Source organism: Diadema antillarum, unplaced genomic scaffold (assembly GCF_040938485.1).
Source record: "Diadema antillarum isolate AM-2024a unplaced genomic scaffold, OU_Dant_1.0 seq00001096_RagTag, whole genome shotgun sequence".
NCBI classification, from domain to species: Eukaryota; Metazoa; Echinodermata; class Echinoidea; order Diadematoida; family Diadematidae; genus Diadema; species Diadema antillarum.
The window spans coordinates 50,712-122,800 of NW_027271913.1; the positions used below are offsets into that span (position 1 = coordinate 50,712).

Genomic DNA, 72,089 nt, shown 5'->3' on the forward strand with positions numbered 1-72,089 from the left:
AAATCGAGCAACTGCTTTTGAACAACTCTCTCCATAACTTTAGAAGCACAGGACAATAAAGAAATGGGTCTGTAATTATTGCAATCCAACTTATCCCTTTTTTATGTATCGGTACAATTTTAGCTACTTTCAATTAATCAGGCACTACCCCTTCAGCTAAGGATTTATTTATGATATAAGTGAAAGGCTCTAATATTTCTGAAATTGCCTCTTTCAATATATATACATAAATTTCATCTAATCCATACGACTCCTTTACTTCCATTAACTTATCATACTTCAGAACATCCAACTGAGATACAAAACAAAAATTGAATTGTTTATCAGACCTTTCCCTGTCATGCAATTTGTGAAAAGAATTTTTCTTTTTCCTTTGCATATCTTCACCACTTACCACATTTGCAAAATGATTATCAAATGTATTTGCTATAACCTGTGAATTTTCTTGAGGGAATGTACAATCAATAACTTTATTCTTGCCCATTACTGATCGCAGTGTTTTCTAGGATTCATTTCTACTTGTTGCGTTGGAAAATTGTTGACATATAGATTTACGTTTTGATTTTCTTATTTCATTTGTTACTCTATATTTCAGACGTTTATAACTTTGCCATAAATCACTATCCCTTCTAATTTTTGCCTTTAACTTAACATTATCTTTCTGTTTCATTTATGCCATAATTATACTGTTCATCCATGGCGAGGGAGTTTTTCGTACTCTTCTCGTCTTAACAGGCATATGCTTATTAACAACCTTCATCAACATACTTTCCCATATATCAACTGAGTCATTTATATCACTGAATTCTTCTACCTTCATCCAATTTTGTCTACGTAAGTCCGACCTGAAAGCTTCCATGTCAACGTTTCGTGATTTTCTGAAGGTTACATACGTCTCACTTTGTGATGTATGTTTGCGTTTCCATACCATATAACTGATATAGTGATCACTCATGCCGTTCTGAATTACACCATATGATTTCACTTTGTCTGAATAATTCGTGAGCATATGATCAGCAAGTGTTCTTGATCTTTCCGTCACTCTTGTATACATTTCATTATACCCCCGCCAAACGAAGTTTGAAGGGGGTATATAGGAATCAGCGGACGGTCGGGCGGTCGGTCGGTCGGTCGGGCGGTCGGTCGGGCGGTCGGGCGGTCGGGCGGTCGGGCGGTCGGGCGGTCGGGCGGTCGGGCGGTCGGTCCGTTGCAAATCTTGCGTCGCGAACTACTTCCTCAGTTTTCAACCGATTCCCATAAAACTTGGCACAGATGTGTGCCTTGGGTTGTAGATGTGCAAGACGTATTTTTTGACAGTACCCAAAAGTACGTTGCCATGGTAACGGCATATTATGGGCAAAAATGGGTACAAATCTTGCGTCGCAAACTCCTCCCACAGTTTTTGATCAATTTTTATGAAATTAGGTACAGATGTTCATCTGAATATGTTAATGTGCAAGACACATATTTCCGCAGAGGCAAAAAGCGCGTTGCCATGGTAACGGCATGTTATTGGTAAAATATAGGGCAAAATGCTTCATGGCAAAACTGCTTCATCAGTGTTCTTCCAATTCTCATGGAATTCATATTGAATGTTTGTCTTAGGATATAGGTCAGCATGACACATTTCTTGACAGTGACAAAAAGTATGTTGCCATGGTAACAGCTCACATATTATGAGCCAAAATGATGGAAAATTTTGTGTTGCAAACTACTTCCTCAGTTTTTGCCCAATTTCCATGAAACTTGGTACAGATGTGTGCCTTTGGTTGTAGATGTGCAAGACGCATTTTTCGACAGTACCCGAAAGTACGTTGCCATGGTAACGGCATATTAATGGCAGAAGATCAAGGAAAGATCTTGCGGATTTAACTACTTCCTCAGTTTTTTGACCAAAGCTTATGAAATGTGGCACACACCTTGATCTTGGTGGGAAGATGTGGAAGACATATTTTTCGGACGTGTCGGAAGCTGCGTTGCCATGGTAACGGCATATAAATGGCAGAAGATCAAGGAAAGATCTTGCGGATTGAACTTCTTCCTCTGTATTCGACTGAAGCTCATGAAATGTGGCACACACATTGGTCTCGGAGGGAAGATGGGCAAGACATATTTTTTGGACGTGTCGGAAGCTGCGTTGCCATGGTAACGGCATATTAATGGCGGAAGATCAAGGAAAGATCTTGTGGATTGAACTACTTCCTCAGTTTTTGACAAAAGCTTATGAAATGTGGCACACACAATAGTCTTGGTGGGAAGATGTGCAAGACATATTTTTCGGACGTGTCGGAAGCTGCGTTGCCATGGTAACGGCATTTAAATGGCAGAAGATCAAGGAAAGATCATTCCTTGGGTAAGACTGTCGTCACAGGGCGGGGGTATTAATCACCTTAAGTGATATTTCTAGTTATTAACCTGTTGTAAACAATATACACTATTAATTTGATTATAAACCTTAATATTTCTTTCGGGTGTTTTCTTCATAATATCACAATTTGTGTCGCCCATAATAACCAGTTGGCCATCAAAACTACTCATAGAATTTTAAAAAATCCTCATAATGATTAAAGAGATCGATTTTTTAGTTTGGAGGTCTATACCAATTCAAAAATAATATTGGTTTGGAGTTTTTCAGACAGATCTTGATGCACAATGCTTCCAGGTTGACAAGTGAATCATGGTAACCAAGGTGAAAGGAATAGATTCGAGTCATTAACATGTACTGCGACACCGCCTCCATTTCTGTCTCTGTCTCTCCGAATTAAAAAAAAAAATGAGGAATATCGATTTCAATGTCTGAAATAGAAGAGTCAAGTCTAGTTTCATTCAGGGCAAATACATGTATTTCATTCTCAGTCATGATTTGTTTAATTTCCTCAGAATGTTTCAGGAGGCCAACTATATTCAAATGAACAAACTTAATTCCCTTCTCAGAAAACTGTTGTTCATACCTAAGGGATGGATCTCTCTTTTCACCAGAGTTTGCAGACTTATCTGATAAATTACTGTCTGGGACAATTTCCGAGTTAAGTTCAATGAAATTAGGAAGATGTTGAAAAGAACATCTGTTACACTCCCAGTTTAAAAATAATTCATTGGGATCATTGTATTTACTCACGGGGATTCCTGAACATGATATATGCACCCATCCATCTAACATGAAGTACATCGGAGTGCTTTCTGGTTATTTTTTAAACATCTTGCACAAAGAACACATGGAAACAATTGTACCATTTGAAAACATACACAAAAATATGAATGCGGTACCAAAACAAGATCTAAAGGAAAGAAAAAATGTAAAGAAATAAAGAAAAAAAAACTTCAGTCAAAAGGTATAGGAATGATGTATAACTGTAATCACAGCACTATTCTAAGATTACTAATAAAAACAAATGCAATTTAACCGAAGGTGGAGGTAAAACAGCTTTTGTTTTTCATGTGTATGAAACAAAATAGCTCCCGATCTCCTCTTTCACAAAAAAAACTATTGTGCCCTACTATCAAACCAGCAGGAAAGAGAGTGAGAAAATAAGATCCTATAAAACAGGGAAGGGAATCGAGTAGTCGCTCGTAGTAGAACAAAGATTTCTGGCGCAGGGCAATCTTGACAAACACGATTTGATAGGCCTGCTCAGATTTGTATACGGGATGCCTCATGGCAATTACATAACAGTGGAGAGGGCACAAACTCGAAACAAAATGGGGGGGGGGGGACTGTGTTAAGAACTTTGTAACATTGTAGTGACAATATACACTGCAAAAAGTCCGGTGTTAAATAGTGAACACCGAGCTGGTGTTAAATTTTCGGTGCTCATTTATGGTGTTAAATTAACACCTCCGGGCGTCATTTCCAAATGTTAAACTGTTTTTTGAAGAGTTTCTTAATAGTAACTGCACTTCTTGTTGATTTTTAATTTAAACAAGATGATCAAGAATTTTCCATTAAAATACTATATTTTTGAAAAAAGGTGAAAATAAATTTACACCAAAGTAACACCAGCTGGTGTGGTCTCTTATTGAAGCTGGACAGGTGTTAAACCATTGATGTTAACACCAACAAATATCAAATCAACACCATATGGTGTCATTTTTGAATTAACACCAGTACAGTGTCAAAATAACACCAGGTACAGTGTCAAATTAATACCACGAAGTGTCAGGTGAACTCTTTTCAACACCATCACAGTGCATTTTTAACACCTGTGGGTGTGGTCCTCTATTGAAGTTTGATCGGTGTTAGATTTAACACCCGTGGTGTTAAATCTAACACCGATGTTTTTACAGTGTAATAGCCTAGGTCGATTGTTGTAAGCGAATAGCGAAAAAAGAATATCCCAACTGAATGTCAGCCTCACAATGTGGCAAATGAAAAGAAATATACGCAACATATATATATATATATATATATATATATATATATATATATACATATATATATATATACATATATATACATATATATATATATATATATATATATATATACAACAGAAACAAATAATACTACATAACGATGAAGATTTTTTTTTATATTACATTGCTATTTTGAAGTTAACTGATTATGGTTAAAACCAGATGTATGTGGTTGTTTCGTTTTGGGAACAGATTTAATTCAGCATCTTATATGCCCCATCAGCATCAGATTTTCACAATGCCTATCTATTGGCAATTATTTCGAGGTAAGAGTTGAGAGCATAAAGTGAAAATGGACAGATGGTGCAATAATCGTAGAGGAGAAAACAGTGAGAGTTTTTTTTTTCTTTCAACTGAAGGAAGACTAAAAATAATAGAGATTGCTTGGAGAATTCTTCAACGGCTCTCACAAGATTATGGATCACAAGAAATTAGTGCATTAATTTTGACTGAAAAAAAAGTAGGAGAAGAGAGGAGAAGTAAGTAAAGGGAATTAGACATGGAGACACGCTGCACATGTCATGCGTATTGCTGCGCAAATTGATACATGACCGAAGTACCCACATGTTTTCTACGGTTGTATATATATATATATATATATATATATATATATATATATATATACATATAATATATATATATATATATATATATATATATATATATATATATAAACAAGGAAGGAAAAACTGACCAGAAACAATTGTAATAATAAATAGCGAAAACTTTGAGCAAAGAACTCTTTGCTCAAAACTTTGCTCAAAGTTTTCGCTATATATATATATATATACATATAATATATATAAATATATATATATACGTATATGATATTGTATAGATACGTATACATACACACATACATACATTTGTACGCGCAAACACAAGCACACTTGAATACAAACAATATTATAGATAGATATATAAGCGTGTATGTGTTTGTGTGTGTCTGCATGAAGCATCGTTTCACGTTTCTGTAGTGAAACTTTCACTACAGAAACCAAACTTTAAGGAGACTGCTGTAAAACAGAGTAAAATTCTCTGACGCAATGAGGTAAGAGTTGTTTTTTCTTTTAATCCTTGTAACAGTTGTCCGTAACAGGTGTTTTGGCGCAATTTCACCATTGTTCAAAAATTATACACCAAGGGATTGGTGCTTTTGTTATGAAGTAACCTTGGGTTTAACCTTGCAACGCCCTATAATCACAGATGTGCTTAAATAGTATGGGCGTGAGAAACTGGAGAGTACCGCCATTATATTCATTGAAAGTGCTTACATGTCATCACCGGAGTTGCATTTACACACTACTAGCATCAACGTAATTCATGTTTTTTAATCTTCGAGTACATTCGGCATCAGAATATCAAGAAGCGGAGGAGTAATACGGAAAGGTGCTTTGTGACCACTGAATACTGGATATAGGGATAATCCCCCTCCATTAGTTGAAGTGATAGTTTCAGGGGAAAGGGGAGTGATTTTTTTTTCTTTACTGGATGTAAGCAATGGATACCTCCTGCAGGAGGCGTCGATTTGACGCAGTAATCTGCGTCGTTCTGGTATCAATAGTGTTACCCGTGCTGGTTACGGCTCAACAGGGTAAGTTGTGAACCTTTTCATACATTTCTTACAGTTTATGTATACATGTATATATATATATATATATATATATATATATATATATATATATATTCATATATTAATGTACACTTACATGACTGTGTACGCTTCCAATTTTTGAAAACAATCTCAAGTTAGACCTGAATTCATGAGATTCATTGCGTCACTGTGACATATTGGATAAGACTTTTCATCGCAAGACCCGAATTCGAATCCTGCCCATACAGTGCTTAAACGTCCTTGGACGAGATGTTTTTTCCTCATCATGTCCCTCTCGAACCATTAGTTGTATACATGGATAACTGCATGGCAACGATGGTGTATTATATAATAGCAGGGCCCTCTGGTAGAACAGTAAAATAGCTGCCCTGGATAAAGAAGACCGTGTTAAATAAACTATTCGAAAAAGATCACGTGTAAGATAAGTACTGGAAATTTGGATTTGCAATGAAATAATTTCACCAAGGCTAGACCCATTTAGTACACTTCATTTTATCATAATGTTTCATATAGAAATCTAAATAAAAAACCTATACTTTCAAGCTGTGAAGTGCCAATACAAACGACAATAACATACTTCACAGTTTTCGAATGTGCTCTCTATAGAGTCGTGCAATCTTTTTGAATCCCAAAAGACTGCGTAAATCATATCCACAATTCACCATAAAGACTAACGCTGCATGCATTAATATTTTATTTTACTTTGATTCCTTGTCGTCATAGCTCCACGGGATGCATACCTTCAGGGCCACTCATACGACTTCTTCACAGTGTCATGGACTCTCCCAGTAAACCCAGTTATCGGGTTCGTTGTGCAATACAACATAGGTGCAGATGTACTCATCTTCGACGAGTACATCTTCGATGGGACCCGAACAACAGTCACACTACGCAACGAAACTCTAAATGGAGCTAGGCCCACTAATGTTTTTGTTGTCTCAATCACCACTGGAGGTATCTTACCAGAAAATTCCGTGCAGGCCACTGATATAACAACAAACCCGCCCGCTGGTCGTAAGTCTAAGTGGTGTTTGAAAAAATATCTGTCATTTTAATCTTTGCAGATAGATTCAGTTAATAGTTAAAGGGACATTCTCTTCTTCTACGAACAAATAATCGGCTGCGGGCTTGTACCCATCTTTTTAAAATGAGCGACATATATTTGGTAATGACTAACCTTAACATTAACATTAATCGTAACCATGACCTGGATCTGAAACCGTAACCAATCCTTGGACTTCTAGGAGTTGAGAATATTTCACTCGTTGATCAATAGGCCTACAGGTATTGTCAGTACGGGCGTTCATGAGCACAACAGGTGAACCGGTGGGTTTGGTCTGTTGCGGCATGAACTATGAGAATGTCTATTAAGGTGTAAAACACAGTATTATGGTGCATGATAATCATCACGTTATAATACTTTTGGTCTGTGGACACACAGAACATTCAACTGTGTTACGTAAAGGTGATGAGAGTGTGATGCACGTGCTGAAATTGTCTAATAGTGGCCAGTGCGAGAAGTGAATATGAACTGATAGTGTAGACTACAGAATCCGTATATAATTTAGAGTGCCCCTACGTCATGTCTGTTATTTTCACCACAAGAAAAAAAAAATCTTCATTCAGGTCAATGATTATTTGTGGCAAATTTGTAGATACTAATCTTCATGGCAGATACAATTGTTTTCATTTATAAAAAGAATAGCTTCAGGTGAAATGTCAATTTACATAATTTCCCTTTCAAACAGTACCTGCCTTGGGCAATCAATACTGCAAGAGCCAGATTAAAAAACAAACAAACCTGCTTTCAAATTAAGAGTATGTCTCGTGATACAGTTGAAGAAAAACTAAAAGACTTCTTCCCCCTCAGCATCTTCCCAAATTCATCAATTTCTCTTTCATGAACGTAGGAACATTGCACCATTCAGTGGCGGATCTACAGGGGGGGGGGGGTTTAGGGGGTTTAAACCCCCCTCTTGGGCTGCCAAGTAAAAAAAAAATAAGAACATACAAACAAACAACAACTAATTAGTCAATTATTTGAAGACCAAAATCAACAATAAAGGCACTTTTCTTGCGTAAAAGCTGTCAATTTTAAAACTGAATATGCAAAATTTTCGCCCCTAACGGGGCGAAAATTATAATACACTATACATTATCATATCTTTATACACTAATATTTACTTTATGAGTAAATTTAGTGTATAGATGGTATAGCCTCGCGTCCTCGAGTGTGCCCCGTGGAACATACCTTTAGTAAAGCCTACTTTTTTTCTTTTCTTCTATGCTTTCTTGTAATACAAGAATAATTTTTATTGCTCAAACAATGCGATTACGTTTTAGCTTTTAATGAATACATTTCAGACGAATGGCAAAGTGAGAGTGGCTCGCTCGCTCTGTCCATACTTATAATAGAATGAATAGTTTGCATAATTTATGATCATAGTCCTTCGCGGGGATTTTTTTTAACTGTGTTTAGTTCCCTAGGAATTTGATTTAAATGCCCTAGAAACGCGACTTTTATACTCTGTTTTTACAAAAAGTCCCTATGCGTGGGACATGGGAAGAGGTATATCCCCCTCCCACACCCTCCCCCGCTCTGTCGCTTCGCTCTCGCCGCGGATCTCACACCGTCTCATGAAATAATGTTATACCCCCGTATAATCATAGTCATTTGCAAATGATTCTATTCACTTTTTAATTTCCTAGAAATTTGCTTTTAAATGCTCTATAAACGCGACTTTTGTACTCCCCCTCCCCCCGCTCGGTCGCTTCGCTCCCGCGCCGAGGATCTCAAACCATCACGTCAATGTGCCCATCCCCGTCGAAATTTTGCCCCCCCCCCCAAACCAGACATGTTCCACCGCGCTTGGGGCGCGGGTGGGGCTGCACCAACCCCCCCTCCCCCCCCCAAAAAAAAAAAAAAAAAAAAAAAAAAATATATATATATATATATATATATATACATTGTATATATGTTTGGCAAAAAGAGAGAGAGAGAGAAAATAGAGCATGCAAAGTAATTAATATGCTTAAAATTGCAAGCTGGCAATCCTAAAAATTGAAAATCTCCCTACTGTGGGAGGGGGGATACCCCCCTCCCACACCCTCCCCCCCCCCCACTCGCTTTGCTCTCACTCACTTTGCAATACCCCAGCTCAACCCTTAAACCCCCTCCTTGGAAAAAAGCTAGATCCGCCCCTGCCATTATAGAGCTAGTGACAAGCCACGACCATTTTTTTTTCCAGCGATCATTATGTCATTATTAGAAAGTCGTCCTTAGGGTTTCTAACACTAAGTTTCATAGAGACACAGCAGGAGACTTTATTTTTTATGTTACCTCTGTCTAACCCAGTCCTGCCGGTCGCTCCTACTGGTGGAACCGTACAACAGGTGTCTGAGACAAGTTTTGAAGTCAACTGGAACATACCTGCAGGAGTGGATGGCTTTGTTGTCGTCTTTGCTACCTCCAGTGGAGATTCTGTAACCAGTGTTGACCTCACTCCTACGAGAAACTCATATCTAGCTACAAACCTGATCGCCAACTCTGACTATCAATTCGAACTTTATAGTCAGAGGAACGGCCTAAGAACGCCTGGACCTCTTCAAATTCTTGCTCCCTCTTTTAATTCTTCCCAAGGTGAGAAAAGATAATAAAAATCAGTTAATAGTATGGATAAAAGAGCACAACATTAAAAACGGTATTCCTGTGTTTGCTTCGTGCTTAGTGTAATGCTATGAAACAATGTTTCAACAATGTGGGAGACTTGTGTAATGTTCATGCATTTGTTGTATATGACAGTGTTAACAAGCTTATATTTCCATGTATGTCTTGTCAGTACCCGTAACTCCTTTTATAACGAAGTCTTTGGGACCGGCAGTTTTCTTTCATGATATCGAAATTCGTGAGAACCAATAAAACGTTGAAAGAATATCTAGATGATAATATTTTGCCTTGAATATTACTTTGTTGTATCTGGAATTCCGCGTCTGCGATAACGGGAGTGTACTGTATTCCTTTGCAGCGAGTACGTTGATAACAATAGACTTCTACAACACAACATTCATCAATATGGTCTGGGAGCACAACGCGTCTCTTGCTATCACCTCCTACATCATCTCGCTGTTGGACGCCAACGGGCAGGTGGTGCGAGGACCGACGAGTCGGACACCTCAGCCGAACATGGAGCACTCTTTCGAAGGACTCACACCAGGGACCCAGTACACCATTGACATCAACACTGTCATTGGCGGAGCAACAAATAGTTTTGCTAGACAAACAACATTCACATGTGAGTGCAGAAAGACACTCAGTTGCTGTTGACATCTGTTTTATCTATAAAGATGTACCTCAATAAAGGAAATCATTTCCTGTTGGAATATTAACATGATATAAGTAATTTCACAATCTGTTCTTTCAAAGCAGTGCACAAGTGTGATTACCTCAACCAACGATGATGTTAATTCTAAATCGTTAATAATGCTTCTACTAAAGTCCGTTTCGTGCAATTATGATTCATTTCAAGATAAGAACCTTTCAAAATCTGTTAAGCCAAGTGACAATGACACAAGTTACGACGGCGATGGGTGTGTATGGTAGACGGTTTAACGGGGCACCACGTATTCTTTAATGGGTATGTAGCCCTATGCGGCCTACACACTCTCGCCGTTTTCAATTTTTCAAGTTCCTCTAGAAAACGGAAGAACATGCTTGCCGAAATGTCGAGAGTGGGTAGCCCCTTTTCAGGGATCACATACATCATACCCAAGAAAGAATACGTGGGGCAATGTTAAGCCTTCTACCATCATACGTTCTACCGCCACGTAAGCCTTCAAAGATTTCATTACAATCCTGATGTTTAACTGGAGTCATGAGCACTGATCAGAGGTGTGCCCATTTATGTTAATTTCTTGCCGAGTATCAGAAGTAATGAACCGTTATCAACTTGCTAACGCGTATGGAATATAGAATATAAATCATGCCTCCTACTTATTATTTCTTTCACTTTTACCTCCAGCACCGAAACCACCTGAAAATATACTTGCATACCAGCTTCCGGGCTTCACTTCCCTCCTCTTCAGATGGGACCCTCCGTCTCCACCAAACAACTATTTCATTGATTACGTCATTGCCTATTCTATTGCCGGGTCCAACGATGCCATTGAGATTGTTCGACCCCAGGATGCTAGCAGTGTCCTGCTACAGGGACTGACGCCAGGAGCTTCTTATTTATTTTCTGTTTTAACTAACATCGAACCTTTCAGAAGCCCCTTTGCTCCTTTTACTCCAGTTACTTTGGGTAAGATGTTTATATTGGAAATATGTGGATACTAATCTTGCTTTCTCTCTTTCGACCTGCCGGTAAATTAACATAGATTTTTCTTCAACATTATTCGAATCAATTTGATGAAATAGCCCTAAATACTCACTATATTCTTTGCGCAATTCTTTGTTCAAACTCCATTTTGACAAGAAGCGACAAAACGTGTTTCACTTGTTGATCATTCCTTGTCGTATCTAAGGTGCTTTGGCCGGTGTAAGCATCGGAGCGGTAACATCACGGGAGATGGAAGTCTTGTGGACTGTTCCTATTGCTGGTGTCCAGTCCTATCGGGTGCAATTGTTCAGCGAGGACGGTACGCAGGAATATACTCAAACGGTAGCTGCTGACCAATCTTCCGTGGTTTTTCAAGGTCTCACACCGGATACCCTGTACACAGCTGTGGTGGAGGCCGTCACTGCTGCGGGCTCCAGTGTGGCCGGGTCCGACTCGGCTAGAACAAGTGAGCTAATGCAGGCATCTTGGCAAAGGAGTCAAATGATATTAACACCTTGCCGTTCGGATTGCATTGAAACCTTTAAAAAATTGTAATAAAAAAAAAAGAAACGTGATCTTACTGCAACTAACATTATTGTATATTTATATTGTAATGTTGAAGATGAGTGAAACCGCTTGGATGGCAAATTTGACAAATCGTGTATATTGATTTCCTTCCGTATGCATACGCCCTTACAGTTATCAAGGTAGAAATACATGAAACCCATGCAACCCAGCTCTTTATAATAACCATTACACTGACATCCAAATGTCGAGGTTTTCGATTGAAACACACCCCCCCCCCCGCACACACACACACACACACACACACACACGCATTCACACACACACACACACACACACACACTGATCGAACAAACAAAAATGGTTAACCAAATGCAAGTTTGACATTCCAAAAGAAATAAAAGGGAATAAGAAGAATATAAATAATACATGGACCTATTATCATATACATGTACATTCTGGTTACACTTTGCGGAGTGATATCTATTGCTTTGTACTTGACATACATTAGATCTCTTTACCACACTAATTAGGATGCTTCGTCAATATTATTATGGGAGTTTATTCATGTAACATGACCAAGCCACCAAACGTATAGGCCCACGTGCATAATTTCAGCAGCATTTCTGTATTAACTTTCCAGACAATGAGACAGGTGTCACTCTACTAGGCACGACTGCCAATACAGCTAGCCTTTCATGGACAGCCGTTCCGGCAGCAACGAGTTACATCATTTCTTATATCAGCCAAGACCGGACGCACACAGGGACGTTCACGTCATCTTCGGCTGCAACCACGGCTACTGTGACTGGTCTTCTTCCTCAAACGACCTATACGTTTTCCGTTGTAGGCAGGGACAGTACGACGTCTACAAATGTGGGAAGTGTCAGTGGTACAACAGGCAAGTGTGACTCATTTAACATTTTAATTTTTGTGAGAGAGCATCAAGGCTGCTAGTATATTACCATGACACAGACTCGGCTGTAGAGTAGCATAAAGCCAGTGCTGTTGTACGTACTGTCTTCGCATCAGCACCCCACTTCGTATTAGTGAGCTTTCTGAGAATACTATTCCTTGATGCCACCTTTACCTTGGTCTCAGTGATGTGATCCCTGAAAGTGAGGGACCTGTCAAGTGTCACCCCAAGGTATATTGGCCTTAAAAGTGTTACAGCCATTTTCCATTCCAACTAATCCGTAGTTGACAATTGGCTTCCCTGTTTTTAAGATGAAACACACTGATTTGCGTTGTGTCTGGGTTAGCTCTTAGATGGTTAGTAGCATAGTAGGCGATGAGTAAGTCAGTCCATTCGTAAGGTAGTCCTCGACTTCTTCGAAGATGTTCTTTTTAGATGCAATTACTACAAAATTCATCATCATAGAGGAAGCGTCTAGTGTCTGGTTGAATGGGTTGGTCATTTGTGTAGAGAGGGGCAAGCACACTCCCTTGAGGAAGTGTCCTCCATCTACTCCTTTTACCACCGAGATCTACGAAGAATCTGCGGTTTGATAGCATGTTGCAGATCCGCTCTGTGAGTCTAACGTCTGAGCTTATCTCATACAGTTTCTTGGAAGGATACGGTGGTTGACTGTGTCGTGTGCTGCAGAAAGATCGACAAAAGCAGCACCAGTGATTTTTCTGTTCTCAAAACCACCCTCGATAAACTGTGTGAGGTTCAGTAGTTGTCCTGTGCATGTTTTCCATGTCTGAAATTCGCCTGCTCGGGGATAAGGTGATCAACAACGAACGACGCTATACGGTATAGGAGGAGTCGTGCAAACAATTTATACATGTGGCAGAGTATAGGGATATTGGCGTGTAGCTCTTAGAGATTGCAGGGTCTTTGTCAAATTTCAGTAGAGCAATGACTTTTACTTTCCACCACACCTTTGGGATCTTGTTGGACTTAGCACATTCGTTGGTCACATCAAGAAGCCATCTGCATTCACCTGGTCCGAAGTTTTTAATCTGTTCCAAAGAAAATCATCAAGACCTGCAGCCCTGTCGTTTTTTAAAGCCTTCATTGCAGATTCGAGTTCACTCATAATGAGCGGTCTTGTGAAATCTTAGTCGTCTTGTGGAGATACATTAGCAGCCCTACGAAGTTTAGCCCTCTGAAGACGGTGATTTGGATTTCCCCGACTATTCAAGAGGAGTTAGTGGGCAACCTGATTAGCGGTGACGCGCGGCCTTGGCTGCGGTTTCGGGTTGTCATTTCATCATTTCATAGGACGCAGATAGTCTTCCAGGCTGGCTTGTCTGCTACTATGAGTCATATTCAACAGTAATACATGAGCTCTTTGATCACCTATTCAGGCGTGACACTGTCCGGACATTGAGCAAAGATGGACAAATTCGCCTCTGATCGTATCAACATTGGGTCATTTGTGAGATCATCTTTAGCCATGATCACCGGTGGAGTTTCTCTTCGTGTAATAACGATTAACATCGTCGTGTAGCCTTCGTACGGATATATCGAGTGCCACCACGTGACCCTTTAAGCATTGTTTGACTTTCAGGCAAATTCGGAGCTAACTTTGCACGAGACAGAAAATTCCATGTTCGTATCGCCATCTTGTGTAAACGTTGGGACAGCGTGACACCACCTTAAATGATTGATATGACGTGGCATTTTAAGTTGTGATGTTTCTGATCTTTTTGAACTGAAGATGAAAAATACAGATGTCGTTCAAATATCTTCAGAACGCCAGATCAATCAAACTATCCTCAGCATCCTATCAGTCATTGCTGTAGTGGTGCTATCTATATCTATTATCTGTCTGTAATAACCCTATAATATCTATATCTACTGTTATCATTCTCGTTTGTTGCGTTGGTGATGGTGGTTATCAAAACTGATATCGTTATTAGTATAATTCTTCTCTCGGCTTCATTTCTTTTCACAGATATTTCATTGGGAGCAACTGCTACGGCGACATCAGAAACCACAATTTTTGCGAATTGGACGGCAGTCCCCGATACCACTGTGTATCAGATCACTTACACTTCTGATAACTCACAGGCTTCCCTTGTGTCTAACGGAGCGAACTCAATCATTATCCCTAACCTCATCCCTGGGACGACGTATAGCGTCAGAGTTGTGGCTTTCAGAAATGACGGTTCCCAGTTGGAGGTTGGCACAGACACTGCCACTACTGGTAAGAAAAGGAAAATATTTGAAAAAAAAAGAGTGCTGCGTTGACACAAAAAAAAATAAACGACTAACGACAAAGTAAAAGTTTCTGGAATTCCTCTACCCCCCTTCCTCAAAAACAATAAAAATAAAGGAACATGACTGTGCAGGGGCACCTGTTACCCTAGTGTTTCGTTGAAGTATGTGACGACTGTTTCTTCTCGGTACGATTTCTTCACAACGCATGAAAATACAGGGACAAATGTTAATACCCTGTCTGTCTGAGGCTCTTTGCTTGTATCTGTTATTTCTTTATCAAATGATATGAGCAATCATTCTTATGTTATCGATTATGAGGTGGTTACAACAAAATGCACATGCTCTCTTTCTCTCACATTATTGAAATGACAAGTCTGGCTAATGTCCATTTCCGCTGACTAATTCATTATTTCATTAGTTCTTCATTTCATTAGTTCATTATTGATCCCCAAAATGCAGAACTTTCCGGATTCCAATGAAATCTATTAAAGCCGACAAGTGTATTTTTGGAACCCTGTTTTAAGGCAAATTTGATAAAGATTCGACACTGATAAGGGTCATCGGATGAAAGGCTGATAGCTGCATGATATCTGAAGGAATTTCATCAGAGGGTCCGATTCATCTGTTTGTTTCTTTTGGTTTTTGTTTTGTTTTGTTTTGTTTGTTTTTTTTTTGGGGGGGGAGGTACATTTGTGAATGATCACACACAAAGTCCGACAATCCTGACTCTGTAAATCAAAAATTGTAAATATATTAAAGCTGGTCAACAAGCGAGTCCCAAAACCTGCACACCTCCAGACTAGCCATGGATATGCTGGGAGGCAAAAAGGCATAAAGAAGAAAACTGAGACGACCGCGTCCTTACTGGGCCATGGCTGTTCAGCCATATTTGCACTCGGGTAGTAGGCTGTTGTATGGACTACACCATACTAATGAATGAACTGAGGATGGATGGTACGTCGTTCTTCAATTTCGTGCGAGTTAAGAATTCTTTTTTTTTTTAATGAACACCTCCAAAGACTCGCATCAAATCTCACAAATGGTGATACCCGTATCAGGGCAATTACCCCCAGAGGACAATTACCCCCGGCTGTACTGGTCAGTGATAAGGTTACAGTAAAGATTAGGGTTAGGGTTAGCGTATTGAGTTTGGGTTACTGTTAGGATTAGGTTCAGTATCAAGATTAGGGTTAGGTTCAGGGGAAGAGTCCGGGGTAATTGCCTCGGGGGTAATTGCCGTAGACCCGGTGATACCAATGTTAGAAGAGCCCTAGAAAGAGGACCCAAGTTAGCTTGCACCCTAAGGTGCCTTTCAGCTGGCGAGAGGTACCAGCCACTGTCGTGCAGCCTCAGGGTTGTCCAAGAGACCGTCTGCAGATATTTATTCCTGAAGTCTCTCAGGCCAAAGTGGGTGAGTGGCGTCCGATGTCCCCCCCCCCTCCCCCATCCCCCGAATCAGAGGCTCATCTCATATCCAACATGCAAAGATTTCAACAGCGTTTCGATGCGTTCCAATCAAATCTTACCTGACAGGCTCCAGAGACTCACACCAAGGCCCCACAAGGGTCATGCCAATGCTGGAAGAGCCCTCAAACTTGGACTCAAGTTAAAAAGTTGATAGTTGTTTATTATTGGACACTCAAAAGTCTTTTTAGGACGTTGGCCAGACATGCCGGATTGTTATACAACACGAATTTGACACACATCGAACAGACTTAACACTTATCCGACACTGACTCGACTTGCAACCAAATGGCGACCGATGGCGAACTACACAGTGTAAACTCTGAACTTTGTTCCTTCATTGGGCGATCTGTAGGAACTATAAGCTCAGAAACAATCTTGCCTCATCGCATCACGCCCGCTACGTCTAACATTGACCTGATAGTCTGCCAACATTAATCGGATTCATCGGACTGTGTATTATATACTTCAGTGAGTGTCCGAAAACAAACATTGCTTCTGAGAGTTACCGATTAGCCAAAAAACCCAAACAAACAAACAAACAACCCTATAGAAGGGGGTTTAGAAACAGCATTGATTAGTCATTCATATCCATATTCCAGAAATGACTAAATCGATGTACCTTAAAAACTATACGATACCAACATGTTTCACGCTAGAATTAAAAAAGAAGAAGAAGAAAACGGCAGGAGTTTTCATTTCTGTTCCACAGACTCTGCTTTTTATTTCGGAAGTGGATGTGATCAATGAAATGTACCTGGGACGCCAGTACTGTTGTTTTTATTCTCTATCTGAGTTAGAGTGTTCTTTCATCTGGACAGAATCCGGTTGAAGTGACGTGTGATAACGTATGTGTGGTTTCCAGGGAGAATGTTCTCGCTCTTTAACTCATACCAAATACAAAGACTAGCAATACGTCATGAACTAGAGTGATAGTCGCCAAATGGTAGTGCTTTTGTAGAGAGCAGTGTAAACACTTTACGCCTTAGTGAACTCTGTCAGTGCTATAGACTCCTCTCTTTTGTCCGATGTATGTTTCTGTTGAAACAAATAGCTTTCTGTATATCTTTATTTAATAGACAGAAAGACTGCAAGCATATAAATCAGCATCTTATTACTTTGCATGTGGATGTGGGGGGAGGGGGGGACTCTGTTGATCTGTAATCAAAGATTGCCAACTTTGGCTTTTATAAAGTCAGAAACATGAGCGAGATATGTGCATGTTTTGTCGTAATCACTGCATACTTGCGTAACACATACAAATTAATGTTTATAACATTGGCTAAAGTACATTAAGGGCCAGGGGTAGAAAGTTGTAATCAAATGAAATAAGTGAAATCAATCTATTTCTCTCATTTTTCTCATGTAATCTCTGTCACAAGAACGTCAAACATCAGTGACTGTTCAAAACATTACGTCGGACACGGCTGTATTGGTGTGGGATCAAATAGCAGGCACTGCGTTCTACACAATCACCTACACAGACGGGGTGACCAGCGCCACAGTCCCGTCCAGAACGACGAGTGCTACCATCACCAACTTGACCCCGGGCAGTACTTACACTTTCACCGTACAAGGCGGCTCTCTCACTAATCGCATAGATGTCGGCTCTGCTACTGCTACAACACGTAAGTCTTCTGACAGCTGTCTGAATCACAAGACATAAGCGTGAGAGATACATCGTTTCATTGAAACCAACATCTTCACTTTAGCAAAACGAAAATGTCACAAGCCAAAGTTAGCTGACATATAAAAGGTGTGAGTAAATTAGACATGGAAGATTATCGTCTTCAGTAATATGCGCTTACACAATGAACGATGTAATGTGCAAAGCTAAAGTCCATCTTAGGTGTGAAAACGCTACAAGGACACGGAAAAAGTACATAACAGCGGAGTGGTTTAAACCCATAATTGACGTGTTGAAATATTTTTGACCGAATTGAAATATATCATCACGTTGAACTCCAATCCGTCAGTTTTGTTATTCTCCTTTCTACAGCTCTTTCACAATAACTGTCAAATTGAGTGTAAATAAGAGTGTTGTTCGCTATTCCGAAGGTTAGATAAGAGAAATGATATGAGTTTTGCTACCCCGGAAATGAAATGATATTCGCTGAGTGATGTTCGGTATCCCGAAGGTTCATTAACCCTGAAAAAAAAGAAAAGAAAATGAGATTCTCTCTTCCGAAATAAACAATTTCTCTATACTTCAGGAGTCACCAGTCTGAAAGTGCAGAAAAGTTCGTAATTCGAACATTTGTGGCGTCACTCAGAAAGTTCGTTAATCCCCATTGAAATATGCGGAATTTCGCAATTCGAAGATTTCTTGATCTGAAGAGCAAATGAGATTTGTTATTCAGAATTATAAGGTTCCTTAATAGAAGTAGCATTAGGTAATTGTCTTTATCATTGCTTACTTTGATAACTGAATAATCTCTGCCGAAGCGGGAAGGGGGATGTCATTTTATTTTCTGTCGAATATAGTAAGTAGGAAGGAGCTTATCTATGACCATGTTCAGGCGGGGAGGACAGAGGATCATTTAAAAATGATGATCGGTTTAGTGGATTTTTTTTTCTTTCTTTTTTTGCCTTTGAGTGGCCTTTATAACAATTGTTTGTCCGTCATGCATGGCTCAATCTAAAGCAAGGAAAAAGATACCTTTTTTTTCGTTGGTAGCATAATTACATATTACGATTTATATTCCCATTTGTCAATAAGTATATGTATTGTGTGTGTTTGTGTTTACATACTTGCGTGTGCGTATGTGTACACGTGTGTGTTTGTGTGCGTATTTTAAATCAATTTTTAATACCTAATATCATACTTGTTTCTTCAATTACAACAGCGTGTTTATTTCATTTTCAGAATGATGAACGTTATTCAACTTTCAAAATAATGGACCTTATTTCTTTTCATTTTGAGGATTATTGAACCTTTTGGAATATCTATATCGAACCTTTAGTTTTTTTTTAATAAGGTTTCGCCTTGTAAATAACGAACCTTACTTCACCGAACCTTTGGAATATAATGTTTTGCCTTGTAAATAAAGAACCTTATTTTACCGAACCTTTGGAATAACGAACCCTTACCAATGTTTCGCCTTCAAAATAACGAACCTTATTTCACCGAACCTTTGGAATAGCGAACCTTCGGAAGAACGAACATGACGAACCTTCGGAATTACCAACCTTATTTCATTTCTTATTTACAAACCTTCCGGAAAACGAACTCTAACCCGAAATCAAGCCACCTGTCTGGTAATGACCGTATAACGCAACATGTTTTGGTTAACACAGTTCCAGTGCTTCAAGTCATTTCTCAAACTCCTACGACCGCCACTCTGAACTGGACAGCTATACCGAACAACATCGTGTATCAGATTATTGTGTCGGGCCCCGAAGGCACTCGGCAGCTGGCCACTACCGACAATTTTATCACAGTGACAGGTTTGACACCACGGAACCAGTACCAAGTGAACGTATTGGGCAATGCTCCAAGTTCGGTTAACGTTGGAACGGCAACAGTACAAACAGGTAGGCGGAATGGAAAGGCGTTTGGGGATGTTGGCCGCTGTTGAACAGAATTGCCAGACAAAGCACGTCATGTCATTAGGGTCAGGAGTACAGTTGTAATTCTAGGCAAAGTGACAGTGTCTACACACATGTGTATGACGTAACGTTTGTAGGAGTTTTGTGGAAGAGCGGCAGAATATTAGATGTTGAATCTCCTAAAATGATTTAGATGAAAGGATGAATCGGTGTGATGATGGCCTATACCTAACCGTAACGTTGTATTTAAAGTACTGTGAATATCTCGAATAAAGCTTTATCTGTGTGTATGATATGCATCCGGCCGAGCGAATCTCCTCTTGCGCGCAAAGGCATTTTCATCACTTACTCATTAATGTTGTAAAAAGAACTAGACTTGGAATTTGTCAAGACTGACAAATTAGGTGATCCGATTTTTTTTAATCAATGATTCGAGTCCTGATCGCAATAGGCATGACCATATAGGTTTCATCTGTGTTTAGAGACATTGGACGTGTGATATTTGGATTCTCATTTAGAAAAGAGAGTTAGGTCTGCTATCTCTGTTACCAAATTCGGTATACACTATAAAGAAGATACAGAATGAAGTATATTTGACCATTGACCCAACTTTGCACAGCCAAGATGGCATCTGACCAAAAAGTGGTTATTTTGTGAAATGATTCTTGTAACATGGCCTTTGCGTGTGTAAAATATGGGAAAGATAGGACATGTATTCACCAAGATACAGGTTAAAACATTTATGACCTTTGACCCTAATTTACATACCCAAGATGGTGTCTGATCAAGTAGTTGTTATTTTATGAAATAATGTACGTGACATAAACTAAACATGTGCCAAATATGGGGATGATAGGGGCTGTTTTTCTTGAGTTATTGCAAAGAAAGTTGCAGAGAGAAAGAAATATCTCAATACATCGAATATAAGTTTGATGTCAACCAAGTTTTTACGTGATCTCGGCATCGTATGAAAAAATGAAGAATCACTGATGATAGCCCAAAGTCTCAGCTACATCATATTGAAATCTGGGAGAAATTTACAGAAGAGTAAGTGAGGTAGTGCTCGATAAAGAAAGTCATGTCAATTTTCATTTCCAGAAAAATTCCCTCCCATAGAGATAACACGTAAACTGGTTAAATTTGACAAGGTTACATTATATCCATTTTCACGTGGTGAAGACATCATCCGATTAAAACTTTGATTAACAAAACTTAAAGAGTATTACATTGGCTACAACATACTAACATCTGGAAGAAATTCACCGAAGGGTAATTGAGCTAGTCGTCGATAAAGACAATCATGTCAATTTTCACATCTAGAAAAATTCCCTCCCATAGAGATAACACGTCATAATAAAGATAAAGAAAGAAGTACATATGACCTTTGACCCTACTTTGCACAGACAAGATGGCGTCTGAGCAAAAAGTGGTTATTTTGTGAAATGATTCTTGTAACATGGTCTTTACGTATGCAAAATATGGGAAAGATAAGACATGTATTAACCAAGATACAGGATGAAACATTTTTGACCTTTGACCCTAATTTACATACCCAAGAAGGTGCCCGATCAAGTAGTTGTTATTTTATGAAATAATGTACGTGACATAAACTAAACATGTGCAAAATATTGGGCTGATAGAGCTTGTTTTTCTTGAGTTATTGCAAAGAAAGTTGCAGAAAGAAAGGAATATGAAAATACATGGAAGATAAGCTTTAATTTCAACCAAGTTTTTGGGCATGATGCCGACTCCGTATGAAAAAACGAAGGGCACACTAACGATAGCCCAAAGTCTCAGCTACAACATACTAAAATATGGGAGAAATTCACCGAAGCATAAGTGAGCTAGTGCTCGATAAAGATAGTCATGTCAGTTTTCATTTCCAGAAAAACTGCACTCCCATAGAGATAACACGTAAACTGGTCAAATTTGACAAGATTACTTTAAATCCATTTTTACGAGGTGATGCCGTCATCCAATCAAATTGTTGTTATTATATATCTGAAAGACCATTTAATAAGCTACAACATATTGAAATTTGGACGTAAATCAATTAAAGAAAAAGTGAGATATGCTTGAATGAACTTGACATTTGATGACGTCATTTTGAAAATTTACTTTTTTAACTTTATTAAGAAATTTGATATCTTTGAATGACTTTTTCAGTATCGCCAACCTATAAACTGACATGTACAACTCATCAGCTTTCAGAATATGTAAAAAAAATGGGGGGTCACCGTCCATCCTGACGAGTAAAATCGGATTTAAAATTGGCGGTTTTGGGGCATTGTTGTACTGTATATCGCCATTGACGCGCGCGCGGAATTTCAACTTTGACAGTCCCGTATGACGTCATATTGAGTCGGATTGACTTGAAACTTGCTAGAAATATTCCTTGACTTTTCAGACATCCGATAAATGTAAAAAATCGGGAAATTTCTGTTGCATATGAGCTGTACGTGCGTATATGTGCGCGCGCGTACGCGTCCGTCCAATTTTTTCAATTTTTCAAAAAATGCTCCAAATGGTCTGAAACGTATGCAAAAAAAATTTGAGCTTGATTGGAGCATACAAATATTTCAACGCGCGCGTACGCGCACGTCTTTACGATGCGAGGAATTCTGAAAATATGGGTAGAATTCCCTTGAATTGAAATTTATGTGACGTAAATTTCATTGAGAAATTCCACTCCATTAATGAGATATGATTGAAAATGTGTTTTCATATAATGACGTCATAGTGACGTCACGGTCGACTGATCACTACGATTTTACTTGACATGTCGTCTTTGGGACATGATACACATATGGTATAAGTTTGACATTCATAGGCAATGCACTTTCTGAGCTTATCTCTACACAACTTTTGCGGAGAAATAAAGAAGAAGAAGAAGAAGAAGAAGAACAAAGAACTAGAGATTGTAATTTGACATCACTGACAAATTAAGGTGATCCGATTTTTTGTTTTATCAATGATTCGAGTCCTGATCGCAATAGGCATGACCATACAAGTTTCATCTGTGTTTAGAGACATTGGCCGTGTGATGTTTGCATTCTCATTTAGAAAAGGGAGTCATATCTGCCATCTTTGGTACCAAATTCTGTATACACTGAATAACGAAGATACAGCAATGAATACATATGACCTTTGACCCACCTTTGCACTCCCAAGATTGCATCTGATGAAATAGTGGTTATTTTGTGAAATGATTCTCGCGACATCGTCTATACGTGTGGAAAATATGGGAAAGATAGGACAGGTATTCACTAAGATACAAGATGAAACATTTATGACCTTTGACCCTAATTTACATACCCAAGATGTTGTCTGATCTAGTAGTTGTTATTTTATGAAATAATGCACGAGACATGAACTAAACATGTGCAAAATATGGGGGTGATAGGGCGTGTTTTTCTTGAGTTATTGCAAAGAGAGTTGCAGAAAGAAAGAAATATCTCAATACATAGAAGATAAGCTTTAATTTCAACCAATTTTTTATCGTAATCCCGACATCGTATGAAAAAACAAAGGAAATGAAACGATAGCACAAAGTCTCAGCTACAACATATTAAAATCTGGGAGAAATTCACCAAAGGGTAAGTGAGCTAGTGCCCGATAAAGACAATCATGTCAATTTTCACATTAAAGAAAATTCTCTCCCATAGAGATAACACGTCATAACGAAGATACAAAAAGAAGTACAATTGACCTTTGACCTCAATTTGCAACGACAAGATGGCATCTGAGTAAAAAGTGGTTATTTTATGAAATGATCCTTGTATTATGGTCTTTGCGTGTGCAAAATATGGGAAAGATAGGACATGTATTCACTAAGATACAGGGTGAAACACTTATGACCTTTGACCCTACTTTACATACCCAAGATGGTGTCCGATCAAGTAGTTGTTATTTTATGAAATAATGTACGTGACATGAACTAAACATGTGCAAAATATAGAAGTGATAGAGGCCGTTTTTCTTGAGTTATTGCAAAGAAAGTTGCAGAAAGAAAGAAATATCTCAATACATCGAAGATAAGCCTGAATTTCAACCCAATTTTTTGACGTGATTCCGACATCGTATGAAAAAACAAAGGGCACACTTACGGTAGGGTAAAGTCTCAGCTACAACATATTAAAATCTGGGAGAAATTCACCGAAGGGTAAGTGAGCTAGTGCTCGATAAAGATAGTCATGTCAATTTTCATTTCCAGAAAAACTGCACTCCCATAGAGATACCACGTAAACTGGTCAAATTTGACAAGATTACTTTTAATCCATTTTTACGAGGTGATACCGTTATCCAATCAAAATATTGTAATTTTATGTTTGAAAGAACATTAAATAAGCTACATCATACTGAAATCTGGGTGAAAATTGACAAAGGACTAGTGAGATACGCTCGAATGAACTTGAAATTTGATGACGTCATTTTGAAAATTTACTTTTTTTACTTTATTAAGAAATTTGATATCTTTTAATCATTTTGTCAGCATTGCCACCCCATGAAATGACATGTACAACTCATCAGCTTTCAAAATATGTACAGAAAATGGAGGGTCACCGTCCATCCTGACGAGTAAAATCGGATTTAAAATTGGCAGTTTTTTGGCATAATTGTACTGTATATCGCCATTGACGCGCGCGCGGAATTTCAACTTTGACGGGCCCGTATGACCTCATATTGAGTCGGATTGACTTGAAACTTGGTAGAAATATTCCTTGACATTTCAGGCAGCCGATAAGTGTGAAAAAACGGGAAATTTCTATTGCATATGAGCTGTGCGTGCGTATATGAGCGCGCGCGTACGCGTCCGTCCAATTTTTTCAATTTTTCAAAAAATGCTCCAAATGGTCTGAAACGTGTGCAAAAAAAATTTGAGCTCGATTTGAGCATACAAATATTTCAACGCGCGCGTACGCGCACGTTTTAAGATATAGATGAATTTTGAGAATGTTAGTTAATGCGCTTGACTTGAACTATATGTGACGTAAATTTGATTGAAAAATTCCATTCCATTAATGAGATATGAATGAAAATGTGTTTTCATATAATGACGTCATAGTGACGTCACGGTCGACTGATCACAATGATTTTACAAGATTTGTCGTCTTTGGGTCACCATACATATATGGTATAAGTTTGACATTGATAGGCAATGCACTTTCTGAGCTAACCTCTGCACAACTTTTGGGGAGAAATAAAGAAAAAAAAGAAGAAAGAATCCGTACAGATACAGAAGGTGATCCGAGAGGATACTCGGATCACCTAACTAGAGATTGTAATTTGTCATCACTGACAAATTAAGGTGATCCGATTTTTTTTTTTAATCAATGATTCGAGTCCTGATCGTAATAGGCATGACAATACAAGTTTCATCGGTGTTTAGAGACATTGGCCGTGTGAGGTTTGGATTCTCATTTAGAAAAGGGAGTCATATCTGCCATCTTTGGTACCAATTCTGTATACACTGAATAACGAAGATACAGCAACGAATACATATGACCTTTGACCCACCTTTACACTCCCAAGATGGCATCTGAGGAAAAAGTGGTTATTTTGTGAAATGATTCTTGCGACATCGTCTATATTCGTGTGCAAAATATGGCAAAGATAGGACAGGTATTCACCAAGATGCAAAATGCAAAGTCTTAGGTACAACATAAAATCTGGGAGAAATTCACCGAAGGGTAAGTGAGAGCTAGTGCTCGATAAAGAAAAGCATGTCGATTTTCACATTTAAAAAAAATCCCTCCCATAGAGATAACACGTCATAACGAAAATACAGAAAGAAGTACATATGACCTTTGACCTCACTTTGCACACCCAAGATGGCGTCTGAGCAAAAAGTGGTTATTTTGTGAAATGATCCTTGTTACATGGTCTTTGTGTGTGCAAAATATGGGAAAGATAGGACATGTATTCACCAAGATACAGGATGAAACATTTATGACCTTTGACCCTAATTTACATACCCAAGATGGTGTCTGATCAAGTAGTTGTTATTTTATGAAATAATGTACGTGACATGAACTAAACATGTGCAAAATATGGGATTGATAGCCATTGTTGTTGTTCATCTATTGCACAGAAAGTAGTAGAAAGAAAGAAAAATAAAGAAAAAAATATGTTATTTTATAGAAATTTGAAGGAGAAGCATAAAAAAATCAGAAAAAGATAAAGTTAGGAAGGGAGATTAAGAATAACTAAAGAAAAAGAAGAAAAAAAGTGTTTAAAAAAATGAAAAAAAAAAATATTGGCAGGGGTGAGCCTCGAACCAGGGACCTTAGGATTACGAGTCGGATGCGCTATGCAATGACCTATTTCATGCTCCATAGGCCCTGTGTATTAAGCAAAATGACGCTGCATCGAAGCCACGTGCCATTTTCAGCCAAGTTTTTCGACGTGATGCCGACGTCGTATGAAAAAATGAAGGGCACACTTACGATAGCCCAAAGTCTCAGCTACAACATACTAAAATCTGGGAAAAATTCACCGAAGCAAAAGTGAGCTAGTGCTCGAAAAAGAGAGTCATGTCAATTTTCACTGCCAGAAAAACTGCTCTCCCATAGAGATAACACGTAAACTGGTCAAATTCTACAAGGATACATTCAATCCATTTTTACGAGGCGATGACGTCATCCAATCAAAATGTTGTTTTTACATTAATGAAAGAACATTTCATAAGCTACAACATACTGAAATATGGGAGAAAATTGGCAGAGGATAAGTGAGATACGCTCGAGTAAACTTGTAATTTGATGACGTCATTTTGAAAATTTACTTTTTTTACTTTATTAAGAAATTTGATATCTTTTAATCATTTTGTCAGCATTGCCTACCCATGAAATGACATGTACAACTCATCAGCTTTCAATATATGTAAAGAAAATGGGGGGTCACCGTCCATCCTGACGAGTAAAATCGGATTTAAAATTGGCAGTTTTTTGGCATAGTTGCACTGTATATCGCCATTGACGCGCGCGCGGAATTTCAACTTTGACGGCCCCGTATGACGTCATATTGAGTCGGATTGACTTGAAACGTGGTATAAATATTCCTTGACATTTCAGACATGCGATCAAAGTGAAAAAACTGGAAATTTCAATTGCATATGAGCTGTGCGTGCGTATATGCGCGCGCGCGTACGCGTCCGTCCGATTTTTTCAATTTTTCAAAAAATGCTCCAAATGGTCTGAAACGTGTGCAAAAAAATTTTGAGCTCGATTGGAGCATACAAATATTTCAACGCGCGCGTACGCGCACGTTTTAAGAGAAAATATGAATTTTGAAAACATGAGTAGAATGCGCATAACTTTAAATATATGTGACGTAAATTTCATTGAAAAATTCCATTTCATTAATGAGATATGATTGAGAATGTGTTTTCATATAATGACGTCATAGTGACGTCACGGTCGACTGATCATAATGATACATTAGATTTGCCGTCTTTGGGACATGATGCATACATGATATAATTTTGAAATTGACAGGCAGCGGACTTTCTGAGCTAACCTCTGCACAACTTTTGAGGAGAAATAAAGAAGAAGAAAAACAAAGAATCCGTACAGATACAGAAGGTGATCCGAGAGGATACTCGGATCACCTAATCAGTACAGATACAGAAGGTGATCCGAGAGGATTCTCGGATCACCTAATAAACTAACAAAGTATCCTGCCAGGAGACATTTCTCTATCACTTGCCTTGAGAGGTTGAATGAGTATCGGAGTTACTTCGCCTCCCCTGGTATCATGACGCTTCCTAGGCCATACGTGGCAGAAGCGATGGTATAAATTGTGAATCGTTCTGGTAATGTCAGTTAGTGGCTGTGATTATGTATACTTCCACTGTAACATGAAGTCACATTGTAAACTATTATCTGATTTGTGTTAATCTTTTGATGTTTATTATCATGTCTATGCATGTAGGAAATGTGTATGGGCAAGTGCGTTTACGTATACATTTTTCTTGCATATTTCATGTACGCATTAACTGAATTTCTTTTTGTTGCACTGTCTTAATGACGCCGTTTCACCTGCTTGTACTATTTCATAGTCATCACTGTTACTTTATAATAATTTCATACTATGTGTTGCTTGAAGGTTTGCATGGTGAAGTAAATTAGGAAGAAAGGTTTGCGGTGGCACCATGTGTACGTAGTCCTTAAGCGGATCGTTGCTTGGCAGAAGAAGAGCCTAGAAAAAGGAGAATTGAAGAGGGAAGCGACATATGGGGGTTGCAAGGAGGGCAAAAAGTGAAGAGTGGGGGACAGTCATGGGCTGGAAGTTGAAGTCGCACTAGTGGAGACGGCAGAGAAGGGAACAGAGAGAGTGGTAAGGAAGAGTAGAGTGAAAATGAAGTATTAAAGATGTTCGGACATCTTTATGAGGAGAAAGATGAAATAAAAGGGAAGAGGAAGAGGGAGGAGTTGAAGGTTGGAAAATCATGGAGATACGAGAGAGAAGTGAAGATTCCTGAAACCAAAGAGAAGAACGAAGTCGGCGAACAAAGTGGACTATAGAATGGGGAATCAATGGAGAAAGGATGAATAATCCCGCGGAAGAAAGGAAAGTCGAGGAGAGTCTTCCCTTCTATTTCATCTTTCTCCTCCTAACAATGTCCGAACATCTTACTTGATTCTCACTCTACTCTTCCTTACCACTCTTTCTGTTCCCTTCTCTACCGTCTCCACAAGTGCAACTTCAACTTCTAGCCCATTACTGTCCCCCACTCTTCACTTTTTGCCCTCCTTACAACCCCCATAATATGTCGCTTCCCTCTTCAATTCTCCTCTTTCTAGGCTCTTCTTCTGCCAAGCAACGATCCGCTTAAGGACTACATACACATGGTGCCACCGCAAACCTTTCTCCCTAATTTCATGCTATTTCGGTATGGAAATATCAAATGAAATAAAATGAAAATGTAAATAGATATAACACTGGTAGAAATTTCATACTCTGAAATAGCCATTAGACCTTACCTATTCAATCAATATAACGACTATTAGACTTGATATTGGCACACCAAACGGCTTTGGCCCAAGATGACTAAAACAAGCAGCGAATTACCTTTTAAAGGCACGGGGCCTTTTGTTTCTGGGCATCTCTTCATCTGAAGATTTTTTTTTTCATCTCATTATTCTTATATGTGAACCTCTCATTTTAATAGAACTGGATTCTGTAGTAAATGTATTGGGCACCAGTGCACAGACAGTAAGCCTCGACTGGACACCTATAAATGGCGCTACGTCCTACCGCGTTGATTATCTGGCTTCTGGTCAGACAACCCCATCATCGATAACAACAACCCAGCCGAACGCAGTGATCGATAATTTGCAGCCAGGAACAACTTACACAATCTCTGTGGTTGGTCTCATTGGAACGACGGAAACTGTTGATGTGGGCTCCGCGACTGCCACTACAAGTAAGCGAAGGGCACATCGAATAAACTCCTAGTTTACCTTGACTAAGATAAATAATTTCCTTGTTCTCTCACCCTATTAAACGAAATTTCTTTCAGATTTCTAATATCAAATTTGTCCTCACGCGACTTTATTAACGAAACTTTATTTCTTGCAGGTACACTCTTCAATCTCACGGCTAACATCACTAACTTCCAAACTACGAGCTTTGACATCGGGTGGGAAGACCGGGCCGAATTTGGCTACCCACTGTATGAAGTGACCGTTAGTGAAGTTGGAGGGACGTTGAGGCAAACATACAACGCAGTCGCAAATGGAGGAGACTTATGGGTGAATGCTGTCAACCTGACGCCAGGCACACAGTATGCAGTCAGCATCCAAGGCGTGACACCCACAGGCCAGAGAGAAGAACAAGTTTCACTTAACACCTATACTAGTAAGATTTATTTTATTTTGGCGTTTCTGTAAAGCAGATTATATAACTATTGTTACAAACGCGCTTTGTGATTATTACAGCATCAGAATTTTATATCTGAAAAATATTATCACTGGCTCTGCCGACTACCTGCACTCATTTTGATTTTACTTCATTGCAAAAGGTGCAAGCGGTCACTACCTGCGGGTTTGTTATATTCAGGGTACCATTTATCTTATCTATCACTTCAAGTAATGTTGTCTCGGAAGACTGAAAGATCAGAGTGCTTCTTGTGTAAATGAGTGATGGATGTTGTTTTTCATACCTGCCTGTAATTTTCCATATAGTTACAGTACATTTTCTTCTTTTAACACACACTTCTGCGTAAATCACATGATCTTTGGCAAGACAGAATCTACAGACTATAAAGCAAAAGTTCATAGGTTGCCCCAAACCATTCTTTCTTGCAGGCAAATTTGCATTGTGATTCACTGACTACATCGTGCACTGGCGGTCGAAAAGAATTTCACATTGGAGTTCATGCTTTCGAAGAGCTGAGTTCTTATTTTCAACTCTCAGCATCCAACCCCGGCAAGCAACTTAAATTTGTAGTGCACTGAAGAAATATATTCTTTCAAAAGTAGTCAGCGAGTATTAGACACTAGATCGGGGAACGCATCAAGTTTTATTGGTTCTTTTGTGGTCCTTTTCCATCACTGTCTCACTCAAACATTGCGCATTCATAAGATTTTTACATACATGTTGAAACATTTACGAAGACGATCCGAAGCAGTGTCACCACTTATGCGCTGTTTTCCTAACAAGGCTGTCTCGATTCGTCAGAACCAATGCATGAGACTGGAAATCTAACTTTTGAATATAAGCGGAAGAAAGAGGGAAAAAAATCAGCTTGTCTCTGAGGCAAGTGGGTCGCTACTGTATTGATGAAATGATAGTCCAACGAAAATAATCTAATTTGCACGATGATTTTTCATTTGGTCATAATCCTATCTGACAAAGCAACATTCCTATTGGATTAAACAGTGAATAGAGTAGAATTGATCATGCAGGACATCATGGTAAACAATGCTCAATGACGATTTAGGGCTCACATTTTGATATTCAGTATTCTACCAGGTTGTCTACTATACGTCAAGTTACCCGATCATTTTAATTGGGTGACATCTCCAGAGATAAACTGATTTATCCGATCCATTGTATTCGTAATCAGAAGGCTGGAACAAAAACTTTATGAAGTTTAGTACCTGAGCACCACACGGGAACCGCAGAACTGGTGGGGGGGGGGGGGCTACTGCCGCTCCCCCCCCCCCCTCCAGTACTATCAAAATTTGGATCGTATCGCGAAGAATTTCCGCAGGGTGAAATTCAGGCTCTTTGCATAATATCATGAAGGTGAAACGAATTCTCATCATGTGCATGAGAAGAGATTCTTTCTTTACATTCATCACAGGACCAGCTCCTCCTACAAACGCGCAGTTTGCCGAACAAGACAGCAACTCGGTGCTCTTGTCGTGGCAACCCCCTGCAAGCGGACGGGTAGACGGCTATGTGATTATCTGGGGATCGGAAACACAGCCATTTGAAACATTTAACCAGGTACACAAAGACAAGAACTATAGAAACTGAAAAGGTGGACAAATATAACCATAGGAATTGAACTCTTGAGCAGGCAGTGAAAGACAGTGAATTTTCAGCATTTCTTAGTGCCGCCAATTTAGATAATTATGTCTACCTTGAAGATAATGTCAATTGTACGTGTTGGCCATTACATTTGCCTCAATACATTTTTTTTTTTTGAACGAACGGACACATAAGCAAGATTTTTACCTTGGTAAACTGCAATACGTCCTTCGCGTTTCATGCACAAATCTTTTAGATAGCATGATTACGTTGCTTATGGACGCTTGGTGATCCATGCAAGGCACTCGGCATGAATAACAGTTAGTAATATTTGCTTGCTTGCTGGAGAATATGTATTTTTTTGTATGTATGTATGCAGTGATGTATGTATCATTGCATTAAAATCTGTGTCTTCTACGTAATTCACTTGTTTCTCAACTGCAATAATCAATAACTTTCGTTGATATTCAGAGATAATATATTTTTCTGTCTGTCTGTCTGTCTGTCTCTTTGGAAAATCCGACGTGAAAGCTGAGATCAGTACGAATCTGCTAGCTAATTTCATTTTCGTGTTGTTCGTTTGTTTATGTGTGTGTGCCTGTGACATGAGCTTTGGAACTTTTATTCTTTCCGGGTACCCCAACCCCCTAATATTATGTCAACCTGAACTATAGTTTCGATATTGAGCAATTGACATTATGACCTTTGCGTGTGTATACATAATATTTTGTCTGTTTCTGAGAAGTATGAAATACTAGTAGATTAAATCTAATTTAGACAGAAGCGAGAATTGTCGCGAAAACAGTCGTGCACCATCTACGTCACTGTGTTTCATCTCTTCTAACAGGTTATTGTACCAGCCAATCAGCTGTCTTTTCCGATCACAGGAGTTGGGCCTATTGAGAATTACGTAGTTGCCCTTTTGTCATACGCTGGAACCTTTGACAACCTCAGTGATTTGGCAGAAATCCTTCAGCAGGGCAATTCGGATATAACCATCAATAGAGGTAAGTAACCATTCTGCCTGATACATTGTAATATACGCGTCTTCACCTTAAAGGGATCGTATAGTTTTGGTTGAGACCTAATTTCAGATTTCTAACATTTTTTGGTGAGGTAATGAGAAACCTCTTATGAAATATGAAAGAGCATGTAATTCTATGAGGAATTCAACGTTACTTTATTTGATGAAATTTGGTTTTGAAATGGCTGAGATATCCAAAATAGAGCGATTCTAATAAAGTGTGGGACCCACACTTTATTACGATTGCTTTGTTTTACATTGTTTTTGGATGTTTCAGTCATTCCAAACCCGATTTTCATCAAATAAACTTTGAATTCCTCTTAAAATGGTATGCTCTGTACTTTATCATAAGTGTTTTCTTCGTATCTTGCAAAAAGTTAAAAGCCCAATTCTCATCTCCACCAATACTGTACCATCCCTTTAAATGACTATTCAGAATCCTGAGCATTAGGACAAAATCCAATGAACAGTGAAGAGAATCAATTCAAAAAGTTTTGTAAACGATGAATAAAATTTGAAATCCGTTGTGATGAATTAGTCAGTTGTCCCGTTTCTTTTAATATTCCTGAAATTATGGCAGACTTGCTAATCAGGTTTTTGTTTTCTAGCAAAAATCAGTCAGGTTCGATGACTGTATCAAGTCAGGAATAGATTTTCTCTGATGGAGAGTATCTTGCATTCTAATTAGACATGATAAAATAATTGGTAAGACATATTTCAATCATACCCAGCAACCAATCCATGTGCCATCGGTCCATGCCAGAACAACGGGCAGTGTTTCGGGCAACCGGGCGGCCTGTACACCTGTCAGTGTGTAACCGGTTTCAGCGGGACAAACTGTGAGATTTCAGAGAGTAAGTTCAAGGAGCATAAACACGTCAGACCATAACCTGCAGGTTGATGCTATTAACAAATATTACCTTTCATTTGAATGTAAGCAATAAAACAAGTAACCGTAAGTTCGTGAAGTCTTTTTACTCACAAGCAATCGATGGTACAAACTTTAAAGAGTCACTAAATGCATAAAGGTATTCATGCATATTATATGTGTGCATCATTACATTGAAAAGAAAAAAAAAACCCTATGTGCTTTATAGGTAACCAAATCTAATATTTAGCTTTGCAAGTACAGCGTCACCCTGAGTATATACGCACTACCGTCTGCATGGGAAATCTAGCATGATAGCTGACATCTGTATGAATTGCTAGCAAATTTCATTTGGCGGTTTCTTTGTGTGTGTGTGTGTGTGTGTGTGTGTGTGTGTGCGCGTGCGCGCGCGCGCGCGCGTGTCATGCAATGTACCCACACTTCTATTCAGTCCTCATCAGCGGATGGCGGACGCATCCTGTGTAGTCCAGAGGCCCGTTTCATGAAGTCATCATATACAACTCGTTACATAAATCTCAAATGGCCAAAGGCGCTCACATGTAGCTATGAGAGACTTTCAAAGAGAAGTAAAACCCATTTTATAAAGTCTCTCATAAGTGTGTCTTATGAGCGAAAAGAATCTCCTACGACTGTCATGAAACGGACCCCAGGACGGACGTTCGGACGAATATCATGAATACATCGCTAACCCTGTATTACGATGATTACAGATTATGCTAGTCTTCTGGTAGAAAACCTAGTCATATCAACACCTTAACGATGAAAGTGAACATATCTTTTCTTGTTTTCTTTATAGATGAATGCGCTAGCTCTCCATGCCTTAATAATGGAACCTGCTTTGACCTAGTAAATACATACTTGTGCAACTGTCCCTTCGGCACCATTGGCACCAACTGTGAAACAAGTACGTAGAAAGTTTCAGATATTCCTTTTTAACTTACATTAAACAAACAACTCCATTTGATGTTATATGTAATGTAATTTGTTGTTTATCTGTTGTCAAGATGTGTGTATGATGAATGTGTGACAAAACCAATCTTCCATCCCATGTTTTTATACATAATTTCGACAAATGAAAAATGAAATATAATGAAATGAAACATGTCGTGCTTCTCATGACACATTATTATGAACTGCTTGAGGACAAAGGATAAGTCACGCCATAAGGTCAGTTTACAAAAACTTTCTCTGACGTCTGTCGCTCATTCATCTAAAAATATCACAAATCAATCTCCCCTTAATACAAGTTATCTCTCATACTTGAAGTTGCTATTTGGAGACGTATATGGAGTCTGTCACTTAAAGGGGCTTTCCGGACGATTTTCATAATTTCACGTCATGTAGTACATAAATCAACAGTTCCATGTATAGATTTGTTGAATTCATTGTAGTTCTTGAGCAGAGAGACAATACTTTGAAAAACCTTGAACAAATTACACTGAACAGTGTTAAAGACATAGGAGCCTCACATATTTCAGAAATGTACGCATTCTGAAACTCTGTCCTCAGTATTACTAATTTATAGTTGTTCAAATGTGAAAATCTAAAAAAAAAAAAAAAAACATCCAGAGGTCTCCTTTAATCTCTCATAGGCCTATCGGTATTTCCTTCGCGAATCTAAGGTCACTCTATCATAATAAACAGACACACAAATATAGAAATATAGAAATATATAAGACAAACAAGTCACAAATTCATTGTCAACAGGAAACAGCTTGTAAAAAGAAACTTATGTAGTACCTTTAAAAATGATCATAATATATCTACTTCCAACTGCAGAACGGTGGAATGTGATACAAAATGTAGGTATCCTTCCGAAGATGCCAACACACTGAGTGGAACTTTAATCTTAACTCATTCGTTCATGTCTAATTCAGGGCATAATAACATCATTTAAAAATTCAAAATACATTTATTTCATAAATACAACGTCTTTAATGATGAGATCATTAAAAAAAAACACTTTTTGGAAATGATCTCTTAAGATATGACACTTTACAGTGGTTAATTTTCAAACAAATTTATGGTAGTGAAAAAGAAGAGCGGGAGGCGGAAACAATACAAAAATTTGATAAGCTATCATATAACTTACGGTACTGGTACATTACATCAAAGTGATTTTTTTTTTTCAACTTTATTCTGAAAGACAAATGGGATGTCGTCCTTTTCATTGTGACCTATTTTTCTTATTGTGTGCTTTTGCAGATATCAACGAGTGCGCTAGCAACCCCTGTGCTAATGGAGGAACTTGTACAGACCTGTTGGGTTCATTCACCTGTGCTTGTTTGCCTGGATTTAGTGGCGTGTTATGTAGTACGAGTAAGTAATTTCTCGTCGGATCAGCTTGAAGTTCCTGATCTTGATATAGTATCGGAGAAGCCCCCCCCCCCCCCCCCTCCCCCCCCAAAAAAAAAAAAAATGTTGATTAAGCTAATGGAAAGAAGTTTATATATATGATGCATATAAGAAAAAAATATGAAAAATAATCGCAGGCGTAAAGAAAAGAATTAGATAACTGGGGTTTGGAATATTTTAGCGAATCAGAAGACATTTTCATAAGCAGTAAGCGTCGTCGCGTCGTCGCTTTTTGATTAAGCTTTTTGATTATTTTCTCTTTTTTTTTTTCCTTTTGTTTTCAATAAGTATACGTGACGTATGTTTTGCCCATTTTCTTCTTTTTTCTTCTCTTTTAAGGCTGTCGTATCTTCAAGATATATGCTTATTTGACGACCAAGCGCGCCGGAACACTTGGGGGGGGGGGGGCGAAATCTTGACGGGGGCACATTCATGACGATGTGAGATCCTCGGCGAGGGTGTAGAAGGGGGGATACCCCTCCCCTCTCTCACGGTACGGACCTTTTGTAAAACAGAGTATAGTACAAAAGTCGCGTTTATAGAGCATTTAAAAGCAAATTTCTAGGGAATTAACATATTGAAAAAAAAAATCAGTTGGAAGGACTATGATCATAACATACGGGGGGTACATTATGTGACGGTGTGATATCTTCGGCGAGGGAGCGAAGCAACCGAGCGGGGGAGGGTCTCCCACGGTAGGGACTTTTTGTAAAAACAGAGTATAAATGTCGCGTTTATAGAGCATTTTGAATTAAATTTCTAGAGAATGAAACATGATAAAAGATATCACTGCGAACTCATGGAAGGACTATGATCATAACTTATGAAAACTATTCATTTTACTATAAGTACAGGCAGAGCGAGCGAGCAACTTTCATTTTGCCATTCGCCTGAAATGCATTCAATAAAAGATTAAACATGATCGCATTGTTCGAGCGATAAAGAAATATTCTTATATTGCTAGAAAGCAGAGAAAAAAAGAAAAAATGTAAGGATTACTGAAGGTATGTTTCAGTGGGCACGCTCGAGGACGCAAGGCTACCATGTATACACTAAATTTACTCATGAGTTAATATTAGTGTACAGATATAATAATGTACAGGGTTGTATATTGTTAGTGTATTCACGTTAGGGGCGAAAATTTCTCATTATCAGTTATGAAATTGGCAGTTTTTGTAGAAGAAAATTTCTTTATTGTTCATTTTGGTCTTTAAATAATTGATTAATTATTTGTTACAGGGGGCGGGGTGGGGTGGGGGTGCAAAACCTCGTTCCCCCCCCCCCCCATCATTTTATTGCTTCCGGCGCCCTTGTCAATGACGATTTGACAGTCTTCTGTATTCGCACTCCCGATACATGCGCTATAATTCAGTCATATCATTTGATTCACTATACCCCGAGTGGTTCCCATATGTTCTCTTATTCTTTTCTTCAATCTTTACACGTACATCTCAGTTATGTTCGGATGTACACACTGTATGTTTTATTGTCTTGAAAATAAAATGAAATTAGTGTATTTCACATGTAATGTTATATGCAATGCAGAAAATTCCCAATAAATTCATTTGAATTGAATTTGAATTAACATACAATTATCGGATTACATGTTGACCGAAATCCTGGTCAATAGTCATGTCTCAGTTAACAATTTATTTATTCTATTTTTAACAGATGACAATGACTGCACCCCCAACCAATGCTTGAATGGAGGTACCTGTGTGGATCAAGTCAACACCTTTAACTGTCTCTGCGTTTCTGGCTTTTCGGGCACTCTGTGTGAAACAGGTAAAGTTTTCATCTCGGGATTTTTTTCCATGACTGAGCGTGTAAGATAGTATGGCCCCCGCACCCCCCCCCCCCAAAAAAAAAAGAGTGCTCATTTTAAGAAGTGTCACGGAAAACCAAACCCTCATATCTCGTCGTTACATATAGTTTCCTAACCTGTTAAATTCGTGAAAATGACAGTACTAAACGTGCTCTATAAGGATGTCCTTTGGGATAATTTTTTTCCTAATTTCTTTTTTTCATATTGTACCTTCATAATACGTTGAAGTAAATTGAAACTAGGTGATACATAAAAATAATAACAAATGATCAGTAATACCGGCACTGTAACTTCCTAATCCATCTTTTTAAAACAGGGATTTTTTTATACTTTTGGTCTATGCATTGTTGAAGAAGGATTTTTTTTCTGTTTGATTTGTACTTTGCTGTGATCCCTTTTATGCCTGTAGATCCTAAGCAGTTCAGAATACTTTTGATTTATTTATGTCTTTTGAATAATTCCGTGTACAGTCACCAGCCAACATTATTTTACATGGTAGAGGAAAGTGTGCATACGTGGGAGCTTAGCACAGTACACTTTTCCTTCTTCCTCTCTCATTCTCTTTCCCTGTTTTAGACCTGCCAAAGACTGAATAGTGTGTACATCATAGATTAATAGGCTTTCTTCGTATTCATTTTTCGCATTTTCTTTCTTGCAGACAATGACGAATGTTTGTCCAATCCGTGTCAGAATGGAGGAAACTGTGTAACAACCCCGGGATCAAATGTATATTCTTGCGTCTGTCTACCTGGTTTTGTTGGAGATAACTGCGAAACGAGTGAGCACTTTCAAAACATGACAATATATAATACCAGAAATGTCCATGCCCATGACATATTCAATTCGAAATTGTCTCCTTAGATTTTTGATTGCACGTGTATAGCTTCATCCTAATTTCAGCAACTGACATGCTGTTTTTCGTTTCTATTTTGCATGCATATGTTTTTTTTTCTATGATCACTATATGTTCGGACTGTTTGACCGTACAATTCCAAGTTTCTGTAGATTTCCTTTTTCTAATGTGAAACAAGCAGCAACACATCATGCAAACAATCGGGGTTTTTTTAAATCAGCAGTAACAGAAATTCCGAAACCTATCACAAAACTTTATTTTTTATATCATAACAGTACAAACAATTACAAGATTTCTTCCAGGCGGAGAACAGAGTGTTAGCAAATTGGTGGACAGATTTTTGGCTTTAGAGTTGTGATCGTAGAAGTTGCGATACGACTTAGGCAAGTAGTTTGGAATCGTTGTTCATTAGGAATTTTTCTCTACGTACATTTAATTTTTCAGTCCAATTCGCTTGACTTCTTATACAATCAAGAAGGTTCTATGAAAGCATGATATATAATAATGTAGTTGGAAATGAGACACACGAGACCGCTCCATTCATTATCAGATGATGCCTGACGTTCATTTAGACTCTATTGTCCCTGTTTGGTGTTGTTCGCACTAAAAATCTAACAGGAGTATGGATTATGATGAAATTGCAGGTCATTTAGCATCGTGAAATTATGTGGTTTATAGTATTATAATTGTTTTGTTACTGTGATCTAATACAAGAAAAGGAACACATTAACTAACATCTAAAGCATTGTGGTGATGGGAGAGATAATGGGAATCAAGATAGGAAATGAAAGCATAAGAATGTTTTGTTTTTTCTTTTTATCGCAGATTTCCCCGAGTGCTCTTCGGGTCCCTGTCAGAATAACGGTGTTTGCCAGGATTTAGTCAATGGATATCTCTGTGTGTGTCAAACCGGATTCACGGGAACAAACTGTGAAACTCGTCAGTATAGCTCCGCAGTACTTGGTGCCATTCTGTATCAATACGTACAACTATAAGAGTAGCCACTATTATTATCATTATTACTATTCCAGAAGAAATGCGTACTTTATTTTGGCAATAAAAGGATTGGAAAGTATATAGATTCAACGCCGAATATGACGAAGGTTTGGCCTCTTGCTTCTATGTATAATTAGACGAACTTTATCCCGTTTGATGTTAATTTCATAATCATCTGTAAAATAGAAGGATGATTAATCAATGAGTTTAGTAGTAAAGTCAATACAGACCTTTTACCCCGCTTACGGTTTATACTTCTTACACTTCCAAGTATCAACAGAACAGACCCTACTAACTATATACCTCTTTTCTTTTATTCATCAATAGCTACGGATGAATGCAGTTCTTCTCCTTGTGTTAATGGCGGAACGTGTGTTGATGGCGTCAACAGCTATTCATGCACTTGTGCAATGGGCTATGAGGGGACAAACTGTGAATTCGGTAATGTATAATGCTTCAGTGGTAAAAAATGTTACTATATCGTGCTGTCCGTATTTGGTCTTCCACAGCCCCACTGGTGTTTTTTCTAGATAGAATGAACGCTCTGTCAGATTTCATTATTATCATTACGATTATTTTTGTTAGTAGTAGTCGTAGAAGTAGTAGTAGTAGTAGTAGTAGTAGTAGTAGTAGCAGTAATAGTATTTGTAGTATTGATATTATTGACTTTGGGATACGTTTTGAATATTATGTTGTTGCTGTTGTTGTTATCATTATTATAAATTTCCCATCTGCAATTTATATTGCACCATATTTTCCATTTTAATCAAGTTCTCAAGGCTCTTTACACACACACACACACACACACACACATGAGATTGACTGAAAGCTCCATATAAAGGAATAAAGGCTTATCTCTCTTCAGACTGCTAAAGCAGTGTAAAGAGAGTTCGACTCTTTCAGCTCAGGTGTAAGTAAAATTCCACAGTGTTGGTCAAACGTGAGCGAAAGCTCGTCCCCCCCCCCCCCCGATTTATTAGAAAGCGGAATATATAAAGAGCCCGGAATTTCAGAATCGAAGAATTCATGTGGGTTTGTACTGGCGAAACAAACACTAATTGTAAGCAGGATTTGTTCCCTCAATGACGAGATGAACCAGAATGAGCGTTTCAGAGATTATACATTCACTTTGGGCAACCAATATGTATTATTATACAGTTACTTTTCCAGCAGTATCTTTATCGTTTTCTGTTATTATGATTTATATGATCCTGTAATAAATTATCAATTTGAAGATATTTATGTTTTGCCACAGTCGATTGTAGTCAGTTGCTACTTTCCTTTTACAAAAATGAAATTAACGGTTAATACAATTTTGTTGGCTGAAATTTCATTTCGATTGAATATCGCTAACTTGGTTATTGCCTGAAATTAAGTAGTCATTCATGTAATCAGCAAACTAGAATAAGAACAATTCAATGTGTTACATTACGTTTTGCAATGCTTGAAATGGAGTTGATACTGTGAAGGGGTTATGGAGTAATTTTCTGCTCGTCTTTATTCTGAAGTTTTGAAGACTATGTTTGCGTTTGCCGGTGATATAAGGCTACATGGTCTTGACGAAAATTAATGAGTCTTACATCTTTTGTTTTGGACTCGCTCTTTCTGCCCCCGTCTTGGACGCCGTTTTTGTCTTCACTAGATGTCAACGAATGTGCCTCAAACCCTTGTTCAAATGGAGCAACTTGCTTTAACCTCGAGAAACAGTTTTTATGCCAGTGCACGTCTTTTTTCACCGGCCCTACCTGTACTCAGAGTAAGTAATAAGAAATTTCAAGTAAGAAATGTTTAGACATGTTCAGACAATTTGTTCAAGAAACCTTCTCTTCAAACCTTTTGCTTAAGTACAGCTTTCTGCATCCCAAATCCAGCAATACATTCTGTCATACATCAGTCTGTCCGATCATTATTTTTCAAAAGCTCAAGGTTGTGATTGAATGAACTGATTGTAAGTCATTTTTCTTTTTGAATCATGAAAAAATAGACAGCATCTTTATTTTGTAATTTGTTCAACGCAAAAAAAAAAAACATCTTAACAAAACCGGAATTGGAATTGAATTGATATCGTGACCTACATAATACTCGACATTTTTATTTCTAGACTTAGAAAAGTTCCATTATAGCTGTTCCGAAACATATCACATCATCTTACTGATATATGAAAAAGAACATTACGAAAGTAACCGACTTGTTGTCATTTACCTCGACAGCCACCTTGACTTGCATACATGTGAGTCAAGCTACCTCATCTTTAAATCTGTAGTTAGCTTTATGAATCATCTGGCTTCATTATGCAGAAATACACTATATCTGATCCCTCGCTGACCCCTCACCTGACAGTGACAGCGCCTGGCGAAAGCATGCTGTTAACATTGCTTGTACATATCACATCATCTTACTGATATATGAAAAAGAACATTACGAAAGTAACCGACTTGTTGTCATTTACCTCGACAGCCACCTTGACTTGCATACATGTGAGTCAAGCTACCTCATCTTTAAATCTGTAGTTAGCTTTATGAATCATCTGGCTTCATTATGCAGAAATACACTATATCTGATCCCTCGCTGACCCCTCACCTGACAGTGACAGCGCCTGGCGAAAGCATGCTGTTAACATTGCTTGTACATATCACATCATCTTACTGATATATGAAAAAGAACATTACGAAAGTAACCGACTTGATGTCATTTACCTCGACAGCCACCTTGACTTGCATACATGTGAGTCAAGCTACCTCATCTTTAAATCTGTAGTTAGCTTTATGAATCATCTGGCTTCATTATGCAGAAATACACTATATCTGATCCCTCGCTGACCCCTCACCTGACAGTGACAGCGCCTGGCGAAAGCATGCTGTTAACATTGCTTGTATATTGATAATTGTCTCCATGAGTACTGTTTGGTCTAATTCAGCTTCAAACATCATGAACATGGTGCTCATGTTATCAACATGACTATAAATTGTAGTAGAAGTGGTAGAAGAAGCAGTGGTATAGTGAGAGCCATGGTGAGCATTGCAAGGAAAAAAAAGTTTGTCATTATTGTGGCTCTTAAAATCTTGCTATCATTGTATTTATTGCAATAACTTTACAGATATTGACGATTGCATCACATCAGCCTGTTTGAATGGTGGTACCTGTTTGGATGGCCTTGGCATGTTTACATGTAACTGTCAAGTCGGATTCTCCGGGCTCCGATGTGAAAACAGTAAGCTGCATTCTCTCAAAAGCAAGGGCGTAGCGAGGGGGGGTGTTTTGGGTGTTCAAACACCCCCCTTTGCCAAAATGGGGGTGTTTGAGGTGTTCAAACACCTCCCTTGGGCAAAAGGGAGGTGTTTGAGCTGTTCAACACCCCTCTTCAACAATGTTTAGATGTTGAGAAATGAAGCAAAAGCTGTCTTTACCGCTTTTATTTCCGTTTTGAATTCCGCCTTTCCTTTCTTTTGTGTTCATTTTCTCTCTCTCTCTCTCTCTCTCTCCCTCTCTCTCTCTCTCTCTCTCTCTCTCTTCTCTGCTTTGCTTTCTGGCCGAATCGCGAAGATACATTGCGCATAATGTTCACCGTTTACCGGTATTATACCGTACGCGGTACCGTAAATTGTGTATGATGCATAATGAAGTGTGTAGGCAATGCATGCTGCGCTGCAGCCTATATTATAGGCACAATGCGATTGCATGCTAAGTTAGTAGTATCAACTACCAAGTACAGTCAGTTTAGTAGCCTACTGGAAGCAGCTCAAGCACGTTTTCCCGTTCTTTTTCACAGAATCTCAAGGTAAGCTAACTTACTAGAGGTCTAATTCTGTTATATACGATGGTTTTCAACTTAATTCGCATAATGATTTTTAACACAGCAAAATGACATTACTGTACTTCGGCAGTTCGGTGACATATCAAAGTTAGACCTAGGCATACTGCGAGAGCAGCCGCCGCACGCTGTGCTCGCGGTCCACGGGGCTAGGCTAGCGCCGGGGAGCGTTTTTTTTTAAGACGGCACAGATTGGGGCATAGCGCGTGTTAAACCTATGGGAAAAACGTTGGGTTAGGGTTTTTGGTTAGGGTTAGTGTTAGGGTTAGGGTTGGGGTTAGGGTTAGGGTTAGGGTTAGGGCTAGGGTTTGATGGTTAGGGTTAGGATTAGGATTAGGGTTAGGTTTAGGGATAGGGTCCCCAATAGATTTTTAGGGTCCCCAATCTGCGCCGTCTAAAAAAAACACGCCGCCGGGGAGGGGAGCCCGGGGACGCGCGCGCCGCACAACGTGCAGTGGCTGCTCTAGCAGTTAGGCACAAGGTAATCCAATATTGTTTTGTAATGAGTCTGGGAGTAGCAAGTTACTTGCTACTCAATCATGGGCGTCACCAGGGGGAAGGGGGGGGGGGGACGCACCCCCCTTCTGAACCTTTAAAAAAAACCAAAAAAAAAAAACCAGAAAAAAAAAAAACGCTTCAGTCTGCCAGCGACCTCAACGCCGGACGCTAAATAATTGTTCTTTTTTTATTATTCTTCTTATCTTTTTTTATTTTGCACCAGGAGGAAAAAACAAAACAAAACAAAACAAAAACAATCGCACCCCGGATCTGGCAGCACTGATGCTATACATACAGTGTTTACTATCTATCGATCGAACTGTATATATATTAGGTACGGTATCATTCATTGTGCAACGGATTATGAATTCAGAAAATGCAAAAGCTCCGTCGCATGGGAGGGAGATACCCGGCCCACACTCTCCCCCGTTATAGGTCTCCAATCAGTGGCGTAACTGGGGGGGGGGGGGGGGGGGTGCCCCCCCCCACCCCCATTCGCTGGTAAAAAAAAATATCAAAATTGTAATTCAAGGGTTAGTAAACTGCTTTTGAAATTGACATGAAAGGGTGAGCAAGAATTTTTTTTTCTCTAAGATTTCTTTTAACCATAATTAAAGCGGCATCAATAGTGTGAAACATTGTTCAAAAAGCCCGGAGCCGACAAAAGATTGTGATTGTGATAGTCGCGGCAATGTTGTGCAATGTGATGTTTACCTCTGTACCTTACACTTCGCTATATCAAAGCTATATAGATCACTGAGTGTTACTTTACATACTATATATATATAGTCTATAATACTTATTAAAAGGCCTTGCATTGCCAATAATAAGCCTTGACCTGGGCTATTTCCTAACTTTTCCATGTATAAAACACACACACACACAAACACATATACAATTAGGAGATGCTCTAAAGTGAGATTTTACCCATCCTTCCCCCGCTTGGTCACTTCGACTCCCCCACGCTGGTCATACCTCCCCCAATCATGAACATAAACCGACATCCTTGACTACCAGTGGCGCACCGCCCCCCCCCTTAATTTCCTAAGCGAAAAAAAAACATAGGTATACAAACGGCAGTTTTTGGACTGTAAAATGTCACAATTTTCACTCTCACTCACTCCGCTCGCTCGTATTTAATCGCTATGCCATTCTCCTGATGTTGCTGCCAGTTTAATTGCCAGCAGTTGCACCCGGTGCGCCCCCCCCTCCCTCCTTAATTTCCAAAGCGAAAAGGATAGCTACAAACGCCAGTTTTTAGACTGTAAAATGTCAAAATTTTCAAGCTCTCTCGCTCCGCTCGCTCGCATTTTAATCAATTCAATTCAATTCAATTCAATTCAATTCAAACTTTATTTCATTTTTCGAAAAGGACACAAACATTTCACTTTCTTTGGTAACATACAATAGGCCTAAGTTTGCATAATCAAAACAAAGTAAATTGAGAAAACATATTTTGGAACCTTGGGGTAACAAAAACGTTGTAAGGAGAATTGATTGACTGAAGTGATACAGACGATATAATCGTTATGCCATCCTCCTGATGTTGCTGCCAGTAATTGCCAGCAGTTGTGCTCGGTGCGCCCCCCCCCCCTTAATTTTGAAAACGAAAAAATATAGCTACAAACGGCAGTTTTTTGACTGTCAAAATTTTCTAGCTCACTCGTTCCGCTCGCTCGCATTTAATTGTTATGCCATTCTCCTGATGTTACTGCAAGAAATATAGCTACAAATGGAAGTTTTTTTGACTGTAAAATGTCAAATTTTTCAAGGTCGCTCGCTCCCCTCGCTCACATTTAATTGTTGTCCCATTCTCCTGATGTTGTTGCCAGTAATTGCCAACAGTTGCGCCCGGTTCGCCCTGCTTAATTTCCGAATCGAAAAAATATAGCTACAAACGGTAATTTTTTGACTGTAAAATGTCAACATTTTCAAGCTCGCTCGCATTTAATCGCTTTGCCATTCTCCTGATGTTACTGCCAGTAATTGCCAGCAGTTGCGCCCGGTGCCCCCTCCCCCTTAATTTTCAAAGCGAAAAGATGTAGCTAAAGACGGCATTTTTTAAACTGTGAAATGCCAAAATTATCGAGCTCGCTCGCTTCGCTCGCTTGCATTTAATCGTTGTGCCATTCTCCTGACGTTGCTGCCAGTAATTGCCAGCAGTTGCGCCCGATGCGCCACCCCCTTTTATCTCCAAAGCGAAAAGATAGAGCTAAAAACGGCAGTTTTTGGACTGTAAAATGTCAAAATTTTCAAGCTCGCTCGCTCCGCTCGCTCGCATTTAATCGTTATGCCATTATCCTAATGTGGCTGCCAGGAATTGCCAGCAGTTGCGCCCGGTGCGCCCCCTTCATTTCCAAAGCGAAAAAATATAGCTACAAACCGCAGTTTGGGATTGTAAAATGTCAAATTTTCAAGCTCGCTCGCTCCGCTCACTCGCATTCAATTGTTACTTAGTATCTCATTCTCCTGATGTTGTTGCCAGTAATTGCCAGCAGTTGCTCCCGGTTCGCCCTGCTTAATTTCCAAAGCAAAAAAATATAGCTACAAACGGTAATTTTTCGACTGTAAAATGTCAACATTTTCAAGCTCGCTCGCATTTAATCGCTTTGCCATTCTCCTGATGTTACTGCCAGTAATTGCCAGCAGTTGCGCCCGGTGCCCCCTCCCCCTTAATTTTCCAAGCGAAAAGATGTAGCTAAAAACGGCAATTTTTAAAACTGTGAAATGCCAAAATTATCGAGCTCGCTCGCTGCGCTCGCTTGCATTTAATCGTTGTGCCATTCTCCTGACTTTGCTGCCAGTAATTGCCAGCAGTTGTGCCCGGTGTGCCACCCCCCCCCCCCCCCCTTTTATCTCCAAAGCGAAAAGATAGAGCTAAAAACGGCAGTTTTTGGACTGTAAAATGTCAAAATTTTCAAGCTCGCTCGCTTCGTTCTCTCGCATTTAATCGTTATGCCATTATCCTCATGTTGCTGCCAGGAATTGCCAGCAGTTGCGCCCGGTGCGCCCCCTTCATTTCCAAAGCGAAAAAATATAGCTACAAACAGCAGTTTGGGGGATTGTAAAATATCAAAATTTTCAAGCTCGCTCGCTCCGCTCGCTCGTATTTAACCCATTCCATAACGGGAACCTGGCGGCCTGTGTACTAAGTCTATGGAGATTTTAGAATTCAGTATGGAACGGATTAATTGTTATGCAATTCTCTTTTTTTTAAACAAAAAGTCCCTCCTACACCCTCTCCCGCTCGGTTGCTTCGCTCCCTCGCCGAGGATCTCACACCGTCACATAATGTACCCCCGTAATAGTCCTTCATAGTATTTTTATTTTCACTATGCTCTAAAAAACGCGACTTTTACACTCTTGTCTTTACAAAAAGTCCCTACCGTGGGAGGGGGTATCCCCCTCCTACACCCTCCGCACTGAAGGAGTGGAATGGATCATCGCCGAGGATCTCACACCGTCACATAATGTACCCCTGTATAATCCTTCATAGCGAAAGATTCGTGTATACGTATACCATTACAATCATGTATGATATGTACATAATATAGAGCATGTGTAAATGTTCATGATGACACAGGAGCCAATAAACCAAATTAAAAAAAATCTCACAGTTTACATTTATTGTCAAAACGCACCCCCGTGAAAAAAAGCTGGTGACGCCTCTGCATGTTTAACCCAGTGACTTTCTGGGATACTACATTACATCTATAAGTTAAAGCAAAATTCAATGTAACTCGTAAGAAAAAGAATCTAGATAAATTTCCTTCATAACAACAGGGCTCTGGCACTGTAGAGACGTGGGTTTGCCGCCTTCGACGGCCCTTCTAGTTCATATTGCCCATGAGTCGCATTGGCATAACTACGGGAAGAGGCATGGGGGCACATGTCCCCTCAAATTGGCTGGTCAAAAAACCCAACAAAACATTTACGAAAGTAGGAAAGGAAAAGAAGGGAAAAGAACATGAAAGAGAAAGGAAAGAAGAGCAAACAAAAAGAAAGTGGAAGAGAAATACCCGGAAGCGTTCGCTCCCTTCGCTCACTCGCATTTTAAGTATCTTAGCAATGCAGGTTATATTAATAATTACTATTCTTATAAAAGGGAATTAGTTTGTATCTTGTGTCTCTATCTAATGTCATATTATTCTTTTCCTTATAAAGAATTTTAGTATATATATATAATATATAACTGCAAGCAATCGGGCGGAGGTTGACCTAAAATAGATGAATTTCAGTGGATAATGGTCTGTGACCAATAGCCTATTCCTATCATACCCACTATGAGAACGGAAGATGCCGATAAAATATACACCATCATGAGAATGGAGAAACAATACACTAGAACCTGGGGGGGGGGGGCGTTTCATGAAGGAACTTGTCGGATAAAATGTCCGACAAGTCAATTATATCCGACAAGTTCAGAGAAATCAGCCAATCAGACTTAAGAATTTCTCAAAACTTGTCGGATATAATTGACTTGTCAGATATTTTATCCGACAAGTTCCTTCATGAAATGCCCCCCTGTTCTCAGTATACAAAATTCCAATTTTTTATCGCTCGTAAAATCTAGGAACAAGATGGTTTCCAGTAGAGTGATGCCGGAATATCATAATATTTGGGTAACTATCCTCGGATGCGGCATGAAGATGTACTTAATAAAAATCAATTATTGCATTTTGATGACGAATCTACGTTTTAAAGAAAATAAAGTTTCTTGTCGGTCGCTCGCTCGCAGAATGGTTACGGACGGCAAGCGAAGTGCCCAAACAGAGTCATATTCGGCTGATAGCTTAGGTGATGGAATTATCTTATAGGCTTATAGTGAATTTTGGTGACGAAATCACACTTCTATACCGTGAAAAAAGAGAAGTAAAGTTAATGAAATTTCAGATGAGATCACTACGAACACAATACAATACAATAATAATAACGATAATGATTGATAATAATAATAATAATCATAAAATGATTATGATGATAATAATAATAATAATAATGATAATAATAATGATAATAATAATACTAAACAGAATGACAGAAATAGATAAGATTATGAAAAATTAAATCTGACATTTCCTTTTCCTTGTTTCTTGTTAATGTCACTTGTCGAAATATATTTGCATGTTTTATTTTCATGTCTACATGTCTCTGTATCTTCTGAATATGTAATTTCCATTGAGTTACATGTAAAGAGAACAAATTCCCATATGGACAATAAACGATGAATTGATTGAATTTACATTATTATCATAGTTGTTATTGTCATTATTATTATCGTTATTATTACCATTTTTCATGTTTATCGGCAAAACTCCTTTGAGCTTCTTCCCGCTTCCCACCCCCTCTCTCCATCATACTTCCAAAGCGTTCCCGCTTCTCCTGTCAATCAATTATTTTCAGTTAAAATAAAGAATAGATCTAATCTTAAACACCCCCCTCTAAAAAATCCTGGCTACGCCTATGCTCAAAAGCCTTTTATATTCCACGTGTACAAGCATTTTCTAAGTTTCAATCATGACATGATGGATTTAACTCGATAAAAGTGAACGTAAATGCAGTTAGAATACCATGCCTACGCCATTAACGATTGATAAGTCAGGTGTGAATGGGAAACATGAAGTGACGCTGCATACACGTCGGGTCATACATCATCAACTTTTAGTCAGGGCGGTTTCATTTAGTTTTCATAACTTATAAATCCATGCCAAATCGGGTTAGTTGATTTGGGTGTGGTGAAAAGAAGAACCAAGAGTATTTTTGTAATTATGATTTCATGTCAGTTCTAGACTATATAAGGACAAAATTAAGTGTGTATTCCTAAAATCGCGACATGACTGGCCACTAAAACAGTCTCACTACACTATGAAGAAAAAGGAGCACACTGTTGTTTTTTTTTTACTTTACTGCTGTTTTAATCTGATGAAAATCTCAATCTGTAGTCAGAGTGCCGAATACATGGGAAAACGGAGATAAAAAATATAGGATGACTTATAGAAAGGCGTTTAAATTTTACAATGACATGAGAGTAAACAATCAATAGACGTGAAACAGATTTGGTGATGCGTGATAATTTTTAATTTCTATTGTGATATTTGGTAATTAACATAATTATTTCCTTTTCTCAAAACCCCACAACCAAACATACAGATGACAATGACTGCAGTAACTCGCCATGTCTAAATGGAGGCACGTGTATTGACGGAGTAAACAGCTTCAGTTGCGTGTGTCTTCCTGGCTTCACCGGTAACACGTGTGCCATAAGTAAGTTGCAATCTATTTGATTTCTTTTCCTCCTTTCCCTTAATCAAATCGTTAACTAATTTACATGAATTTCAACATATGTATGTATGTATGTATGTATACGTATATATATATATATATATATATACATATATATATATATATAATTACATATCCATATCATATTCCTTTATATATGCTGTACGTAGGCCTATCTATCTATCTATATATATATATGTATATTGTATATACAAATTAGTGCTCAATGTAAAGAATCTACCACGAAAAGGTGGTGATGATAGTGTGTGCACTAATGTGTGTGTTCCTTCCAAACGTGGCTATGATTATGATGCCATTATGTGTTTGACGACTCAAATGAATAAGGGTAATGTTACGTTTTGGTGACATAAATAGACTCTATCAATAACATACCGTTTTCAAAGAAGTACGTTGGCTCCCTTTTTGTTTGTTCTTACAGGAACCAATGAATGCGATTCATCTCCCTGTATCAATGGCGGAACCTGTGTTGACGGAGAAAATTCGTACATGTGTCTCTGCTTGCAGGGATTCAGTGGTAATAATTGTGAAATAGGTAAGGAAAGTCTCATTTATCAGTCACTTTGTTTTTCATTTCTATTACCATAATAAATGCGGTATAGTGTTTGCACGTGTTACATGAATACCCCATTTATCATAAGAGAGACATGCACAACCTTGTCACTTTGGCACCTCCATTGGCACACTACGCATTTTGCATCCCGGTATAGCTTCCTTGGGGCTGCGATTGGGATTAACGCAACAAGTAACAAGTAATGATCTATGTTTAGTGTATTGCTGTGTATAATCTCAATTCGCTTTGGCTGATGTTACATCTCATTTGTTATAGTCAGTGTAGTTCATGATATCTCAACACAGTATGATATCGCAAACACGTAGTAGTAACATTGTAGTTCGTGAAATAAAAAACACTTTGGAAAAAACAACAACAAAAGAATGCTTGTGGATGCTTCCAGCGATTGTTCATTACTTCATTTATGTATTTACTTTTTTTTTCGGGGATGCACTTTGGTGGATGTATCAATTAATTGAATGTCTTTACGTTGCTTTTATGATACTGTGACCTTAGATAAACTAGATTCATTTAGGGTGAGTGTAAAAAAAAAATGCATTTAGCTCAGTGTTTGCTATTTTCTTTATAAGAAGAGGTATGAAATGTTAGTGACGCTATCGTGCTTGAACACTGATTTATATTGCCTTCTGTCAAAATAAAATCTTTTCAAGATTCTTCGCGATTTTACAAAAAGAGACCAATGCTATACTTTCGCAGATAATAATGAGTGCGCCAGTCAACCCTGCTTCAATGGAGGCACGTGTCAGGATGGACGAAATCAGTACTCATGTCTGTGTACTACAAGCTTCCAGGGACCAAGATGCCAGATAGGTTAGCAGATATTGTTTCTTTTGTGATTGTTGCTAAGATATTGTTACAATCTTGGGTTACGTGTTATAGTGAAAAGTGTAGACCCGCGAACATTCTGGGTTTTTTTTTTTTTTTGTACGATGTAGGCCCCTATTTGTTTCTGGAGAAAGTAGTTATGTTTTACAATTGAACAGTTTCTTAAGCACTTGGAGCACATGAAGATATCAGACAAGTACTGTTATTCGGGCGTTGTTATGCCCACGATTGGTTCCATTCTTTATCTTCCAGTTTGTTCGTGTTTATGTATGAATGAAAAGGTGTTTTATTCATCAATATGTATCGCAGCCCAGAGGCTGAATTACAGACATTGTTAACAAATGGCCATGAATACATAAAAAAATACTCACACTTTCACTTCATACCTGACCATCACTTGGAAAATAGGACGAAACATCCCTGTAACTACCACGCCTACATCCGATACCTTGACTTTCACCTGGCCTGGCCAGCCAGGTGCAGTTATCTATGAAGTAGTGGTGCTTGGCCTTGCTGATGGTTCCACTCCTATCACTCGAGTTGTCCCCGGAGACCAGACGACCGTCGCCTTCCAAGGTCTTCAGCCGGGCTCCAATTATCGCGTTACCTTGACAACGACTGTAGATGGTGTTGAGTACACTCTTTCCGACAGCTTCGAACGCACGTCTGTTCGTAAGTATAACTTTATTGATAGGTCTTATTCAATACTTACATGTGTTATCCTTATATTCCAACAATTTGGAATACACCTTACGGTGCTTAAACAACGAATTTCAATCTCCAGGTTTTCTAGGAATGTTTTTACAGAAAAGGAAATTGCACTAGATACCATTAGATAATATATAGAGCACCGTTTTACACTTTCGCTGTTTGTAGTTATGTAACGTAGATAAAATGTGCGAAGAAAGTATCAAATAATGATAAGTTCTCATAGTATTTCCCATTCTCTGATTCTTGAATGCTGTTTCTGCCATTTTAGTGAGCCATGTCTAATAGCAGTTTCCCTCTAACAGTGTTCTGTAGCTTCTTACCTTGCTTCAACGGGGGTACATGTCAAGAAAACCCAAATGCCGATCTTGGATACGTCTGCACCTGTCCTCCAGGATACACGGGATCTCGATGTGAAAGTGGTAAGACGATCATGATATGGTAAAGTAAGGTTCATGACAGAGTCATCTCTTGCGTCAGAATGACTATACTCTTGCGTCAGAATGACTATACTCTTGCGTCAGAATGACTATAGTCATAAATCTTCATCTCTTTAGTCCTTTCTCATTACAACTGAATTCCCAGTCTGAATGAAATCATCTGGGTCTTCTTTTGACATGATAGTCATTTTTCGTCATTATCAAGCATTCATTCCCAATTTCGATCAAAGAAAACTGGACCGAGGGAGGGGAAAGGCCCACATTTCCAACGTATGAAAATATGAGTATAAAAAGTATTTAGTAGCCCCGGGCCACCGGGCCGCAGCTGAATTTGAGCACTGCGTATACAATGTAGCACTGTTTTCATTTTTTTAAATGAAAACATCTAGGCCTAATTCGTACATATCATAAAGACATGATCAAATATCCAATACTCATGAATTTATTCTCCGGTTGATAGAGAAATAACATGACACTCATTACTTTACAGCGTCATTTTATCGCATGAAAAGACTTTATTTAATGGGTTGCGATACATTCATTTCAAGGGAAAAAGGTTTTGGAAGGAACCCTGCTTTCATTTCATAAACTAGAAATTATAAATTTTATTGAACCAACTTCTTTAAGAGTAATCGAGATTAAAGTAAGAAAAACAAGATATCTCTGATGTTATTATTATCCTCTCTTTTCTTACTGAATTTTCTTGAGCAGACGTGAATGAATGTCAACTGAATCCCTGTACCAATGCTGACGCCTGCATCAACACCATAGGAAGTTACGTGTGCATTTGCTTACAGGGATTTCAAGGAGCGAATTGTGGTGAAAGTAAGTAGAGCACGTGACGTAAGAGCAATTGCATCCAATGTGTATTACATTGACTGCCAACATACTTCACTCCACACAAAAGAATGAACACTTGATGATTTCAAAAACTTTTGGTTGATCACTGTATATCCATTATTCATATTAATATCTGATTCGATTCCTTTTCTAACTTTAAAATATCTACAGTGTGAAAGATATACCTGTGAGTTCTGAGAAAAGTTCTGAGATAGGCACTTTAAACAAAACTGCAGTCCTCGAGCCTGATTTGATCTTAAAAAAGTTGTAATTTTTGTTGTCCCGCATGTTTTTGGCCCATCTTACATGACACACACGTGATGAATAGCAATGAGTTGCATTATTTTGTCTGTCAAAAGCCACGATTAGATAGACAACTTACAGTGTTCATCTTTTGCGCTTTGTCCAAACCAACCCTTTTTTCCCTATTAGATGTGAATGAGTGTATCAGCAGTCCTTGCAGAAATGGAGGGACCTGCGAAGATCTTACCAATGCTTACAGATGTCTGTGCCTCCCGGGATTTACAGGAACCAACTGTGAGACAGGTACGGTATCGATTAGCTTCCATGTTATGTTATGTCAGTTCATTTAACAGTTCGAATGAAAGACAAGATAGCATGCATATAGGGCTATGCATAAATGAGAAAATCGCATACAAGCTTGAAATCCTTTTGTTATATCTTAATATTCGATAATGTTCTCTTCTCCCCGTTATTTTTTGTTCATCTTCCAGAGATCGATCCATGTGCAAGCATACCCTGCCAAAATGGCGGAACTTGTCTTGAATTCAGTATCATCTTTACCTGCCGGTGTCCAGACGGCTTCACTGGGCTTCTTTGTGAAACTGGTAAACTACTTTATACTATTTACTGTTATGATACTCACAATTCGACAATGAATACAAATTGCATAGATTCACAGTACATTTAGTAGCACTGAACATGTTTAATTACCATAAGCCCTTTTATCCTGTGTTACCTGGTTAACGCCAAATATTACGAAATTTCATTCATATCTGCGTAAAAACGATGAAATCATAGAGAAGTTTTACGTTTAATTGCTTGCGTGGTTTTTTCTTCTTTTTTTCTGGGGGAGAAAAGGTGGAGGTCAGATTATATCAATCGATAAGTAGTTTGTTTTACTTTCTTTTTCTATGATGGGATATTAACCAGCATGATTTATTTATCTTTCAATGTATAGGGTCAATCATGTATTATGTTGTAATGGTGTGTGTGTGATATTGTATGTCAATTTGTTTCAGTTTCAGTTGTAATTTGTGCGCTATATTTCAAGTATTTTGATGTCGTATCTAATGTAGGAAGAATTTCCACTGCGGACGATAAATCAATCATTTTTTAGAAAATGTGGCTCAATTTGTAATATGTAATATATTGCACATACAGCGCTGCTGAGATATTGTATAAAATGATATTTTGGTGTCTTTCTCACTCAAGTTGCTTAATGTTGTGTATGTTTGGGACATTACAAATAAACATAGCACACCAATGTCTCTAATATGTAATCTCTAATGCTACATTTGATCTCTATCGTAATATTTATAAATTTTTATTCGCATAAGAGGAATAAGGGAATCCTCTCGTGAAATTCTAAATGTTTAATATGTGAAATTGATATTTCTCGTTCTATTGAAATAATAGATATAGATGAATGCAGTAGCAATCCTTGTGTGAATAATGGCGTCTGTACAGATGAGGTAAATCGATACACCTGTATATGCCCGGCAAACTTCCAAGGAGACCAGTGTCAATCAAGTAAGTGTGGACAGCTGAAGATCAGAAAAATGAATATACTGTTTCATTCGTAATTAAAGGGGTTGCATAGTTTTGGCTGAGATCTAACTTCAGGTTTCAACATTTTTGGTTGAAATAATAAGAAACCTTTTATGAAATGTGAAAGAGCGTGTAATTCCAAGAGGAATTCAACAATCATTTGGTGAAAATTGGTTTTGAAATGGCTTAGATACCCAAGACGGAACAATCCGAATAAAAGGTGTAACCAACCTTTATTACGATTGCTTTGTTTTACCTTGTTTATGGATGTCTCAGCCATTCCAATTCCGATTTTCATTAAATAAACTCTGAATTCCTTTTAAAATGGTTTGCTATGTATTATTTCAGAAGTGGTTTCTTGGTATCTCACAAAAAGTTAAAAGCCCAGTCCTCGTCTCCACCAATACTATACCATCCCTTAAAGGGGATGGCTAGTACCTGATCAGTGGGAATGCTGGGAGATGACTGTTCCAATCCTTGTGGATTATTTTAAGAGTACATTATATATCTATTGTGTGAAAATTATTTGCTTCAGAATGGTCTCATGTTCAACAAATGTGCAGTTCAATGTTTCCAGGTTACCATGCCTGAACCCACAAGGATTGGAACAATCATCCCCCAGCATTCCCACTGATTCACACTGATCAGGTACTAGCCATCCCCTTTAAGCTTCATTCTTTTGGTATTTTGTTGCCGTGATATTTTACAAATGATTTCTTTTATATTTGTTGTTTGGGGAAAATATTTGATTGCCTATTGATTGTCCTGCAATAACAATGGTATCAACTTTCTTACTCTTTATGTCGTGCTAACTGGTGTGAGAGTATTCGTCTTTGGTGGATATGCGTGTCCATCTTATCACAAACACAGACACACACACACACACACACACAAACACACACACACAACCGTAAAACGGTTTTCCCTCCTCATCAAAAATGTTTTCTGTTTTCTGCTTGTGTCTCTTCCTTCTTTGTTCCTCGTTTTTATTAGGAGTACATCTGTAAAAGAACACAACAAACATGCCAGTCAATAATGTGGTCATATAATGATGATATTTTTTCTCCCCAGATGTCAATTTCTGTGTGAGTAATCCTTGTGTGAACGGAGGTCAATGCATCAATGGCATCAATTTGTACACATGCAATTGTCTAGCAGGCTTCGCTGGGACAAACTGCGAAATAAGTATGTTCTTTATCTTTCTGCCTTTCTCTCTTGATATGGCACAAAAATAAAATGTAGATGATAGCATGGCAGAAGCAATATAAGCAGAACATCTTTGGAAGAACCGTTTCTTCTTCTCAGATAACCTCTCAGGCAGAACATGTAATGTGTATCTTTTGATCCAGCTATTTCCAATCGGCAATCTTTATCTTAACCACTTGTTACCTCTGCGATAAATATTCAATTTAAGTCAGCCTCATAGTAAATGATTTTGATAACATACCGAAAAGCAACTGAAAGTTACTCCTGCATTTGATTCCACTGTTTGTTTTTACACGCGGCTGTGGTTAATATGATTGTTTTCACTATAGTATGACATTAAGTTGAAACAATCTTACAAAAGTGACTCGAAAATAGAATTGCAACCGTTGCACAATCTATCAAAACATAAAAATGTTCCCTTGTTGTCATTTTGCTTATCAGATATTGATGACTGTACACCAAATCCTTGTTTGAACAATGGACTGTGTACTGATAGGACTAACGGCTTCGACTGTCTCTGTCCAACTACATTCACCGGGCTGACTTGCGAGACTCGTAAGAAATCTTCATCAACAGAGGACCTTACTATCATTTTGATATCTAATATCTTCTCGTTTTCTCCACATATGAATATACGAATATATGAATGTATATTGGTGTCAGATTGTTTGTGACTATTTGTGGTGTCTACCACTACTTGAATATCGTATCTGCATGTTTTGATGGGGATGGAAATAAATGAACGAAGTAAAGAAGAAACGTATGTATGCCCTAATGTGTGTACGTGCCCAGTTACAATACACGATCTATGATGGGATAGTGCAAATGGTGCATCATGTACATTAATTTTGGCGCAGACTTCCTTACGACCGGACAAGGGTTTATGTCTGCAAGCTGTGGTTTGTACCCAGCAGTGTGGTAAAAAAAATGCATAGTCATTGCTTATATTATTCTTCATCTTACTGCTGTGAGATCCACTTTCTTTTGACTGTCAAGAGGGTAACAAAAATATGGGCGATGGTTTTACTCGAACTTCACCGCAGAGAAAATTGTCATAAATCGCCGTGTATATTCTTTACGATGAACGCTACATGACATCGTGGAACTAGCGAATAAACATCAGTTAGGATTGTAAACGTTGATTTGGTCAACGTGTGTTAGCAAAAATGATGGAATGTAGAATACCATCTTGATGGATGTATATCTTTATCATCATTCACTCATTTGCTTCTTCCATTTTAGTTGATTACCATAGTGTTTAAACCGTTTAGAACTGATTTATTTATTGCCCTGATTATTCCAATCAGAAATAAATCGATGTCTTAGTGGACCTTGTCAAAACGGCGCATCGTGTATCAACACAGTGGACAGGTATCTCTGTTCCTGTCTCCCGGGATTTGTTGGCGATAACTGTGAGACAGGTAACTTTATTTGGATTTCAAGCTGAATGTCGATTGTATCATGGTCACCACAGTCTATAATTCTTTAAATGGTTCGTGAGTTGTATAAATCAGAAAATGTGGTTATGTCTTACACTAAAAAGCGTTTGCATATTGTCTACCGTAACTGAATATCATTACTTGCTTGTGATACACCAAATGTATAGATAGCAAAGTGCATATTATACACTCGTCAATCCTGTACCAAAGGTTATATATTATCTAATCCTTTCATCAAACTTCTCTCAGTGTATACCATAAACCATCTGACCATGATAAAGCTCATCTTAATAAGACTGTAAGAAACTTTTGATTGAGTTTCACCACAAGATTCATTTCCCATTACCTTTGTGTTCTGTCACTCAGATTTCAACGAGTGCGGAAGTTCGCCATGCATCAACGGAGGCTCGTGTATCAATGGCGTCAACCAATTCGTATGCGTCTGTGCTACTGGTTTTAATGGGCAGCGGTGTGAAAATAGTACGGATGATCCTATTGTCTTGCGATACAACGTAATAATATTCTTAGATTTTTGGTGAAGAATGAAAGATTCTCATTAATTTCTCTTTTCCATATAGAGTTACAAAATAAGATTGTATTGCTTACTTGTTTATTTACCAGAAAACCAAAGTTGATATTATTATGATATTGTATCCATGTTTTTTGTTGAAATTTATGTGATTCACAGTTCCTTGAAATATTATGTACTCATTTAAGCGTTATGTTTATTGCTTTGTATTGCTTTACATGGAAATAAAATGATTTGAATTTAATTAAATTGAATACATATGAGACGCCATTCTCTAGGGCCTAGTGAAAGTATCTGGAGAAAGTGGATATGTCCGAATGGCTTTGTGAGATAGATAATTTTCTTTTGTATGATATCATTCAAATAAGGCTGTTAACAGATCGTCGAAGGAAAAGTCTTACGACGTCTTCTGATAGTTCTTAGAAACTGCTACTGAATCACATAACATATTTCACCATGAAAAGCATTACTTCTCATATTAAGCCTGTTAAGAATCGAAGAGCATGAAATAATCTGATACTAATCTATGAAGACTGCACAAACCTTGGAAGTATGAATGAAACTTATTTTATGACATTATCATGTACAATATTCACAACCATTACCTGTTGGTATCATCGTTATCAAATTGCTTGAAGTAATTTACACTGATTTGTTGAAATAGCGAAGATGTTAACGAGCATTTTACTGAATCATTAAGTATTTGAAGACGTCTGAAATAATTCCGTTATGCAATTGCTCTGCTGTGCTGATGAAAACTAGCCATAATGTTCCATTTTCTCCTCAGATATCGACGATTGCTTGGCTGGCATCTGCCTGAATGGCGCTCAGTGTATCGATGGCGTTGCCAGCTTCCAGTGCATTTGCACAGCTGGCTTTACTGGCGATAGATGCCAACAGAGTGAGTAATCAGAAAATTCTACAGCAGAGTTGCTTGTATGTCAAAATATGAACACATTACTGTTCATTTTACTTTCACAACCATTGTGGGTGGTTGCAATTTGTAACATTTCTAAGAACATATTTTTGTATGATATGGGTTTTCAGATAATACTCCAACTGGGTAAAGAAATCGAAAGATTGAAGAAATATTGGTATTTGCTAGAAAAGTACTGAATTCTAAAAGACCACGTTCGGCGATTAGAGGTCTTCATGTACCATTAGATATATAAAGTGAAATAATTTATTATATTTGTTTGTGCTAATTAAGGAACTTGAGGCCCGGACAACTTATCTATTCCTCGTAACCAGACATTGCATCACTAATATTTCTTATACATATTATGTTTGTGCCTTTTATTCTGGAATCATGTATGGACAAAAGGGTGCGTTCGAGCGCTCTCCAAAAGGCCGTGTCACACCATTCCGGGCAACCTACGCGGGCTTGTGGCGAGGAGGTAGTTTTCAGCACGTAGAAGATTTTCAGCGGGCGAACAAGAATGTTTGCAATTTTCATTCATGCCTTGTCATACTGTATGGGGAAACTTCTGCGGCTTGACTTGCGGGGAAACAAATTTACTCCCCGGTCAGCTCTCCGCAGTTGGTCCGCACCTGACAGTATCTAGCGCGTAGTTGCCCAGAGGTGCTAACGCAAGTCCGATTTAACCGCAGCCAAGTTTTGAGCATGACCAAAACTTTTTCCGGGTGAGTCGCGGGAATGCCCGTAGAGGTCCACGCAGAACGCCAGTAGGAGACCCTTAGCGGCAGTACTTCCCAGGCAATTCCCACGCAGGTACTTCGCAGTCCCGTATGCAGCCAAGATAATGAAATTCTGTGAGATTTCAGCCTTTCCATTAGAGGAATTCCTTCACTGAGTTGTCAGCCCCCACGCGACTGGTACAAAGGTCACACAGTATACTCGCAAGTATAACGCGTCCAGCAAGTAAGACACATGCGCTGACTCGCATAAATCCTCGTCCGCCCTCAGGAATGTCCGGTATGCTAGAAAATCCCTACACGTAACAAGCCCGAGTAGCTTGCCCGGAAAGGTGTGACAGGGCCTAAACACGGTTGCGGGTAAAAAAAAAATATGCGTGCGCACCTCCGGGCGACTACTTTTGAGATACATGCTAGGTACTGTCATGTGCGGATCATCTACGGGGACCTCCGGGTAGTCAAAATTGTTCTTTGCAAGTCGCACGCAAGGCTGGTGTGACACGGCCTTTAAGCCAACTGTACCGTACCGTACCCGCGCCAGAGGAGCGTTCGAACGCTCCTAAAGTGTACCGTACCGTACTGTACCAAGCCAAAAGTGGACCACTTCCCGATGTGCTCCAAAAGCGTACCAAAGCGTACCAAAAGTTCGTTGTAAAGCATGCGCGTGTCATGCGCATACGTCACAATGCAAAAACATCATTCTCTTTGTTTGGGACAGGTGTAAGTAGTTCAAGCGCCAGGTGGATGACATTCTTCCTAAAAGAATGCATGACCTTTTCTAAAAAATTCGTGAGGTACACTTTCTCAGCAGAGCGCTCGAACGCTCCCAAACTGGCATGGTACGGTACGGTACGCTTTAGTTCAGTTCGCTTTGGTTCGCTTTAGAGAGCTCGAACGCACCCAACGACTTGGACTAAACCCCTTTTCCTATGCCGCCGTCTAGTTTACTTTAGATATGGTACATAAAAGACAGATGTATTTCCTCACCTGCTGCCCTGTTTTCTGGTGCCGAAATTACTCAAACCTGCTTGTATTTCAGATATAAATGAATGTGCAAGTGGTCCATGCATCAACGGAGGAACTTGTGTGGACGAGGTCAATGGATACAGGTGTCTCTGTCTACTGGGCTTTAGTGGTGTCAACTGTGAAACAAGTAAGAACAAGGTTTCATCACTAGCATGACTGGTGTATTCAAGTCAGAAAGTTGCTATGTGACTACAGCGATTGTCCTTGACCATAGCAACATCAAAATCTCGGAAAACCGTATTGATTACTTAATTTTTCAAGTCATGGTGAAACCACACAACTATGAATTGGTGCATACGTAAGTAATACAGAGATTTGTGCTCGTCCCATTATCGAATTGTATGATAATTCACTGAGTGAAAGGAATGAAAAGAATCGCAGGTATGTATTTCGAAGCAAATCCTTCCTCTTTACTCTTTTGCACAGATACAAACGAGTGCTTGAGCCTTCCTTGTGTGAATGGAGGAACCTGTGTAGATACCGCCATTGGTTATACGTGCACCTGTCTGCCTGGATTCATCGGGGTGAACTGCCAGACAAGTGAGACCTAACGATGATATGATTACTGTTTCTTTGTCTTGTGTTACCCAATGTTTAGTCATATTATACCCAAACAACCCGTCTACCTCCGGAATGAAATCTTTTAGAAAATATATTCATTTTCTGCATTACTTTTGCACAGGCGTTTAGTCCGTTACCGACGTACATGTACAAAGCAAAGGTATTTCAAGGTTAAGACTAATAGGCAAATGTGCTAATCACCAATTGCAATATATGATAATAATTATGTACATAAATATCCAATTAATCAATTTCAATTAGTAACACATGATTTTTTTATCATTATTTTTTCAGACTTCCAGGAGTGTAGCAGCAACCCTTGTTTAAATGGAGCGACATGTATTGATGGCATTAACAGTTTCAGTTGTACGTGTGCACCTGGATTCCAAGGCACAACCTGTGCACTTGGTAAGTTCAACATGGCGCACGTATATATACACTGGTCATGGATAATGGTTTCAAACTGACTTAATATTATGCCACAGTAAAACAAATTAGCTAACTGTAGACTGTAATAAAGGCGCTATTTCACATCATTTTCAGGTCTGATTTGATAAATAGAGGGAATCGTGATACACAATGGTATAGATTTCATCGAAATCAGATAGACTATGATGTAATGTACTTTTATGGTTTTCTATGTGTATTTCATGAATCAGTGAAAGAGTACCAATCACGTATTCAAGTTGGCGGAGGTCATCTTCTCACGAGTTTCCTCATTCCTTTCTGGACATAAAAATCAATTAAAATATCCGTATCAGGACAACTACCCCCCCCCCCCCCCTCCAGGCTAAATACCGGTTAGTGATAGGGTTAGAGTTAGGATTAGGGTTAGGATTAGGATAAAGGTTAGGATTAGGGTCATGGTAAGAGTCTGGGGTAATTGTCCAAGGGGTTATTGTTGTAGAACCAAATGCACCATGCGCATTCAGGGGTAACGAGGTTTTAGTTGTGACGTCATCGCCCGTTGATGAGAGCCGTCAGGTGAAGACCTGTTACATGTTCTCGAGTCGTTGTCACTAGTAATACCATCCTGTGAAACAGAGTACCGTTGCACCAAAAGTTTGAAACAAGATGCGATTACGGGCTACAGCCATTATGTTGCTTGATTGGTGCCTAAACCAGTTTCAGGTGAATAAAGATGCCTACCAGTATACGCTATATGACCATTATTTTAATTCATATTCAGGGCTCTCATGTGTTAGTGTCTGAGTATCTTTCTTCCCTTTGATAATGGTTTTTAAACGACTGGCAAATTTTATCCAGTGATCGACTACTGTGCGAGCAACCCGTGCTCTACCGGCTCGACATGCCTCAACCAGCCGAACGCCTTCATCTGCATGTGCGTACCAGGATTCACGGGAACCCGATGTGAAACGAGTGAGATTCTATGCAATTACGACTTTAGTGAACCTTCCCAGCAATATTTTTTTAACGTTTTTACCATGCTTGTCTTTTTATGCGTTATTGTACCTTTATATCAAGCATATGCTACTTAATGTTCAGTTCTACCGTAATGATGTATTACAACATTATGATAAGAGATTTGGAAGATAATGTGAATTCAAACAAGGCATCATTCTGACGAGTAGTATATATTAGCTCACTGTTTTCGCGTCGAATGCCTTACTATCCATGTGATCTGGTTTTGGCAAATATGTCCTTATTGTTACTTTTGATCAAAATTGAAAAAAAAATGAAACAGAAAAGTTAGAATACATGATTAGACATGTTAAGATTAGTCTTCAGTTTGTATTTCATAATGTTTAGTTTGATAATAGTCCACTTCCTATCAAGGCTTTTGGAGATGGCTTGATGTTCATTTTTTTATGAGCTCTTAGGAAGCTTTCTTTAAGGTTTTTTTTAATGGTTTCTTAGAGCTAAATTCGAATTATGTCGGAGCTTGTGATCACAGAAATCAGAATAAGTGCTCATACTATGTCATTTGTTGACAATGAGGATGTACTGCGTGATTCACAGAGATTCTAAGACAAGTGAATAAAAGCTAAATACTCACACATCCTTATGATTTTGTAAATGGTGGGAAAGTGACTAAAAGTAAATAATACGAAAGAGTGAAAAGGTACACTTTCATGCGCATTCGAACTCATATTTGACGAGTTCTAAATTGTCTTTGCAGACATCAACGACTGTGTAAACGGACCATGTCTGAATCAAGGAGTCTGCGTCGACGGCGTCAATACGTTCACGTGTAACTGCCCAGCCGGGTTTCTTGGTCAATTTTGCCAGACAAGTATGTTAACTCTACTTAGATCCTTTGGCACATGATATTACAATACGACGATATTGTAATTTTCCACTTCCATAGCATGACTTTAAAAACAGTGTTGAAATGCTTTCCATACTTGATGAATTCATTTTCAGCCTGATTCAAAAATAATATGTAGATTTGTAAAGTGATGACGCAAAAAAAAACCCAAAATGAAGTACTGGTAGTTTCGTGTATAGTTCGCACATGAGTATTGCATCGATATCCTATACACTCACATCGAATTGTTTTGCTGTAGATCTGACCTTATCAAGGCAGAAATAACAAGAAAAAACAAATAACGTCTCTGAAATAACTCATGTATCCTCGAAGACGATGCGATCTTAAGTGGGTGATATTCATTTTATGAATCTTGTTCTCATTTCTCTCTTTTTTATTCAGATATCAATGAGTGTGCAAGTAACCCATGTCAAAATAATGGAATATGCACTGATCTAATCAACGCCTTCAGCTGCCAGTGTGTCGGAAACTTCCAGGGTCCCACGTGTAACGTCCGTAAGTGTCAGTGCCAGTTGAAGACGTGGCTGAAGATTTGGTCCACATAGCGATATGTTGACGAAGTCAGTGCAAATCTTTGTCATTATTTGTAATCGATATATTAAAGTAAATCATTAGGAGATTACTCGTTTATGAAATCCTTGAGGAAGAATGAGTTGAATGTGATGCAGTCCACAACGCAGTACCTTCACAATATATTTTAATAGTTGGTCGATCCAGAATGTAACTGAAGTTATCCAAATTCTTATCTTACAGAGAGCGTGTATCGTTTCAACAATGTTCAACATGAAACTATTTAGCCCTTTAGATTACAACTGTCACCCGGCTGTGTGGATGATTCCCAATCGTTTGTGGTTTGTAAAATTAACCTGGATAAACTCATACAGTCTCTAGAAACAAGCCATTTATCACCCATATGTATCGAAGATTTACAACTTATCGTTCTAGTTTGCAAATAGTGAACGTTACATCTTTTTATGGATTGATGAACTTCTAAGTCTGTTGGTTTCACATTAAAAACTAAGACGCATTTTGACGAAAATGTGTTCGTTTTGCACGATCAGCGATTATAATTGCCATGGCGGACACAAGTACAACTCCTCGCAGACTACGAGTCGAATTCATACCGCCAACAACTGCCCAACCCGATACCATTTACAATGTGATCGTGACTGATCCGAACGGGAATATCGTTGGAATACAAGCTTTAACCGATGCTGACGTAGTGAACGGTCGACTCGCTGCCAACTTTGACAACCTCGACCCCACTGCCGTCTACACCGTAGATCTTCAGCTGCAAACCAATGAGGGCACATTTCTCGTCAACTCCATGCCTGCAAGCCCTCCAGGTACTATGCAGATGTACTAACATTTTTCTTCTCTTGATTTCTAGATCCATTATGAAGCACCGATATTCTTTCAAGGACACATATATTTTGATTCAATATATTCTTTTTATGTGTTCATACTCCTCCTGTATTGCAGCAGGATAATAACTGCACATACAATCATAAAATCATAAAGCTGACTGTAATGGCAATGATAATAGCAGTAATAATAATAATGACAATAATAACAGTGATACACTGCAATAATTTCTAATTGTATGGCAAACTTGTCCGCCATTCGACGTTTATCACGATTTGATACAAACAACTACACGTAACGTGATACACAGGAATAGAGTGTAACATTATGTAACACAATGTTGACAAGCTAACAGTGTTATAACTGATGCAAAGATATATTCGAAATCAGTGTGCTCAGAAAAATTACAGAATTTTCCATATGAATTACTTCAGCACACGTAATATTTGTCTTCAGGATTCTGTGATTCGAGCCCATGTGTAAATGGTGGAACGTGCACCGAGGCGCCTTCTCTGGCGCGGGGCTATTTGTGCACCTGTCCAGCTTCATTTCAAGGAGACAACTGCGAGATCGGTGGGTTCTGTCTTGTGAAAAACTTTTCTTAGGGGTCACTGCCTTTATATTGTGGGAGGGTTTTTCAATCGTAATTCTACATGCTCACTTTTAGTCCTAGTGGGAAGATCTCCCAATGGCAAACATAGAATGCGACTTTAATTGTCACAATATCATCGAAAGGATGAAATAAGTCTATTTTTTATTAAATGAACTGTTGCAAGAATTGTTCAACAATATCATTGCAATTTCTCATGCCCAATAAAAGTCTCTCACTGCCACTGATATCTAACAGTGACAACCTTGTGTGAAGAGTCAACTCATAGCTAACTTTCGTGATAGTGAAAAAAGCCATGCTGTAATCATTGTAGATTGCCTGTATGAGGGAAACCAAGGAGTCTGTTCAATTAATTTGCATTTTGATTTTCTATGTCACATGTAATTAGGAATCACTGCTTGCTCCAGTGCTCCTTGTCAGAACGGAGGAGTGTGCATTGATCGTCCCGGCTTCTTCATTTGTTCTTGCGCCCCGGCTTGGCAGGGGCTTGTGTGCACATATCGTAAGTAGGCCTATGTACGATGAAATCTTTGAATGCTTCCGTGGCGGTAGAACGTTGGGTGACCATTAGAAGACTTAACAGTACACCATGTATTCTTTTTTAGGTATGTATATGGCTCTGAAAAGGGCCTACCCCCTCTCGATGTTTCGGAAAACATGTTCTTGCCGTTTTTTCAAGAGAATGATGCACGTCTCTTTAAAACGGCAAGAAATTGCTTGACGAAACGTTGGGAGTGGGTTGGCCCTTTTCAGGGTCACATACATACCCAAGAGAGAATACGTGGTGCACCGGTAAGCCAGAGGCCGAAGTACATGAAGTGTGTGTTGTCAGTATTCACACGCCACGAAGTGAATGACATCTTTATCTTATACGTGGCAAGCGAGAGTTTACAGTGACGTATTGTAAACCGAATGACTGGTTTACATCCATGCAAAATGAACGAGTCGGCCAAGACTTGTTCATATGACAAAGCCCATATTATGTACTCACTGACATAATAATGCATGTATAAAATTATGAATAAATATAGTTTTGTGTCTAAGGAGTTCAGGCATATCAGCACTAAGACAGCATCTCCTCAATGTCTCTTACACTGCAATACACTTCGTATAAGCAACAAGGTGAATATATTTTCTTATGGTGATCCTGGTAACTAGAACTAGTTTTTAGTCGTGACATTTTGCATATTTTTTTTTCCGACCTGCGTATCTCAATATAACTACATGTATATTTTTTACAAATGATTTAAATAATCTATATCAAATATAATAACTATAAAAAAAACCCTCGAATGATATATTATTTACTCATTATTTATCTAGCGATCCACGTCCCACAAGCTTTGCTTTTTGGTGGATCACTATTTTCCATAATCGAATCTATTTTCCCACGAAGTATATATGTATTGTTCCTCCTAATTATTGTATATATATATATATAAATATATGTTGTTATATAATTTATCTCGGATACTACATGAATCTTTTGCAAATGTTTAAACAATATCATCTCATGACATGTATACTTTGTACTATGTTTTGATTTTCGTTGATTGGAAATTTGTACTATGTTTTTTGATTTTCGTTTATTGGAAATAAACTATGATTGATTGAATTGAATTGAATTGAATGAATTCATATATGGTAACTTTAGGGACCTACGTGTATTTTGTGTGTGTGTGTGTGTGTGTGTATTTTAGGGGCGGAGGAAAAATTATCCCAAAACCTATGTAATCGTCTCATTTCCATGTCAATTTGCTTTCACAGCTCAATCAATTCCTTTAACTGCAAGCTCTCCGAACCCGACCACTATTAACGCGAACTGGATCAGGCCAACAGACGGAGTTTACAATTCATTCGAAGTCCAGTTGGTCGATGCAAATGGTGTCGTACAGCGAACTGGGAGTGTCCCCCTCACCGCTAACACGAACATGCAGTTTGTGTTTGACAACGTGCTGCCTGCCACCAACTATCAAGTTGTTCTTGTGGGCGTAACGCCAGAAGGGCGTATCACCATTGGACGGGCCAATACGGCAACAACAAGTAAGAAGGCATTAAGTGCATGGTAAACAATAATATAGTACCTAGAACATTGAGTATTTCCACGCCTACCAATAAATACGGGGTGTATTACTCGTGAGCTGTATGACTCGTGGGTGTCGGTCTCGTGACGTGCATCAATAAATAATGCCTGAGGTTCGAAAGGGGCTGACTGTCCGTAGGTGTCACAAAGATTCCAACTTCCGTTGCACCTGCACGAGCCACATTTTGATGTCTACCTAATTTATTATTTTGATATCAATCTATTCTTGTACTTCTGTGAACAAGTGAGCAGGGAATAGAAACCCACTCACACACTGTAATTTAAAAATCGATGTATATCTCTCGTAATCTGCCGTAATTTTTGAATGTTTGTTTCAGTATTTAAACTGTCATGACTCTGCATTCCCTTTAAGGAAAAATGTTGACATGCTTTGCCATACGCATTTGTCACACAAGCTAGCTTTCATCTCCCTCGCATTAATTTCCAAGTCGAGTATTGCCGAAATGATAAATGGTACCTCCTGATAACTAATTACTGCTTATGCTACCAATTATGACTGTAAGCCACGTCGACTGGCATACATATTCATTCATATTCACAGTAGAAATAATAAAGGTACAGTCTTAAAGTCTCAAAGCCTCATGGAAGCGTTTACGAGTCGGCTTAGGTTGTTGATCGATGGCAGGAAAATGTACTTTGCACTGGCATTTGAGAAGCGTCACAATTTACATAATATATTGTGATTATGAATATTAGTGCCACGGATGATTGGAAGTGTCACGTTTTAATGATGTAAAAACATTCAAGCAAGTAGTAACATAGCAAAATAGCAGCAAAATGTGCAAGCTCGTAGTTTGTGGGAAAAGAAGCGACTAGGACTACTTGATATGCAATAATAGCAAGCCAGCGCAGAATCTTCGTCAGAAGAAAAAGTACCCTTGTAGTAGTGTTTGAAATGCTACATGCTACCTAACTGAAAAGGAATGCCAATATCACATTAATACATATCATGTGTATTATGTTTATATGTCACTCTCAGAGTAATTTATAAGCAATAGTTCTCACTGAGTTAGAACTGATCTATCAAAGGAGTGGTACAATTGAAGTATCTCTCTTAACGCGATATGGATCACATTAATGTACTAAACGAAATATTTTGCAGATATTTGCGACATTACCCCCTGTCTAAATGGCGCCACCTGTGTTAGCCAGCCATCCAATGCGCTTGGCTACCTTTGTGTTTGTGAGGCCGGCTTCACGGGACAGAACTGTGAAACAGGTATTCAATTCCTCACTGTCATCCTTTTACCAGAACCTACTTTATTTTGTACCCTTTGAACCCTTACCCTTGTACCTTCGTAACAATATTAGTGTGAGTTTCTTGTCATTATTCATCAGATTATGGAGCAGGTGATAACTCGAACATCGCTTGGCTTCCGCATACACATGTTTTTTTTTTCTTTGTTTGTGTGTTTGTTGTTGTTGTTTTTTACTGAAACTGACCAACCTTAAAGGGATGGTACAGTATTGGTGGAGATGAGAATTGGACTTTTAACTTTTTGCGAGATACCAAGAAAACACTTATGAAATAGTATACAGAGCATACCATTCTAGGAGGAATTCAAACTTTATTTGATGAAAATCGGTTTTGGAATGGCTGAAACATCCAAAAACAAAGTAAAACAAAGCGACAGTAATATAAAGGTGGGTCCCACCTTTTATTAGAATCGCTGTATTTTGGATATCTCAGCCATTTCAAAACCAATTTTCATCAAATAAACGTTGAATTCCTCATATTTCATAAGATGTTTCTCGTTATCTCGCCAAAAAAAAAGTTAGAAACCTGAAGTTAGGTCTCAACCAAAACTATACGATCCCTTTAAAGTATGACGTGGTCAAAGTGGATAATGATTTTGTTTTTCTTTTCCGTATGTAGCTTATTTGTTTGTTTGAGTTTTTACCATGATAGCTTATGATTAACGAGTAAAACAATTGAGACATTCCAAAATATGCCCAATTCCAATTTTTGTTTACTGGTCATCAACTTAAGCCGTGTTTATACATTTCGACTAAGACATTATGCCGTAGTCATTGAACAAGATGACATTAATAGTCTGTAAAGCGCATTGAGATACTCAACAAGTGTGAAATGCGCTATATAAAAACCAGCTATCATTATCATCATTATCATTATTATCATCATTATCAATATCCCATGATGTGATTTGTTTGTCCTGAACTAGATATCAATGAATGTGCCAGCAGTCCATGTCAAAATGGTGGTGCCTGTACTCAACCAGCTCCAAACCAATACCTGTGTTCCTGCACACCCCTCTTCGTCGGCCAGAATTGTCAAATAAGTAAGTTTACATCTTTCTTGTGAGTATTTGTGTTGAGTGTAATTTGTGTGCGATCATTCTCATCAACTCAATGCTCAAATTCAACTTACCACATTTGCTCCAGTTAGTATATAGTAGGATTGTATAATTCTATATATTAGAAAAAAAAACAACCAAATTGTTAGTTTCAAATACAATCCGTAGCAAGGTATGAGGCATGGTCCACCATTACTAGCACTATAAGTTAAACACCATTTTAGTATTTGATATCCCACCAATTGATGAAGGCTAACAATGGAATGTATGATGACTCAGTCTGTGGGTCTATTTATCGATTTTTCTATTAAACGAATATTCTTATAATATGAGTAAACTGAAAGCAAGTATTCCGATACAGATATAGTATATCAACGTGTGGCAAACAGTGGTTGATGATAAAAAAATGTCAACCTTGGTTGATGGTATTTCTTTGACAGCTGTGACTGTCAACGTCCAGACAGGAGCAATCACACCTACCACTGCCGTCATTCGATTCAACGTGCTGCCCACCGACGCCAATGTCCAGCTGTACACGCTAAGAATTAATGACCAATTGGGGAACTCAGTGCAGACTTTGCCTATCAGCCCGTTAGCGGCAGTGAACGGAGTGCTAACCGAGACGGTGCAGAACCTCCAACCCGCAACGGGCTACATCGTGGTGCTGGACGGGGTCATTGGTGGCCAAACTTTTCAACTGGACACAGCAAACATCCAAACCCAGTGTGAGTAGCTCTGGATTTAACAATTCATCGACAAAGGATTATTTCTGGAACTTTCTGATATTCTCTTTCATTCGCTTATCTCGTTAGAACAATTTCATGGCAACATACTCTTACAAATAGAGTACACGGTACCTCATGAAATACATGTAGGTATGGGGAGAGGAGGGATTAACTGATTTACGGAATATTATGTTTATCCAAATTCACTTCCCTCGAAAAACGGAAAAGTAAATTACAATGCATTTCCTCTTCATGGCTAAGCTTTGATGTCATGTGCCATATCTCGCCGAATACTCAGCCATCAACAATCATTTGCTTTACAGATTAACAAACAATGATAATTTGTTTGAAAATATTTTTGTTTCTTCATTTTAGCCTTGTGCACGGTGACAGTATGTCAGAATGGCGGGACATGCGTGAACAATGCACAGACCACACTCTGCAACTGTCCACCTGGATACACTGGATCATTGTGTCAGACTGGTAAGATCGAAAACAGAATACTACTGTGTGGAAATCTGTGCAAGTATAGTACAATGATTAGAAGTGCCAAGGACGCGGATATCATGGACTTGATGGAATGATACCATATCGTTACATAATAACTAACTCTTTCCGGAGTAGTTCCAGTCTTACTATCGGTACTGGCGTAAAGGTAAACAGAAAAAGTGTCTAAATGTTTCAACGGAACACTGTTAAGTAGTGAGATAAGTATTAAAGCCGATATTAATTCTGCATCCTGTATACTGTTTCATCCTTATATTGTTTCATCATATTTTGCAGATATAAACGAGTGTGCAAGTGGGCCTTGTTTAGCAGGAGGAACGTGCAATGACGGAGTGAACTTCTACACCTGCGTGTGCCCCGTGGGTCGGGCTGGTAGTAACTGTGAATTGAGTGAGTGCAATAAAATGGAATTCATTTGTACATTCCTGCTGCTTTTCCAAATCTAGGGCCCTGTTTTATGGAGAGTTAAAGTTGATTACAAAGTTGATTT

At 38.6% G+C, this 72,089-nt stretch overlaps 1 protein-coding gene across 1 annotated transcript; it reads left to right on the forward strand.

Moving 5' to 3' along the window:
* The first annotated feature begins 5,913 nt into the window (after nucleotides 1–5,913).
* LOC139743533 (fibronectin-like) lies at nucleotides 5,914–33,450 on the forward strand. The gene is made up of 14 exons (XM_071654012.1): nucleotides 5,914–6,007; nucleotides 6,752–7,042; nucleotides 9,384–9,668; nucleotides 10,054–10,320; nucleotides 11,047–11,220; nucleotides 11,552–11,812; nucleotides 14,778–15,029; nucleotides 17,890–18,135; nucleotides 19,805–20,041; nucleotides 29,229–29,483; nucleotides 29,639–29,878; nucleotides 31,368–31,513; nucleotides 32,385–32,544; nucleotides 33,293–33,450. The coding sequence occupies exons 1-14, from the start codon at nucleotides 5,914–5,916 to the stop codon at nucleotides 33,448–33,450; spliced, it is 3,066 nt and encodes a 1,021-aa protein (XP_071510113.1).
* Nucleotides 33,451–72,089: the final 38,639 nt, after the last annotated feature.

What these genes read in the sequence shown, in the direction of transcription:
- LOC139743533 (XM_071654012.1), top strand. Translation starts at nt 5,914, where the DNA reads ATGGATACCTCCTGCAGGAGGCGTCGATTTGACGCAGTAATCTGCGTC. An exon ending in CACAGACACTGCCACTACTG is followed by an intron (nt 15,030 to 17,889) that starts GTAAGAAAAGGA and finishes CTCTGTCACAAG; the next exon opens with AACGTCAAACATCAGTGACT. An exon ending in GGATATAACCATCAATAGAG is followed by an intron (nt 32,545 to 33,292) that starts GTAAGTAACCAT and finishes AATCATACCCAG; the next exon opens with CAACCAATCCATGTGCCATC.